This window comes from Myotis nattereri, assembly GCF_964212035.1.
Source record: "Myotis nattereri genome assembly, chromosome: Y".
In the NCBI taxonomy this organism is placed as follows: Eukaryota; Metazoa; Chordata; class Mammalia; order Chiroptera; family Vespertilionidae; genus Myotis; species Myotis nattereri.
In genome coordinates this window covers 8,604,261-8,676,349 of record NC_138094.1, presented here as the reverse complement: position 1 = coordinate 8,676,349, position 72,089 = coordinate 8,604,261, and the positions used below count along the sequence as shown (strand labels likewise).

The 72,089-nt window shown below is 44.8% G+C and overlaps 1 protein-coding gene across 1 annotated transcript; it reads left to right on the top strand.

Annotated features, from left to right (window-relative positions):
* Positions 1-39,948: 39,948 nt before the first annotated feature.
* LOC308512317 (cyclin-Q-like) lies at positions 39,949-42,497 on the top strand (the record flags this gene model as incomplete). The annotated part of the gene is made up of 2 exons (XM_081082098.1): positions 39,949-40,706; positions 42,494-42,497. The coding sequence occupies 2 exons, from the start codon at positions 39,949-39,951 to the stop codon at positions 42,495-42,497; spliced, it is 762 nt and encodes a 253-aa protein (XP_080938224.1).
* Between the last annotated feature and the right edge of the window lie 29,592 nt (positions 42,498-72,089).

Sequence of the window (72,089 nt, the reverse complement as noted above, 5' to 3'; positions counted from 1 at the left end):
CCGACTGCGGCTTAGGCCTACTCCACACTGGCAAGTGGACATCCCGGGCTGCCAGAAGGATGTCTGACTGCTAGCTTAGGCCCAGTCTCCTGGGGAGTGAGCCTAAGCCAGCAGGTGGACATTCCTCGAGGTGTCCCAGACCACAAGAGAGCACAGGCCAGGCTGAGCAACCCCCTCAGAGTGCAAAAATATTGTGCACCAGGCCTCTAGTCTACACTAAGAAAACAGAAAGATGCAAATCAACCATCATTCCATCACCCTGCTACACCCACAAGACACGCCCACCAGCCAATCGGGAGGAACTATACAAATGAATCCAAGTAAGATGGCGGTGGCCACAGAGCTGGAGCAAATAGGAGGCTTGGGTATCCCCTGGCGATGAGGAAAGCAAAGCTTCCCACCAGTCCTGACTGGCCCTGGGCTTCAATAAAGGCTACAAAGTTTCAATTATAAACTACCCCCAAAAAAACAATAAATCCCCCAAAAACTAAAAAAAGGAGAGTCTGGGAGCTTGGGTCACCAGGGGGTTAAAAACAGCCCTCAGCCCCTCACCCCGGCTGGCCAGGCATACCAGCAGGATCCTCACCCTGATCCGGGACACCCTTCAGGGCAAACTAGCCAGCCCCTACTGGTGCACCAGGCCTCTGTCCTATATAACAAAAGGGTAATAGGAAAATTAACTCTATCAGCAGAACAACTGGAAATGACTGATCACTATTACACACGCTGACCACCAGGGAGAAGATGTTCAATGCAGGAGCTGCCCCCCTGGTTGTCAGTGCACTCCTACAGGGGGAGCTCTACTCAGTCACAAGCCAGGCTGTTGGGGGCCAGCGCAGTGGTGGTGTTGGGAGCCTCTCCAGCCTTCTCAGCAGTGCTAAGGTCGTCCTACTGCAGCTTACGCCTTCTCCCTGCTGGCAAGTGGACATTCCTGAGGGCTCTCGGGTGGCCAGAAGGATGTCTGACTTCCAGCTGAGGTGGACATGCTAAGCCAGCAGGTGGACAACCCCCGAGGGAGTCCCAGACTGCAAGAGGGTACAAGCTGGGCTGACGGGCCTCCCCGAGTGAACAAATTTTTGTGCACCAGGCCTCTAGTCTACACTAGTAAAGGACAAACTTGCAAATTGACCATACCTTCACTACACCTAAGCCATGCCAACACGCCAATCAGAGTGACTATATGCAAATTAAACCAACCAATAAGGCAGCTGGCAGCCATGGAGCTGGAGCGAGCAGGAGGCTTGGTTGCCCCAGTGATGGAGGAAGCCAAGCTTCCTGCTTGCCATGACTGGATCTGAGCTCCACTCAAGGCAACAAATTTTCAATTATAGAAGATAAATTAATCCTAGATTCCTGCTTTAAGCTGGCCGTGTCCTCGGAGCTGGAGCGAGCAGGAGGCTTGGGCTGCCCCTGGTATGGAGGAAGCCAAGCCTCCCGCCCGCCCTGGCTGGCTCTGAGCTATACTCAAGGCTAAAAATTTTCAATTATACTAGGTAAATAAATCCCAGAATATAAAAAAACAAAGACAAAAACAAAAAAGAGGAGAGGCTGGGAGCTTCCATCGCCAGGGTCTTGGCCAACCTAAAAGCAGCCCTCAGCCCCTCACCCAGGCTGGCCAAACCTTCATGGGGTTAGGGTATCACTGGGGTGGGGCTTGACCAGCCTGAAAGAGCCATCAGCCCCTCATCCAGGATGGCCAGGCACTCCAGTGGGCACCCCCACCCTGACGGGTGTGTGACCTGCTGCAAACAGCAATCATCCCCTCATCCAGGCAGGCCAGGCAGCCCAGTGGGGACCCCAACCCTGATCCAGGACACCCTTCAGGGCAAACCAGCCGGCCCCCACCCGTGCACCAGACTTCTATCCTATATAGTAAAAGGGTACTATGCCTCTCAGCACCGGGATCAGCTGAGCCTCGAGGCCTCCCGGCACCGGGATCAGCGTGACAGGGGGAAGCGCCCAAACCCCCTGATCGCCCTGAGGCTCTGTGTGTGACAGGGGTCGGGGCCATAACCTCCCTATCCGCCCTCTCTCTTCGTGACAGGGGAAGGTGCCCCAACAGCCCAATCAGCCCTGCTCTGAGCCCGACCAGGGGCTGCACCTAGGGATTGGGCCTGCCCTCTGCCACCCGGGAGCAGGCCTTAGCCAGCAGGTCGTTATCTCCCGAGGGGTCCCAGACTGCGAGAGGGCACAGGCCGGGCTGAGGGGACCCACCTTCCCCCTCGAGTGCACAAATTTTTGTACACCGGGCCTCTCTCTACATATAAAAGACTGAGTGACTGACTGTATGTCTTTGTGACCATCAGACCCACAGCCAGTATACATGATGTGCACTGGCAATCTACATTTTTAAAAGGCAAATATGCTAAGTGTCCATCTGGGTAATGACATCATGTAGCAATGCCAGGCTTCCTCTCCCCAGCAACTCACCTCCTTGCAGTTTCTTCAGTCCTGGAACATGACTTGGTTTAGAGCCAGGTGGGAATATTTTACACTAACCAAATGTCTGTGAAGCATTTTCCCGTGTGTCTTTTGATCCTCACAGAAGTCGTGGAATAGGTAGATGGTAGACTCGGTGGTATCCTATTTTCTCTTCATTAGCCAGAAAACAGAGATTTAGAAAGCTGAGAAACTTGACCTGACTGAAAATAAGGAAGAAATGATGGAACTTGTAAATGACTTCAGGTTTTCTCACTGTGAAGAATATAGTCAAACACTGCTGCAGTTAAATGGTTTACTCTTTGTTCTCCCTGGGTGAGCTACAATAATAACCTGCTTGTGTTGAAATTTACTGCTGTGTTGCTCACAATTACCTGAAAGAGAAGTTGCGCTGCTTCACTGGGTTGGAAAAAATTTAGCTACCTTAGACAGCAGGTCTAATTAAGCAAGTTTACACCCTCTCGCTCTCTCTCTGTCACTCTAGGTTGACCTGCCCACGTGTGAAACATATGCAGCTCTTGCTGGCGCCAATGGTATGCATGTGTTTCAATTTGTCATTGTCAATCCTGAATTTGGTTGACACTTCTATTATAGAGAAAGGGCAAATAGCGGCATTACAATATTTCTTCTAATTAATTCCTTAGTATTAATTAGTATTTCCTTAGTATTAATTAATTAATTAGGGCCACAAGTATTCTAATAGTGGCAAGATGTCATCTGTGAATAGTAAGGTTTTATTGGGCCAAAAGCCTAAGGGACCATTATGAGTCGTTGCTATGATGCACACTGGCCAGCAGGTGGCAGATGCTCAACACAGGAGCTTCCCCCTGGTGGTCAGGGAGCTCCCAGAGTGGGACCCTTGCTCAGGCAGAAGCCAGGCTCACACCTGGAGAGTGCAGCTGTGGCAGGAGGTGCCTTCGCTGCCTATGCCACAGTGCTACCAATTGGTGGTGGCAGGTGGAGTGGGGCTTGGATGAGCAGGAACACAGCACCTGGCTCCAGCTTGGGCTCCTGCCCATCTGCCCGCCGTTTTGTGCACTGCTACATCCCTCAGGAAATGTCAGACCTAACCTGGCAGTCCCACATCTCCCAAGGGGTCCCAGATTGTGTGAGGCCGCAGGCCAAGCTGTGGGATGACACCGGTGCTTGAATTTCATTCACCGGGCCTCTAATCATTTCATAATTTATCACCCATTTAGCATGGTTCTCTTCTAATGCTGAATAATTTAAAGGTAGGAACTGAATTTTGGTAATGATGGCCATTGAGATTTAACTGCTCTTTAGCGGTATTATTTAATGGCTTATATGAAGGGCACTAATCTCCTTCAAATATGAGAAATATTACATTCCCATAAATATTACTATGTTCCAGTGCTAATTCTTTCCACTAATGCCACTAAGTGAGCCTTTCACTAATTTTCTTTGCTCACTAGCTCATCCAAAATTGAAATGGGAGGCTGCTTGTCTATATTCAAGTGCAGAGGCATATTCTTCTTAACTACACTGATGCTCTCAATACTTTCATTTTTCCAACATAATTTATAGTGAGGGTCTCTATGTTAGATTTTAAAACATCTCTTTACTAATATGAATAAGTCACTTTTACCTGATTTCTTCACAACTGTGTGCATGCAATGATTTGGAACTTGCAATGCCTGACTCTTTTAAGTGTGCCTTCCCACCCTTGTTTTCATTAAAACACCATCAGAACCCACATTAATCCCTTTTCAGTCTGTTAAGAAAATGCAGACCATCCTCGGGTTACATTGGACTCGAAGTACATCATTTTGTGGTTACAGTGCCATCCTCTGAGTATTTATTTTAAAAAAACTTCCATCATTTATATGTATTTACATATGTGCTTTATGTTTTTTATTATTTACTAGAGGCAAGGTGCACAAAAATTTGTGCACTGGAGTGGGGCCCCTGAGCCCAGCTTGGCCCCTATCACATACTGGGAGCCCTCAGGGGATGTCCTACTCCCTGCTCCATGCTCCCTTTGGGAAGTGGGCCTAAGCCACAGCCTGGCCTCCCTTTGTGGGCGCCGACCGGGCTTATCAGGCAAAGATATCAGCTCAATCACCCCGCTGTTGCAGCCACTGCCAGTCAACCTCAGCCACCAAGGTGTTTTCATCAACACGGACTCCAGTCCCTTTACTATGAAAAAAATGACAACTTTTTTTAGGCATTCTCAAGATGTGTCTTTCATAGGATATGACATTTCTTTCTTTTTTCCTTTTTTTCCTTCCTTCCTTCCTTCCTTCCTTCCTTCCTTCCTTCCTTCCTTCCTTCTCACCTGAGAATATGTTTCCATTGATTTTTCAAGAATGTGGAAGAGAAAGGGAAAGACAGAGAGAAACATCAAAGTGAGAGGAACACTTTGATTGGTTGCCGCCTGCATGAGCCCTGACCTGGGCCCAGGCCAGGGAGGAGCCTGCAACCTATGTACATGCCCTTAGCCAGAATTGAACCAAGACTCAGCAGTGGGCAGGCCAAGGCATTATCCACTCAGCAAAACCAGCAAGGATAGGATATGACATTTCCTACCCCTCCAGCAGTGGACTTTCCTTTTTTCTCCAGGAGTGGGGTAAAAATCCCTACATCACCTATTTTGATTCTTATTACCCAATTTACTAAGAATATTACCAGTGGCATAGAGGGAGCTTAACCAATGAGCAGTCAGAAAAGGTGTTTCCTCTGGAGTTCACACCAATTGCCGGCTTGGTCCCTGCCCAGGCCTAATGCCTGTGGTCCAGTCATTAGCTCTGGGCAGGGGACCACCAACTCCCTCAATCGCCTGCTCAGACCCTGCTCCCCATGATCACTGGCTCTGCCCCTGCTCCCGGCCATGGCCAGCTGCCTCCCTGCTCCCCGAAATTGCTGGCTCTGCACCTGCACAGGGCGAATGCCTCTGGCCGGGGCATTAGGCCTGGGCAGGGGACCCCCAACTCCCCAGGATTGTCAGCTCCACCCCTGCCAAGGCCTAATGCCATGGGCAGGAGACCCCATGCTCCCCTCAATCACAGGCTCCTCCCCTGCTCAAAACTAACGCCTCTAGCAAAGGCATTAGACTTGGGAAGGGACCAATAATACCCCTGCAATTACCGGCTCCAGCCCTGCCCAGGCCTAATGCCTCTGGCAAAGGCATTAGGCCTGGGCAGAGGACCCCCAGCTCCCACCATCGCCAACCCCTCTCCTGCTCCCCACCATCGCTGGCTTACCCCCTGCTACCCACAATCCCAGCTCCGCCCTTGCCCAGGCCTAACACTTCTGACCAAGGCATCAGGCCTTGGCAGGGGACCTCTCAGCTCTGATTGCAGGCTCCAATAGCCTATAGCCATTGGGCACCTACTTATGCCAATTAACCGCCATCTTTGTTGGTGGTTAATTTGCATATCATGCTGATTAGCCAATGGGAGGTTAAGGGAAGATACTGTCAGTTACCCTGTTTGTCTATTATTAGATAGGATTTAGCACAAGTAAAGGTCAGGAATCATTATTTTACTTTTAATTTTTTACTTTTATATATTTTTTTTTTGTTTCACCTCATTACTGCTGTGTATGTGTGCTCCATGTGAGTGATGTAGATGCTTATCTAGGTGGGTTCTGACTTACGGCAAAAACCATTATGACGTGCTGCAGGAATAGATCTTAATTGTAACATGAGGACCTATTGTACTTACATTCTCCTGATGAAGATGTCGTTATTTGGTCTTCATATTTCCTCATTAAGTACATGATTGTTGGAAGCACAAAGTATATCTTTATATATCTATGTGATTCTTAGACTATTAATTCAATAAGAAATAAAAACTGGGGTTGGGGGGGGAAGCTGGGAAGGTCAAGGGGAGAAAACAAAAAAAAATGGACACATCTCTTTACCCTTTGAAATACTTTAAGGAATAAAAAAAAAATTAAAAAATGAAAGCCTTATCCTTATAAAAAGATCTGGCCTTATAATTAAATGGCCTAATACATTTTAGAGTAGGGCACCTTTCCAAAGTATTCTCAGAAGAACATGGCTTGAAATCCGGGGTGTATCCTTTAACACCCTATTGGAAACAAGAGCCTTAGTTGGGCTCCATCATGATCCAAACAGAGACAGAAACAGCAAGAGACATGGCAGGTTTCTGTTACTATATTCCTACTGAGCATCCCTCAATGCACATTTCCTGATGGTGCTATTGATCAGAATGTGCACTCACAGGACATTAGGGCCTTCATGCACAACTCCGTCATGAAGCCACATGAAAGAGAAGCCTATTGGACAAGAATGTTAGCAGGGACTTTACAATGCAGAGGGATTCTGAAGAACATTGAAAAAGGTGGCAGAACCATAGCCAGTTTGGAACAGTGGACAGATCACTGGCCTTCAGACTGAAGGGCTCAGATTTGATTCAGGTCAAGGGCACTTGCCTGGGTGTGGGCTCAATCTCCAGTCTTGGGCTTGCAGGAGGAACTGATCAAAGAATCGCTCTCATCACTGAAGTTTCTAACTCTCACTTGCTCTCCTTTCCTCTCTGAGATAAGTACAAATATATTTAAAAGAATGGTGGCAGAATCATGGATGATGCAGGGACATGCTCCCAGGAAAAAACTGATATTCCAACTAAAATACAGAACAACTTCCTGAATAATCAATGGAAAACTCACAGGAGAGAACCCTGAAACCAGAAGACCGAAGGTGGAGGCCACTTAGACACTGGTAGGAGGAGAGGAGGCTTGAAGGGGCGGGCCTGACACCCACAGACAGCAACTGAAGTCTCGGAGAGATATCTCAGCTGTGGAGGACTGCCACTGAGAACTCTGGGTCTAATCCCCAAGCTGGGCCTCCTAGCAGAGAGCACCAGAACTGAGGAGGGTACCCATATAACCTGTGGATGTGAATAGCAGCAGGGCACTGTCTGCCAGGGAGAGACAGCTAGAAATTCAGGTATACTCTTAAAGGGCCAGCACACAAATTTCCCTGTGGAGCCACACACCTTGTGCCCTGGCAAAGGGAGGGTGAAGTGGACTGGAGCTGTGAAGGAAAAAGCCAGAACTGCGGAGTCAAGGGTTCCAGCACAGAAGACAGACACTTCAAGTTTCCTGGGAGGAGTCATTTCCTCAGGCAGCAGAGAAAATCTTTCCCACGCAGACATTTGCCTTTCCTGGAGGAGTGACAATTAACACACACTACTGGGAAACACCTTGCCCTGAGGACACTTAAGAGATTATAAATAACAATAAACCTACACACAGAAGCAACTGCCCCACCCTGTTGAAACAAACTCTTGCTATAACCTGAGGACCATTGCCTTGGAAGCAAGTTAAGTTGGAATCCTATCAGTCTATAGACAGAGGAGGTCTCTGGAGGCTTTGAGTCTTTGCCTGATCTAATTAGTCAGAAACATCCTTTAACAATGTTCTGCACTAGAGACTGAGAGGCACAGAGAATCTACCTAACTTGTCACCACAAACCCACACAGAAAGCCAGAAAGAGGAAATAAATAAACAACCCCCAAATGAGAGAACTAGAGAATTCTCCAGATATTGAGAGAGATGAAGCACAGAGAAGACATTTATCTGAATCTGACTTCAGGGTTATGAAGGTAAAAGAGCTCAACAGCATGAAAAAAGATATAGTGACTATGAAAAGAAGAACAGTCCTAGATATAAAATGACATAATTCAAACAGGAGGACCACTTACATAACAGTATTAGAATAGCGAGTGTGCCAAAAGAGGCAGGAGGGGAGAAAAGCGTAGAGACGGTCTTTGAAGAAACAATGGCAGAACACTTCCCTAACGTGGTAAAGAAAAATCCCACACAAGGTCAAGAGCCAAAGAGAACTCAAAAGAAAAAGTACCCAAACACGTGCCCAGACACATCATAATTAAAATGCCAAAAATTAAAGACAAGGAGAGAATCTTCAAGGCAGCAATTAAAAAGAAAACTGTTAGCTACGAAGTCGTCCCCATAAGGATGAGTCCTGATATCTCATCTGAAACTCTACAGGCCAGAGGGATTGGCAAGAAGTACTCTAGTTAATGGAAAGAGAGGATCTGAGACCAAGATTACTATATACGGCAATTCTTTCCTTCAAAATAGACAGTCAAATACAGAGCTTCATAGACAGAAAAAGGCTAAAAGTGTAAATTGTCACCAAGCCAGCATTACAAGAAATGCAAAGGGATTGCTGTAATGAGAATGAGAAACAGAGACAGAAATTTAGCCATACAGAAAGATAATGGAAAGAAATAAATACCTATCAATAATAACTCTAAATATAAATAGGTAAATGCTCCAATCAAAAGGCATAGGGTATCAAAATGGATACAAAAATATGATGCAAGTATATGCTGTATACAGGAGTGCCATCTGAAAACAAAAGACACACAAAGGATTGGAGTGAAGGAATGGGAAAATTTCCATGCAAATGGAAAGAAAAAAAGGCTGGAGTACCAATATTCATATCAGACAAAATAGACATTTTAATAAAGGCCATCACAAGAGACAGAAAGGTCACTGCATGATACCAAAGGGATCAACCAGCAGAAAATATTACCCTAGGAAACAAATATTCATCCAACATAGGAATATATGTATATCTCCTATCTAATAAAAGAGAAACATGGTAATTAGCATACGACCAGTACTCTTCCCTTTGGCTATCAGCGAGATATGCAAATTAGCTGCCTGCCAAGATGGCGGCCGGCAGCCAGGCAGCTTGAAACTAACATGAGGCTTGCTTACTTCAGTGACAGAGGACACCAACGTTCCTAGCCTGCCTTGCCGGCCTCTGAGCTTGCAGTTTAAGAAACATTGAAACAAATATAGAAGCTAAACAAAGCCCCAGAAACATGCTTTCAGTGAGCCCGGGATCTCAGAGCTGGAGTTCTATATTGTTTCGATTATAGAACCCAAACAAACCAGATACCTTCTTTCAGCAGCAGAGGCCTCAGAGCTGGAGCCAGAGCTAAAGCTGGCCCAGAATAAAAACAAAAGAAAAAAAAAAGCATTTGGGAGCTTCAGTAGGCCAGAAAACAGCCCTCAGCCCCTCACACAGGCTGGCCACGCACCCCAGTGGGGACCCCCACCCTGATCCAGGACACCCTTCAGGGCAAACCAGCCAGCCCCACCCATGCATCAGGCCTCTATCCTATACAGTAAAAGGGTAATATGCTTCCCAGCACCGGGATCAGCAGAGCTGAGAGGGCTCCCGGCACGCAGGGGGATCAGCGTGACAGGGGGCAGCACCCAAAACCCCTGATCGCCCTGAGGCTCCATGTGTAACAGAGGATGGGACCTCAACCTCCCTATCCGCTGTGCTCTGTTCATGACAGGGGAAGGCGCCGCAACCTCCTGGTCAGTCCTGCTCGGTGCCTGATGGGAGGAGCTCCCCAACCCCCTGATCACCCTGCGGCTCTGTGTGTGACAGGATGCGGCGCCTCAAACCCCTGATCAGCCCTGCTCTGTGTTTGACAGGGTGCTGGGCCCCAACCCTCTCCTCCCCCTCGGGCCCTGCTCTGTGTGTGACGGGGTAGAGCCATAACCTCCCCATCAGCCCTGCCCTGAGTGTGACTGGGGGCGGTGGCCCAACCCCCCAATCGGCCCTACCCTGAGCATGAGTGAGGGTGGCATCGCAACCTCCCAATCTGCCCTGCTTTGTGCATGACAGGAGAAGGCGCCCCAACTCCCCAATCAGCCCTGCTCTGAGCCCGACAAGGGGCTGAACCTAGGGATTGGGCCTGCCCTCTGCCACCCAGGAGTAGGCCTAAGCCAGCAGGTCGTTTTCTCCTGAGGGGTCCCAGACTGCGAGGGGGCACAGACCCAGCTGATGGACCCTCCTTTCCCCACCAAGTGCACAAATTTTTGTGCACCGGTCCTCTAGTATATACATGCCAATTCAAAGCTATATGCCAAAATGCTGGACAATGTGGATGAAATAGATGAAGTCAGTAAAAAATGCGAACTACCAAAATTGATTCAGAAAGAATTACTTATACATCTGAAACAAACAAACAAAAATCAAACAAAGAGACTTCCAGGGGACTTTAATGGAGAGCCTGAAAAAAGGACAGTCATAGTAGCAGACTTTTATCACTCCTATCACTTCACTGGATAGATCTTCCATGTGACAAGACAATGATTCAGAGACTCTAAAGGACACACTGCATCAGATGGATTTAATTGACATTTTAGAACGTTCACCCCAACAGAGCAGAATATACTTTCTTCTCAAGTGCACAGGGGTCATTCCCAAAGATAGACCACATGGTAGGACACATAACAAGTCCCTACAAGTTCAAGAAGATTTAAATCATATCAAGCATGTTCTTGGATCACAGTGGAATGAAATGAGAAATCAACTAGCGTAAAAACACCCAAAAACTTTTAAACACTTACAGGCTAAATAGCATGCTATTAAACAATGAATTTGTTACAATGAGATCAAGAAAATATCAAAGACTTTTTGGAAAAAAAGGAAAATGAACAAATAACAACACAATATCTCTGGGATACAGCAAAAGCACTCCTGAGAGGGAACTTCATAGCACTATAGACCTATCTCAGAAAATAACAAAAATCAGCAATAAACTATTTATCCCTACAACTGAAGAATTAGAAAGAAACCAACAAGAAGAGCCCAGAGTAAGTAGTGGAAGGAAAAAATAAAGATTACAGTAGAAAAAATAACAGAGAAAAAAAATTCAATGAAACCAAAAGCTGGTTCCATGAAAGGATAAACAAAATTGATAAACCATTAGCAAGACTCATGAAGAAACAAACACACATGATTCCAATAAGTAAAATCAGAAACAAGAGTGGAGGAGTAAGCACTGGCACCACAGAAATTCAAAGGATTGTAAGAAAATACTATGAACAACTATATGCCAAAATGCTGGACAATGTGGATGAAATAGATGAAGTCAGTAAAAAATGCAAACTACCAAAACTGATTCAGAAAGAATTAAGAAACCTCAATAGGCTCATAACAACTGATGAAATAGAAGCAGTAATCAAAACACTTCCAACCAACAAAAGCTCAGGTCTGGACAGCTTCACAGGGGAGTTCTACCAAACAGTCAGAAAACTACAATCTATACTCCTCAAACTGTTTCAGAAAATCAAAGAGGAAAGAATACTTCCAAACTCTTTGTATGAGGTCAGCATTATTCTAATTCCAAAAGAAGGTAAAGACACTACAAAGAAAGAGAATTACAGACCACTATAGCTGATGATGACAGATACTAAAATCCTCAACCAAGTATTAGCAAATCACATCCAGCATTATATTAAAGGACCAAATGACATGATCAAGTGGGATATATTCCAGGGATGCAAGGCTGGTATGATATTCACAAATCAATAAATGTGATACAACTCATAAACAAACTGAAGGTTAAAAATCACGTGATCATATTGATAGACACAGAAAAAGAATTGGAAAAAACCCAACCCCCAATTTTGATAAAAAGTCTCAGCAATGTGGTAATAGAGGGAGCATACTCAACATGATAAAGGCCATATATGAGAAACCCACAGCCAACATCATACTCAATAGGCAAAAACTAAAACCATTTCCCATGAAAGAACAGGAACATGACAGTGATGCCAATTTTCACCATTCCTGTTCAACATAGTACAGGAAGTGCTACCATAGTGCTCAGACATGAAGAAAAAAAAGTCATCCCAACCGGAAAAGCACATAATAAATGAATTTGGTCATGAATCAGGATACAAAATTAACACCCATAAATATATGTATTTTTATTTACCAAGAATGAACTCCCAAAAAGATAAACTAAGAAAAGAATCCCACTTACCATTGCAATAAAGGAATTAAGGAAAAAACTCAATTAAGGAAGTAAAAGAACTCAATTAAGGAAGTAAAAGAACTGCACTTGGAAAATGACAGAATATTGAAAAGGAGATAAAGATATCAACCAGTGGATTAATATACCGTGTTGATGGGTTGGTAGAATTAACATTATTAAGATGTCCATACTACCCAAAGCAATTTATAGATTCAATGTAATCTCCATTAATATACCAACAGAATATTTCACAGACAAAGAACAAACCCTCCAAAAATTCATATGGAGTAAAAATAGCCTCAGCAATCCCGGGAACTACAAAAAAATATGGAAGGCTCACAATACCAGATATTAAGCTATATTATAAAGCCACCATTCTCAAAACTGCCTGCTACTGGCACTAGAAAAGACATATACACCACTGAAACAGAACAGAGAACCCAGAAGTGGACCCAAGTCATTACACTGTATTATTAATTTACAAAGGAGGCGAGAGCATTCAATGGAGTCAAGACAGTCTCTTTGATTTTCTACAAGATGGCAGCGATATAGGCAGACGCGACCCAGGTCTTGTGCCAGAGCAGATGGAGTAAGCAGCTGAAACTAATAACACCCACCGCGAATTGGGGAAATTACTCAGCTGGTGAGACGGTTTGCAGTAGGGAAGGGCAGAGCTCCCCTGGAAAGGTAAAAGAAACAGGGATCTGGGCAGGAAAGTTTGCCAGACCTCTGAGCCCAGAGGGTCAGAGGGAGACCTCATGGCACTGGGACAGGCACAGCCCCTGACTGGGGAAAAGAGATCCGCGGGATTCCTGGCACAGGGGGATTTGAGATCTGGGTTCTGTGATTACGGAGGACTGAGCCTAGAGGGGGCTGCCTCAACAGCTGAACAGACCATGCAGTGCTGGTAAGAGAGGAGCTTACAGAAATTCAGACTTCCTCATTTCTGTGGCCAGCATTTGTTCGTTTATTTTCACTGAACCCTGTTCATAGGACATTTCAGATACAGACACTCACCTGTGCTGAAGAGAGGGAGAAGGTGCAGATGAGTGGAATCTGGGGAGAGGCTGGGGAGAAAGGGGGCGCCGGGAGAGGTGCCAGCGAATATAGTGCTGAGACACCCCTGGTACCAGGACTAGGGCAGCCATTCTTTCCGGAGTGTGGGACTCCTCCACCTAGCCCCCAGGCAAGGAGCACAGCCACACCCAGATTAGACCCTGAACGAGATGAAGGATTAAAATAATCTGATCAGTCCCTGGGCGTTAACAGGGTCTGGCCTATAGAGGGACTTTCAGTCCCAGCAATAACATAGACCAGGGCCACGATTAAAGAACCAGTTCTGGGGAGTTGACCTCCCCAAACCAGTTTTAAGTGCAATAGAGAAAATAAACCCTTGCTACTGGATAGAGAAGCTGTATAGCCTCAGAGGCCAACCCAAAAATACTGCCACCCAGAGGCTGAGCCACAACCTTAATCTCAGCTAAACACAAATTAAGGCAGTCTGGGACACAAATACGGCCTGCTTTAAAATCAGGACTATGGTTTACAACACGGAGGAACAGTGTATTGCAGGGAAATTCAACACTCCCCTGAATAACTGGCAAGACCAAGGCGAGCCAGACTGAAGAGTAGAAGAACTGAATTACCTTCACTACTGCAATTTTTTTTTCTTTTTTCACCTTTTAACTAAGAAAGCAATTTTTTTCTTCTTTTTCCATCAGCTGATTTTATCCTTTTAATTACCACATTTTTATGTTTAACCAGTATTATTGCTGCTACCACTTTACCATTTTTTTAAAGTGACATTTTATTGTCTCTCTATTTTATTTTGGGATTAGTTTTCTCCATTCTATTTTCATCGTTCCTATAGCATCAATTTTCCCTACCTCAATTTTACCTCTATGCTATAACCCTCTTCCCCACTTTTCCCTTTTTGTTGTCCTGTTTCCCTTACCCTATTCCTGCTTTAGATTTTCCTGATTCCTTCTTTTTCCCCCTGTCAAAATTTCACCCTAATTATATATCCTATTTCCACTCCACTGCTCTAAATCCTTATACACCTATCCCTTATCTTTCTTCACTATCCAAAATTTTTTCCCTTCTTTTATCTTTCTATGTTTTGTTGCTGTTTGCTTGATTGTTGAGTATTTTGTTTTTTTTGGTGTTTTTTTTTTTGTTTGTGTGTGTGTGTGTGTGTGTGTGTGTGTGTGTGTGTGTGTGTGGTTTAGGACTGGTTGTGAGGTTGTTTGCTTTTTCCTTTTTTTTCTTTTGCTGGCTTTTCCCCTCTCTCCACCCCCACTCCCCTCCAGTTATTTTTGTGCTTACGTTTTCCCTTGGCTCTCTTGATATTATTGATTATTTGTAGTTTGCATTCATCTCCAGTGATCTGTTCCTGGAATCTGTTGGGATTAGTGGCGGTTCTTTCAGAGTTTTCTCCTCATATAAATAGTCTCTTCCCCTCTTCTACTTCGTTCTCTCTTTTCAGTCTTTTTTTTTCTTTTTTCCTCGTCATTTTTCCCAATTTCATTTTTGAACTCTTTTTTTTTCTTACTTTTCTTTTCTTTTCTCTCTTTTATATTTTTCTCTTCTTTCTTCCTTATCCCCTAATCCTCTTAATTTGGGCAGTCACCTTTATTTGGGGTTATTAATATTGTGAATATATTTGTCTTTAGTTCCTGGTACGTTGTGGCTTGATTTGTTGCATTATGTGCCCTTAAATCAGCGCAGCAGATCCAAGCCGCAGCAGCCTCCTGATCACCATACCCTCTGAGGATCAGCAGCTGTATGTGAAGCCTCCCCCCACCAGCAAGAAGAGCCACCAAAGCTGTGAACAGCACACATAAGAGGAGCTGCCAACTGAGGAAAAGCTGCTATCGCAACCGCCCAAGGAGCAACCACAGCCCAAGGAGCCACTGCCACCCAGGGAGCAGCTCATGAATGACTCAACGTCTAGATATGTCAGTCAGATCAAACATGGGTAGACAAAGAAATCCCGAAAGGAAAGAGAAGGAGGATTCGCCAGAAAACCAGCTAAGTGATACAGAGGCATGCAACATGAGAGGAAAAGAATTCAGAATAAGGGTCCTAGAGTCCATAAACCGAATGGAGGAAAAAATCAAAAACATATAGAAGAACCAAGAAAAAACAGATGAAAAAATCAACTACTTAAGCAAGAATCAAGAAGTAAGAGATAAAAAATCAACAACTTAAGTAAGACCCAAGAAGAAATGAAGAGTGATATAGCTGCAATGAAAAACTCCATTGAAAGTATCAACAGTAGACTAGGAGAAGCGGAGGACCAAATTAGTGAATTAGAAGACAAGGAAGCAAACACACCCAAACTGTACTGCAATTGGATAAAAAAATTAAAAGACAGGAGGAGAGCGTAAGTGACATTGGGACAACATGAAACGAAACAACATATGGATAATAGGGGTGCCAGAACAACAGAAAGAGGAACAAGGATTAGAAAACCTATTGGAAGAAATAATATCAGAAAACTGCCCTGTGTTGGGGAAGAAAAAAGTCACACAAGCCCAGAGAGTCCCAAACAAGGTGAACCCGAAAAGACCCACACCAAGACACATCATAATTATCATGGCAACTGTTCAGGACAAAGAGAGAATCTTACAGGCTGCAAGAGAGAGACGGAAAGTTACATACAAGGGATCTCCCATTAGATTGTCAAATGATTTCTCAACAGAAACACATCAGGCCAGAAAAGAATGGACAGAAATTTACAAAGTGATGCAAAGCAAAGGACTGAATCCAAAAATACTCTATCAAAGGCTATCATGCAAAATTGAAGGGGAAATAGGAAGCTTCACAGACAAAAAAAGGCTACGAGAGTTTATCACTACCAAGCCGGCAATGCAAGAAATTCTAAAGGGACTGGTGTAAAAAAAGGAACAAAAAGCTCAGAAAGAAAACAGCCACATACACAAAAAAGAAATGGCTACAAACATGTACCTTTCAATAATAACTTTAAACTTAAATGGACTAAATGCTCCAACCAAAAGACATCGAGTGGCTGAATGGATAAAAAAAACATGACCCATACATTTGTTGTCTACAAGAGACCCTCCTCAGAAGAAGGGACTCACACAGACTGAAAGTGAAGGGATGGAAAAATATCTTTCAGGCAAATGGAAAGGAAAAGAAAGCTGGGGTAGCAATACTTATATCGGACAAAATAGACCTCAAAGTGAAGGCCATAACAAGAGATAAGGAAGGCCACTTCATAATACTAAACGGATCAATACATCAAGAAGATATAACCCTGGTAAACATATATGCACCCAATGCAGGAGCACACAAATACATAAAAATAACTCCTGGAAGATATCAAAGGAGAGATCGACAACAATGCAATCATAGAGGGGGACTTTAATACACCACTGACATCACTGGATAAATCCTCTACGCAAAAAATCAGCAGAGAAACAGCCATCCTAAATGACTCACTAAATCAGATGGACTTAATTGACATCTTCAGAACGCTTCACCCCACAGCCAAGGAATATACATTCTACTCAAGTGCTCTTAAGACACATTCAAAAATAGACCACATATAGGGTCACAAACAAAGTCTCCCCAAATTCAAGAAGATTGAAATCATACCAAGCATCTTCTCAGACCACGATGGCGTAATATTAGAAATAAACTACAATAAAAAATAACCCCAAATACTCAAACACTTGGAAGCTGAAGAGCATGTTATTAAATATTGATTGGGTTTCAATGAGATCAAAGAAGAAATTAAAAACATCCTGGAAACTAATGAAAATGAAAACACTACAATCCAAAACCTATGGGACACATAGAAAGCAATCCTGAGAGGGAAGTTTATAGCTCTACATGCCTATCTCAAAAAACAAGAAAAAATGGTAGTAAATCATCTAACTTACATCTCAAAGAATTAGAAAGAGAGCAACAACAACAACAACAAAAAAACCCAGAGTGAGCAGAAGGAAGGAGATAATAAAGATTCGCACAGAAATAAATGACATAGAGACCAAAAAAATAATACAGAAAATCAATGAAACCAAGAGCTGGTTCTTCGAAAGGATAAACAAGATTGACAAACCTCTAGCCAGACTCACCAAGAAGCAGAGAGATAGGACCCAAATAAACAAAATCAGAAACGATAGGGGTAAAATAACCACAGACCCCACAGAAATACAAATGATTGTTAAAAAATACTGTGGACAGCTCTACTCCAAAAAACTAGACAACCTGGAGGAAATAGATAAATTCCTAGAAAAATACAACATTCCAAAACTCAATCAGGAAGAATCTAAAAATCTCAACAGGCCAATAACTATGGAAGAAATTGAAGCAGTCATCAAAAAGCTTCCAGCAAACAAAAGCCCAGGACCAGATGGCCTCACAGGGGAATTTTACCAAACATTCAAGGAAGTACTAAAACCTATCCTCCTCAGACTACTACAAAAAAATCAGGAGGAAGGAACACTTCCAAGCTCATTCTATGAAGCCAGCATCACCCTAATACCAAAACCAGGTAAAGACAACACAATGAAAGAGAATTAAAGGCCAATACCCTCATGAACATAGACGCGAAAATCCTCAACACAATCTTAGCAATCGGATCCAGCAGTACATCAGAAAGATCATACACCATGACCAAGTAGGATTTATCCCAGGGATGCAAGGATGGTACAATATCCGCAAGTCAATAAACGTGATACATCACATAAACAAATTGAAAGAAGAAAAACACATGGTCCAATCAATTGATGCAGAAAAAGCATTTGACAAAACCCAACACCCATTTTTGATAAAAACTCTCAGCAAGGTGGGAGTAGAAGGATCATACCTCAACATAATAAAAGCCATATATGACAGGCCCACAGCCACCATCATACTCAATGGACAAAAACTAACACCATTTCCCCTAAGAACAGGAACAAGACAGGGATGCCCGCTCTCACCACTTCTGTTCAACAAAGTACTGGAAGTATTAGCCATTGCAATTAGACAAGAAGAAGAAATAAAAGGCAACCAAATTGGAAAAGAGGAAGTAAAACTGTCCTTATTTGCAGGCGACATGATATTATACATACAAAACCCTAGAGACTCCATCAAAAATTTCTAGACTTAATACATGAATTTGGCAATGTAGCAGGATACAAAATTAAACCCAAGAAATCTGAGGCATTTCGATATATCAATAGTCAACTTTCAGAATGAGAGATTACAAAACCAATCCCATTTACCATTGCACCAAAAAAATTAAGCTACCTAGGAATAAACTTAAGTAAAGAGGTAAAAGGCCTCTACTCACAAAACTACAGGACATTGAAAAAAGAGATAGAGGAAGACATAAACTGATGGAAGAACATACCTTGTTCATGGACTGGTAGAAGCAACATCATTAAAATGTCCACACATCCCAAAGCAATCTATAAATTCAATGCACTTCCCATTAAAATACCAACAGCATACTTCACAGATCTAGAACGAACTCTCCAAAAATTCATCCATAATAAAAAAAAAGACCCCAAATAACTGCAGCAATCCTGAGAAAGAACAAAGTAGGTGGGTATCAATACCACATATCAAGCTGTATTACCAAGCCGCTGTTCTCAAAACTGCCTGGTATGGGCACAAGAACAGACATATAGATCAATGGAATAGAATAGAGAGCCCAGAATTCGACCTGAACAAATATGCTCAATTAATATTTGACAAAGGAGGCAAGAACATACAATGGAGTCAAGATAGTCTCTTCAATAAATGGTGCTGGGAAAATTGGACTGACATATGCAGGAAAATGAAACTAGACCACCAACTTACACCATACACAAATATAAACTCAAAATGGATAAAGGACTTAAATGTACGACGGGAAACCATAAAAATTCCAGAAGAATTCAAAGGCAACAAAATCTCAGACATATGCCGAAGCAATTTCTTCACTCATACAGCACCTAGGGCACTTGAAACTAAAGGGAAAATGAACAAATGGGACTACATCAAAATAAAAAGCTTCGGCACAGCAAAAGAAACCATCAATGAAACAACAAGAAAACCCACTGCGTGGGAAAACATATTTGCCAATGTCATATCAGATAAGGGCCTAATCTCCAAACTTTATAGGGAACTCATACAACTTAACAAAAGGAAGATAAACAATCCAATCAAAAAATGGGCAAAGGTTCTAAATAGACACCTTTCAAAAGAGGACATTCAGAAAGCCAAGAGACATATGAAAACACGCTCAAAGTCACTAATCATCTGATAAATGCAAATCAAAACAACAATGAGGTACCATCTCACACCTGTCAGATTGGCTATCACCAACAAATCAACAAATGACAAGTGCTGGAGAGGAGGTGGAGAAAAATGAACAGTCGTGCACTGCTGGTGGGTTGCAGACTGTTGCAACCACTATGGAAGGCAGTATGGAGCTTCCTCAGAAAACTACAAATGGAACTGCCATTTGACCCTGTGATCCCACTTCTAGGAATATATCCCAAGAAACCAGAAACACCAATCAGAAAGGATATATGCACCCATATGTTCATAGAAGCACAATTCACCATAGCTAAGATCTGGATACAGCCTAAGTGCCCATCAGTAGATGAATAGATTAGAAAACTGTGATACATCTACACGATGGAATACTATGCTGCTGTAGAAAAGAAGGAACTCACCATTTGCAACAGAATGGATGGAAGTGGAAAGCATTATGCCAAGTGAAATAAGCCAGTCAATGAAAGAAAAATACCACATGATCTCACTGATTCATGGAAAATAAAGACCATTATAAACTTATGAACAATAATAGATACGAGGCAGAGCTGCCTCAAACTGATTGTCAAACTGCAGCGGGAAGGCAGGGAAGGGTTGGGGGGCAGAAGGGAAAGGGGTAAGAGATCAACTAAAGGACTGGTATGCATGCATACAAACATAACCAACAGACATAAGACACGGGGGGGGGGGTAGTGGAGGCCAGGGGATTGTCAAGGACGGAGAAACAAAAAGGACACATATGTAATACTCTTTGTAATACTTTACGCAATAAAATTAAAAAAAGACAGTCTCTTCAATAAATGATGAAAATCAGACAGAAACATGCAAGAAAATGAAACTAGACCACCACCTTTCACCATACACAAAAATAAACTCAAAGTGGATAAAGGACTTGAACGTTAGTTGGGAATCTATATGAAGAAATCTCAGAAGACTGCACAGGCAGCAAATTATCAGACATATGTCTTGGCATCTCTTTACTGACACAGCTCTGAGGGCAATGCACACAAAGGAGAAATTAAACAAATGGTCCACATCAAAATAAAAATCTTCTGCACGGCAAACTAAATCCTGAACAAAACAACAAGAAAGCCCACTGCATAGGAGAACATACTTGCCAATGGTATCTCTGATAAGTGTTGAATTCCAAAGTTGACAGGGAACTCACACAAATTAACAATAGGAAGATAAACAATCCAATCAAAACATGGGCAAAGGACTTAAATGGACATTTTTTGAAAGGGGGCCTACATAAGGCCAAGAGACATAGGGAAAAATGCTCAAAGGCAATAACAGTCCAAGAGATGTGAATCAAAATGAGAGAAGTACCAATCCACCAGTCAGAATAGCTGTCAGAAAAAAATAAAAAATAAAAAACCGCAAGTGCTGGAGAGGATGCAGAGAAAAAGCAGCCAGGCAGCTGCAGCGAACAGGAGGCTATCTTGCTCCAGTGAAGGAGGAAGCCATGGTTCCCTGCCTGCCACTGCTGGAAAGTGAGCTTGTACTCTAAGCAACTATGTTGCAATTATAGACACTAAACAAACCCCATGCTTTCAGCCAGCCAGCAGATCTGGAGTTGCAACAGAGTTTCGATAACAGAACCCAAACAAACACAGATACCTGCTTTCAGCAGCCGAGGCCTCAGAGCTGGGGCTGACCCTCAGAGCTAAAGCCAGCCCTCAGTTCCAGTGACAGCCATAGAAGATAAATAAATCCCAGAATAAAAAAAAAATTAAAAAAAGGAGAGGTTGGGAGCTTCAGTCACCCACCTGCTGAAAAGAGCCCTCAGCCCCTCACCCAGACTGGCCAGGCACCCCAGTGGGGACCCTGACCATAAAGGCTGTGTGACCAGCTGCAAACAGCTATCATCCCCTCATCCAGGCTGGCCAGGCACCCAAGCGGGACCCCCACCCTGATCCAGGACACCCTTCAGGGCAATCCAGCCGGCCCCCACCTGTGCACCAGGCCTATATCCTATATAGTAAGAGGGTAATATGCCTCCCAGCACCAGGATCAGCAGAGCCATGAGGCCTCCGGAACCTGGGATCAGCGGAGCCACGAGGCCTCCTGGCACCGGGATCAGCAGAGCCTGCTAGCACCAGGATCAGCAGAGCAGCAAATGCTCACTGCCCCTGTGTCAAGCACAGCTGCGAGGCCTCCCAGCACCAGGATCAGTGGAGCAGCGAGACCTCACTACCCCTGTGTCAAGCGGAGCTTCAAGGGCTCCCAGCACTAGGATCAGTGGAACCTCCAGGCCTCCTGGCCCCTGGAGCAGCATGACAGGGGGCAGCGCCCAAACCCACTGATCACCCTGCGGCTCTGTGTAGGACAGGGTGCTGCGCCCCAACCACCCCATGGGCCCTGCTCTGTTTGTGTCGGGGTGGAGCCACAACCTCCTCCTTGGCCCTGCCCTGAGTGTGACAGGGGACAGCGCCCCAACTCCCCGATTCGCCCTGCTCTGTGTGTGACAGGGACAGTGCCCCAACTCCCCTATCTGCCCTACTCTATGCATGACAGCGGGGAGCACCCCAACACCCTGATTGGCCGTGCTCTGTGTGTGACAGGGTACGGAGCCCCAAACCCCCTGATGGGCCCTGCTCTGTGCGTGACAGCAGGTGTTGCTGCAACCTCCCCATCAACCCTGCCTTGAGTGTGACAGGGGGTGGTGCCCCAACCTTCCAATCAGCCCTACCCTGAGCCTGACTGGGGATGGCATCCCAACCTCCCAATCCGCCCTGCTCTGTGCATGACAGGGGCAGCACCCAACACCCAATCAGCCCTGCTCTAATCACAACCACGGGCTGCACATAGGAATTGGGCCTGCCCTCTGCCAGGCAGGAGCAAGCCAAAGAGGGCATGTCATTATCTCCTGAGGGATCCCAGACTGTGAGAGGGGACAAGTGGGGCTGAGGGACAACCCCCCAACCAGTGCACAAATTTTTGTGCACTGGGCCTCATATATACACACAGACACACACACACACACACATAGGCAGACACACACACACACACACACACACACACACACACACACATATACTAGAGGCCCGGTGCACAAAAATTTGTGCACTCAGTGGGGAGAGGGGTTCTCTCATGCCAGCCTGTGCCCTCTCGCAGTCTGCGACCTCTCAGGACATAATGACCTGCTGGCTTAGGCCTGCTCCTGGGTGGCAGATGGCAGGCCTAATCCCTAGGTGCAGCCCTTGGTCGGGTTCAGAGCAGGGCCGATTAGGCAGTTGCGGCGCCGCCCGCTGTCATGCACAGAGCAGGGTGGATCAGGAAGTTGCAATGCCACCCTCAGGCACACTCAAGGCATGGTCGATGGGGAGGTAGCGGCGCCACCCCTTGTCATGCACAGAGCAGGGCCAACAGGGGATTGGGGTGCTGCCCCTTGTCAAGCACAGAGCAGGGTCCATCAGGTGGGTTGGGGCTCCCCCCTGTCACTCACAGAGTAGGGCCGATAGGAAGGTTGAGGCCCCGCCCCCTGTCCACACAGAGCCTCAGGGCGATCAGGGGGTTTGGGCGCTGCCCCCTGTCACACTGATCCCGGTGCCGGGAGGCCTCGAGGCTCTGCTGATCCCAGTGCTGGGAGGCATATTACCCTTTTACTATATAGAATAGAGGCCTGGTGCACTGGTGGGGGCTGGCTGGTTTGCCCTGAAGGGTGTCCTGGATCAGGGTGGCGGTCCCCACTGGGGTGCCAGGCCAGTCTGGATGAGGGGATGATGGCTGTTTGCAGCTGGACACACACCCTTCAGGGTGGGGGTCCCCACTGGGGTGCCTGGCCAGTCTGAGTGAGGGGCTGAGGGCTGTTTTCAGGCTGGGACTGAAGCTCCCAACTGCTCCTTCTTTTTTTTTTTTTTTTTTATTCTGAGCCACTTTTAGCTCTGAGGCTCCAGCTCTTAGGCCTCCACTCTAGAAAGCAGGTGTCTGGTTTGTTTGGGTTCTATAATCAAAACTCTGCATCAACTCCAGCTCTGAGATCCCAGCCGGCTGAAAGCTGGTTTCTGGGGTTTTGTTTAGCTTCTATATGTTACAATGTTTCTTAAACTGCAAGCTCAGAGGCTGCAAGGCAGGCGGGGAATGTTGTAGTCCTCTGGCATGGAAGCAAGCAAGCCTCATGTTCAGTTTAATCTGCCTGGCTGCCGGCAGCCATCTTGGCTGGAAGTTAATTTGCATATCACCCTGATTAGCTAATGGGAAGGGTAGCAGTCGTACGCCAATTACCATGTTTCTCTTTTATTAGGTAGGATATGCACACACACATATACATACATACGTATATATATGTATATGTACATGTGGGTGTGTGTATATATATATATAGATATGTATATATGTATGTATGTATGTATGTATATGTGTGTATATATATATATATATATATATATATATATATATATATATATATCATAGAGGGCTAATGAACTTTGATATTCAGCAAGGCTGAAAATCAGCATTATATTACCCTTCAGTTGGCAAAATGGCTGAAGGAAATCTCCTAACCTGATAACCCTTTTAATGTTTAGCATACTTGACTGCTGACATGCCTGTTTGCTTTGCTAAAGGGCATATATGAGAAACCTAAAGCCAAGTCAATGAAAGCTGGTGAGTGCAGGGTTTGAGAGAGCTTCTCGGCTAGAAAGAAAGGTCTCAGCCTGGCTCCCCCATGTCTTTTAAATTTCTATTTGTTGTCTAGTGTATTCATTTGTGTTCAGCTCCTTTTCCAGATCCTGAATCCTTGCTGCAAAAGGTTGCAGCATTCTGGCGCCCAATGTGGGGCATCTGGAGAGGAAATTTCACCAGAGTGAAAAATGAAGACATTTCACCAGAAAGCTGAGAAGTGCACTGAAAAGGTGGGGAAAATTCTCTGTGCACAAAGCCCATGCCAGCTTTGGAAATTGTGAAACATAAAGTGGGCGGAAAATCTTTCTTTTCTGCCAGGCTATAATGAGCGAAAGTTTGATTATAAAGCAAAATAAATAAATAAATAAATAAATAAATAAATAAATAAATAATTGTAAACGTTTACTTGTATGCTCAAGGATAAAGAAATTAAAATATCAAAAGGTACTCTCTGAGATCAGGCTAAAGGAAAAATGTAACATTGCCATCTTGAACTATGTGTGCTCTTGTTCGCACTGCATTATGCCTAATTCGTATTGGGGATCAAAAGTCTGTAATACCTAAGCCCTGGGTCCTCCACCTCTAGTGTGGAAAGGCACAGCAGCTAGAGAAAACGGGGTTAACAGTCATTTTACAAAAGGACCCTTTAATGCTTTGTCTGAAAATTACCATATGACACCTTGGGACAGGCAGATTTTAGGTAAAATAACTTGAGAGGACAGCCAATGCCATGAAGAGCAGAATAAGATCGATGAAAACTACTCTGATTCATTAAGCCTTGTCTCTATGTTATGAGCGCATGTCAGTTGATTATTATTAATCTGTTTTGGTTGTTTATTGTTAGTCTATTAAGCATGCCTTCAATTTAATTTAATAAGAAAAGAAACAGTAGATGGACAGGCCATTACTAAATATCTAAAACACCTCCCAACCCATTAATTACTAGTCTTTTGGTGATCCTGTAAAATGTATGCCCACTCTCGAGAGTGTTATTAAAAGTCTCATTTTATTTCCCAGACTGTCATTTGAAATTTGGATAGATGAGACATTCCTCACAATTTAAGGGATATCTCTGGGATTTCTGTACCCATGAAGAGAAAAACACTAGGTTAAGAGAAGTCGCACCCCACCCGATTTTGGGTGCCTCTTGGACTGACCCCCATCTCTTCATAGATGCTATAGTACAAACCCAAGACTGTTTTTCTTTATAAGATGGTGAAAATGACACAAGGAAAATATACAGGCTGTGTTTAAGCAATAAGATTAGTGTTTCCTTAAGAAGGGGCAGTTCTTAAATAATAATGGTCCATATTCCAAGGTTAATATTAAAGCCAATGAAAGCCAGTAAGTTTTCTCTGCTGCAAAATTTGCCAAAGTGAAATGCCCTTAGATGGTGATAACCGCTACCGTTTCATTGTCTAATCAGGGCGATATGCAAATTAACTGCCAACTAAGATGGCAGTGAACCGCCACCAAAGATGGCGGTTAATTTGCATATGTAGGCACAATGCAGGGAGGCGAAAGGGAAAGCATGAAGAAGCCCCCTGTCGCTGACAGGGATCGGAAACCCAGGGGGGAGCTAAGAGCCCTGCACCCCATCCATGGTCGGAGAATTGGGCACCTTTGCCACCCTGGCCAGTGATAGCGGGAAGTAGGGTTGGAGCCAGTGATGGGAGTTGGGCACGGGCAAAGCCGGTAGTCCCAGCAGCTAGGGGTCCCTTGCCTGGGCCTAAAGCAGAGCCCGCGATCACGGGGCCGCTGCCGCTGCCGCTGCGGGTACCCACTGCCCAGGCCGGATGCCTTGGCCAGAGGCGTTATCCTGGGCAGGGGCAGAGCCTGCAATCGTGGGGAGATGGGGATCACCTGCCCAGACCTAATGCCTCAGCCAGAGGCCTCAGGCCTGGGCAAGGGGCCGATCTGGTGATTGGTGATCAGAGGGTGATGAGGGTCAACTCCTCTGGCCGAGGCATCAGGCCTGGGCAGGGGATGGAGCCAGCAATTGGAGGGGGCTGGGGGCCCTCTGCCGAGGCCTGTTGCCTGGGCCAGAGGCATCAGGCCTGGATGGGGGGTGGATCCAGTGATTGGGGGGATATGAGGGTTCCCTTGCCTAGGCCTGAAGCCTGGGTCAGAGGCGTCAGGCTTGGGCGGGGGGTGGAGCAAGCGATCAGAGGGAGATGGGGGTCCCCTGCCCAGGCATAATTCCTGGCCAGAGGCCTCAGGCCTGGGCGGGGGCCAGAGCCAGTGATCGGGGGGAGATGTGGGTCCCTTGTCCAAGCCTGACACCTCTGGCGGAGGTGTCAGGCCTGGGCAAGGGGCCGATCCTGTGATTGGAGGGTGATGGGGGTCAACGTCTGAGGGCTCCCAGTAAGTGAGAGGGGGCAGGCTGGGCTGAGAGACACTATCCCCCCTCGCCCCAGTGCATGAATTTCGTGCACCGGGCCCATAGTTATAAATAAATATATTGATGGTGAGGGTGCAGTCCCTGAGGAGAGGGCGGACTGCACTCTCTGTTGGAGGAAAGGGCCAGTGGATCTTCTCCCTGTAAAAGCAGAGAACCTGGAAAAGCACTCTTAGATGTTATCTCTGAAGGAAAAATGTGGTGGTTTTAAAATTCCAATGGCTACAGGCCTTCTTCCTTTCTCCCCCTACTTCTTTGGCAACCTCATATGTCTAAACATACTTTTCCAAAGTCTTTGGTAACTTAAAAAATTGGAGTTGCTTACATTAAGTAAAAAAACTTATTAAAACTCTAAAGGTTTTGAAATAACAAAATTTTGCAATATTTATTTGAGTTTGACTCGAATGAAAAAACAAAGGACAGATTTGAATCTATTAATTAAATAAGTCTTTGTTAATTTTATTGGAAATATATCCCTAAAAATGTGAAGGTATTACTAAACTAAGAAATGCTAAGTATTTAACTTACCACCTAAAATTTAAGGCTTCCAAGAGTTAAAAGTTCAAATTAAATTGGGAGAAATTATGTGCTCGTAATGATACAATGCATAAAGTTTAGAAATTCATTATCAAGAAAAATATTTCATGTGATTTCTCTGGAAAAACTTAGTAGTACAAAGTATATTGTAGTCCTTATGTGTACTATGTGTGGTAAAATGTCAACCTAGGATATAATATTTTATTGGACTGATTAAAAAAGAGGATTAATTCTATGGTCTGAACCAAATTTTTAATAAAAAAACCAGTTTAAATTTTATTGATCTATTTTAGCATAATTACAACAAACGTATAATGTAATGTTTGGGTTACACATATTTGTGATAGTCTTTCCATGTTAAATTTCAAGACTTTAACCAAGAGATAGCTTTGAAACTTTTCAAGTGCCCTGGAATAATTCAAGGGTTTACTCTCTTCTTAAAAGAAATATTTTAGGAAAAGAAATATTTTCAAACCAAATTACCCCGATCTAATATACTTGAAATCACTTGAAGCTTCATCAAATAAAAATTAATAGCTGTGTTCTCTTTACATGCATGTATTTTAAATGTTAAAAAAGTTTCACCCTCTAAGGGAGGGCATGACAAAGTTGCTGAATACTTCTTAAGCAAAATCAGATTATTCAGCAGCAGAATTTTAAGATGGGAGACCTGACAGCCAGATCTTTAGCTAGGCCCGGGGGTAGTGCAACATCTGGACTTCATAGGTCAAATGTATAAGTTTACTTACTTTGCTTTCTCAATAAAGATGCGTACTTTAGTCACTAAATAAATTAGCTTTTTACAATATAATCATGGTCTCATATAAACTCAGTTATACGAGAAGCAGATATTTTATTAGGAATTGGTTCTAACACAGTCCAGAGTAAAATTTCTGTACCTATGCAATAACCAAAAGAATGCCGTTCAAAAGTAAATTTTAAGCTCAAAAAAAGGAGAAATTTTTAAATCTCTTCTGCTACTATTTACAAGGAAAACAAAAAGTTATTATTGGAACATTAAATCTCACCATTAATAAGACACCATAGAAAAAAAGGAGTTACTTTGACTTAATCTGTATGCATTGCACAATTGGCCAACATACCTCTTATTGGTATTTCTTAAAAGGAACCAAGTTTGTAGCTCTATTTAAAAGAAAAAAAAATGTTTTTAAAAGAAACTCCCTAAATGTGGCCTAGAAATTACTCTGGGAGAAAAAACAGGAGCAGATTCCCTTCAAAGATCTAGAAAACTGTAATTAAAAATAAATGTATTAGGCCTCATAAAGAAAAGTAAACCATTTGCATTTTGCCTCCGTAAACAACGCTTATGTCAATATACTCAAAGACTGATAGCAAAAACCCTATTAGTGTCATTTACTGTCCCCAGCCAATGACAAAGTTAGGAAATAAGCCTTATTTTTGACTGATTTAAATTAGCAAATGAAAATAAAAGAATATTCAGGGGAACTTAGTTGGAATAGGCAGAAACCTATTCCTGGAGCAGTCACTGTTTTTACTGATAGTTCATCTCATGGTAAAGCTGCTTATAATGCAAAGAATTCAGACCAAGTCATTCAGACCAGTCATACTTCTGTGCAAAGAATCGAATTAGAAACGATCAAGGCTGACTTGCAGGATTTCCAAAAGCCTATTCATATTATCTCTGATCTGCCTATGCTGCTGGCTTGGTAAACAGAACTGCAACTACTCAATTTAAATGTCTGTGACCGATGCCTATCTATACTATTTCAACAAGTCCTGGTCCTTTAACAAAAGGAAATGCCTAGGCCTATCAATTAGTTATTTTATTAAACAGGCCACAGAATCTCATCAACTTTTACATCAGCCTGCCAAAATATTGTACAGCAGGCAAAACAGATTATCAAGAAATGTCCCCCTTGCATGTTATATCTGCTACAAGGGCCTCTAAATCCCAACTTGAAAAACAAAAGTGGGGGAACAGTGAAGAAATCTCCTGTAAGTAGACTACACCAAGCCTTAATTACTTTAAAATTTTTCCTTGTAATGCTGATGGCAAGACACCCATAGAATTACACTGGTGTCAGAATAAGCCAAACCAAAATGGTCTGGTTAAATGGAAAGATACCGAGTCTGGTTTATAGAAGGGTCCCTTTATTAACCTCTGGTCGAGGATATACTTGTGTGTTTCCATAAAACTCCTCTAAGCCTGGATGGTTCCTGCAACATGAATCAGAGGGAGGAACTGACCAGACTACTGCAACCACAGATAGCAGAGGCCCCAAGCATAACGCTGAGGAGTCAGAGGAGAACCATCCAGAGATGGGGGATGGTGAAGACGCCTTGCCATGCTAGCACTCATCATCGGTGCATTGGTGCAGGTTGCCCATGACAAAGCCAAAAAAATTCAGACCTACATTGTCATTTCTCACCATTTGTCCACCATCCAGAACTCGAACATCATTGCTGTCATGTCACAAGCTAACTGTGACTGGGAAAGGGATCCATAAAAAACTAATGGCCCCAAAAGAAGCCTGCTATGAATGAATTCCTTAAATACCTGACAATAATATTTAGAAGGACATGAAAGAACTCAATCCTTGTCGTCGAATCTCCCTACGTTTCCTTTTTAGAGTAACCGCTATTGTCTTTCTTTCTTGTTCTTCTATGTTTGCTTCCAGTCTGAAGATGCAGAATGAAAAGTCTTAAAAGGATCTGAGCCCAGCTAATGGCAGACACCTTTCTAAACTAATTAAGAAAGCAAAAAGGGGGAAATGTCGGCCCAGCAAAGACCAACAGTAGTGAACATATCAAAGCGAGAATCCTACAGCAGGCGAATGGACTTTCATATTCAGCATGGCAGAAAATCAGCATTTTGCTACCCTGCTGTTGGCAAAATGGCTGTAAGCAACCTCCTACCATGATAATACTTTTATTGTTTACCAAACTTTACCATCGATATGCCTGTATGCTTTGCTAAAGGGCAAATGTGTATTAAAGTAAATAAAAACTGATGGGTCCTGGGTTTCAGAGAGCCTCGTTACTAGAGAGAAATGCCTTCACCTGGCTCCCCCACGCCTTCTAAATATGTAATTGTTGTCTAGTGTATTCATTTCAGTTCATACACTTTTGCAGTTCCTGAATCTTTGCTGCAAAAGGTTGCTGCAGGGAAGGTAGTGGAAGGTGGAGTTAGAGAGATCAACTAAAGGACTTGAGGCATGCATATGAGCCTGACTAATGGACACTGACACCAGTGGGGGTGATGACATGAGGAGGAGGTAGGAGGGACAAATGGGGGATAAGGACACATATGTAATAACTTAATCAATACAGAAAAAATAGCCCTAGCTGGTTAGGCACTGTGGATAGACTATTGGCCTCCAGACTGAAGGGTCCCAGGTTTGATTCTGGCCAAAGACACATGCCTGGGTTGTGGGCTTTGTCCCCAGTGTGAGGCATGCAGGTGGCAGAGAATCAATGATTCTCACGCATCATTGATGTTGCAATCTCTCTCCCTCTCCCTTTCTCACTGAAATCAATAAAAAATATTTCAAACAATCAAAGAATAAACAGATGAATAAAATAGAGCCAGAGTAAAAAATATATGTTTTATAATATAATAAAAGGAATCCTATTATTTTCATATATTTAATAATTCCTACAACCTTTGTGATAAAATAGGTTTGCACTGTTTTGGTAATATTATATTTAATATTTTTTCCTTAACATATTAATGTTTATTGCATGTAACACTATATTATAACAGACTAATATGCAAATTGTCCCTTCAAACAGGAGTTTGACCAGGAGATCCACCATGGGGTGGGACAGTCTGGCTAGCATCCCAGGCTGCACCCTGCAGGCAGCCCCACACTGTTCTGTCCACGGCCCCCCTCCACCCCCTCAATGATTGAGGACCCGCCAGCCAGTAATCTGCCCACAGCCCCTTCCCCTGGCCTTCATCTTCCCCCATCTGATCCCCCACTCGATCTGGGTGGAGCCAGCCGGCCAAACACCTGTATCCCCTCCCCTTGGCCAACCTGGCGATTGGGGTGTGCAGGCCGGAAACCACCCATGCATGAATTGTACACTGGGTCTCCAGTATTATTATATTTAAAATTGTTTTTCTTGGAATATTAATGCTTATTGCATGTAAAATTATTACATTTAAAATAGTTTTTCTAGAAATATTAACATTTATTGAATGTAACATTATGACACTAAAACCATTTTTCTTAAAATATTAAAAAAGTAAATATAAAAAAGAGGGACACTGTATCAACATGGATTAAAAGGATTGCGTTCTTCACTCTGGTGTTATCTACTTATTACCTCACTAATCAGAAGATGAAGAATTATTCCTAACAATGAAACAATAAGATAGTGTTGAGTACAGATGCCCATCCACTACTCACTTTCCACAAGGCTTCCAGAAATTAAAGTGTAGCATTCCTTTTAAAACAGCTCATTACTCTAATCCATGAGAGACTGTACCATTTACCTTGACTTCCCATCCCAGTAATGCTTTGCCTTGGATCAGAATGGGCAGGTCTTGTAGGTGGAGGATCCCAACTTCTTGAAGATGGAGTTCTTTTCAGCGGAAGGGAATCCACCCTGCAGCCACTTCTGTGAAGATTAATTGTATGTCTGCCATCCTCTGTGTCATAAATAACATCATTCTACTTGAGTAGGGTCAACATTTGTTAAATGGTCAAGTCTGGTTATTGTGTATAAATATTTACTAAACAGGATCATGGTCATAAGCATGCTGGTTAGCACAAAATGATAAAATTCTATCTTCACATGTCTTCAGTACAGTGCTCAGAGTTATTGAAAATCAGTTTGGATAACTGAGAAAGAACTGAAGCAGAATTATATATACGTGCCAATAAAACAAAACTAACACACACACACACACACACACACACACACACACACACACACACCAGAATTTGAATGCAGAGAATCCAGATATACTAAGTGAAAGAAGTTATTTAAAAGATACAAGAAAACAGTCTCAACTAGTCATCAAACTAATTTCATCTCAATAAAAGCTTTTAAAACATGCAATGTCATAATTAAAAATTAAAATATAAAAAGTCAAAACATGATGCATTACAAAAAAGTGTTATTTCACAAATGTTATCATATAATTCCTACAGTTCATTTATAAAATAACTCTTTGATCAGAATACTACACTCTATTTTAATAGTATTTAAAGAAAACATGTTGAATAATACATAATTAACAATCACTGTTTTCATTTTCAAATAGGAAAGAGGCTTATCTTCCAATTCTGTAATTCGTCATGGGAAAGAAGAACTATGAGCATCCTCATATGTGGCCAAATATGAACTGGCAAACTCTTCTCAGTATCACCCAGATGGTAAAAACAGGAACATTCACCTTCATCTTGCACAAACCCTGCAATAACATTTTAGGAAATTTTCCCTGAAATGTCACACACCTAATTATCACAAATGGACACTAAATCTTTGAAATTAGGAAAACTGGTTAATATGAAACCAACTTTTCCTCCTACAGATATATTGAAATGAATACACTTTCCTTTCATAGTCAGTCAAATAAGTAAATAGATAAATTAATTAAAAGACAACTCCCTGAAAATAGCTCGTCAACATGTTTATTCATGTTTCATATTCCTCATATACAAGAAAGAAAGAAGGAAAGAAAGACCAATAAACTTGGTGAATCATTGGTTTTTAGCCTTTTCCTGAGTCAGAGACCCCTTTGTGAATCTATTTAATACCATAGACATTTCTCTTATGTAGTTTCCAAATGGAAAGTTTTCTACATCAAACCTAAGTACAAGATCATCTTATCAAATTAATAATAAAGATTATTATTTTACACAGTACAGGGTTGCACATTCCTATACTCAAAACTAGTATTTCAAATCCAATTCTAAATAATGAAGTGTGTGTCCTTGACGTTTATATAGTTAGACCAACTTTTATTTCAGTGGGAATTTTCCAAGGTGAACTGATGTCCTTTTTTGAGATGAAAGAAGGGTACTTTCAGAACAAATTCTTAGTAGTTCAATAAGTATGAATCTTCACTTTAAACCTACATGACTTCCTGTTCCCAAAGTGTAACATTCTAACATAAGATCAATAGAATTGAGTTCTTCAGAGAACAGTTGAAGTGACTAGAGACAAACAGTAATGCTAAAATAGACTGAATTTAGCTTGAGGTTTAAATCGTATCCCTGTAAGGTCATTAAGAGTGTTTTACACATTACATATTGCATTCATTATTAGAAGTGCTATACCTCTTTAGCAATTACAAATCATCTTGATCATCAGTATACATTCTCAATCTAATGAACGGTATCATTTCTTTTGCTTTGAATGATATGAATGAAATTGAGGTGTATCTCTTCATTCAATGTTACTGTTTTCACATAAATAATGGTTTCATGCTCATATCTTTTTTTAATTTTTTAAAAACATTTGAGTTACTGACAGTAACTTTATGAATTTAAAGTTATTGAATTTATGGAAGTTAATATGATCACATAGGCACTCTTTATTGAATTTATGGAAGTTAATATGATCACATAGGCTTCAGGTACACAAGTCTATGACACCTCATTTGCATATTGTATTATGTGTTTACCTAAGTCAGATCTCCTACCATCCCTAGATTTTGAAACATTACCTAAGTGTTTTACACCTGAGGGATGTCCTTTTGCTTCTCTTACTTCCTCTCTTTCACTTCTCAGACTTCTCACATCACCTCTATTTCTTGATGGAAGTGGTGCCCTCTGCCCACCCCCACTTTGAAAAGATGGTTTCTTGGTGTAGTCTACTTTAGTTGTTTTTCCACCCACAGACTAAAATGAGTACACATAATATCAACACTACATAACATTTAACCTGAACAAATGAGCAACTGTTTGAAACCTACTTATTATTGCAACTAAAATCAAGATCTACCTCAAATTCTTCTCCCAAACCAAGTGTTTCCTTCAAAAATGACAGAGTCCTTTTTCATGGTAAGTTTATGAAACACTTCATTATTAACAATATTCTATTGAAGTATTCAACACAGAAACATATATTTTGGTTAATAAAATTCCTCCAAAGACCCCTAGTAATAAGGACTAAAATGTATGTTGGTTAATAAAAGTCCTCCAAAGACCCCTAGTAATAAGGACGAAAATGTCTCACATTCCAGGGGAAAGCACATAAATTCCATTCTTGTTTTTTAGTAGGCTTATTCTTGGTTATCTGGAGAGAGGGATAGAGAGATGGAAACATAGATGAAAGAGAAATATTTTGATCAGCGGCTTCCTTAAATGGCTCCTACTGGCAAACCAGCCAGCACCCTGGGCATGTGTCCTCACCCGATATAGGTGATGAGACATCTTGGTTCACAATTCTATCCTCAACCATTGAGCAATACTGACTGGGCAATGTGGATTACTTTTTAGAATGTGTCTGTTACTTCATTTATGTTTTGACACATCTATTTCATGTTTTCCAGTGCACCCGGCTTACATAAACTATTTATTTTTTAAAACAAACAATCATTCATTCAAAATGATTAGGTACTTTATTCCTCCTCTACCGCTTCTCAGGTTTCTTACTTTTACTATTTCTTCAGTAAAAATGACAGAAAACAATGTCCAGTATGAATGCAACTCTGTATACATAGTTCTGATTTGTTTCTCCATTCTATTTTTAATCGGCTCTTTGCACAATCTTTAGTATTTTTATGTTACTGCACAGTTTGATGTTAAATATGGTTCTAAGAAAACAAACCATCTTGAAGGGGAGAGCTTCTATGACTAAGAACCCAGCCTCACCTCTACCCAGATGGGCCTCACACATCACCTGAGAGCCACTCTGGCCAAAGACCTTTTTACGGCAGCTGCAGACCCACAGACACCGGGACTCCAGCCCCCCACCAGTGCCATTGCCTCCTGTGAGTCTTGGAGTGTACAATTGAATTGCGGATCCACTCTGTGGCCATTGGCCCATCACACCCTGGCACCTGGGTTCTGACATGATAGCTAAAATGGGGAGACAAACAAACAACACCCAAAGGACAGAAAAGGAGGAATTGCCAGAAGAGGAACTCAATTAAATGGAGACATACAATATGTTCGAAATGAATTCAGAATAAGGGTCATAAAGTTCATACACCAGATGCATGGGAAATCCACAACTTACATAAGAATCAAGGACAAATGAAAAAAATTGATAATAGCTACAATAAAAAATACGATGGAAGGTTTCAATAGTAGACTAGAAGTAGCAAAGGATTGAATCAGCGATTTAGGAGACAGGGCAGAGTAACACACCTGGAACAACACAATCTGAACAGCAACTTGAGAGAAAAAATAGAAAGCATGTGGATATCCTAAGGGAGATTGGGGATAACATGAAACAAATAACATGTGTATAATAAGGGTGTCAGAAGGACAAGATGAGGAACAAGGATTAGGAAACCTATTAGAAGAAATAATCACAAAACCTTCCTGATCTTGGGAAGAAAAAGTCACACAAGCACAGACAGTCCCAAAAAAGATGAAACCAATAAGACCTATACCAAGACACATTGTAATTATAATGGCAAACAATAATGACACAAACAGAACCTTAAAGGCTGCAAGAGAGAGACAGAGAGTCACCTACAAAGGCTCTCCTGTTAGATTATCAAATGATTTTTAACAGAAACACATCAGGCCAGAAGGGAATGAAAGGAAATATACAAAGTGATGCAAAACAAGGAACCAAATCCAGGAATACTTATCCAGCAAGGCAATCATTCAAGACTATAGGGGAATTCAGTGTCTTTACAGAAAAAAAAAAATCTAAGGGAGTGTTTCACTACTAAACCATCAATGCAAGAAATGCTGAAGGGACTGTTGTAAAAAGAAGGAATAGAAGAGACAGAAGAAACAGAGGCATAAAGAAAAAAGTGGCAACATATCAGTACCTATCAAAATAACCTTAAACCTAAATGGACTAAACACTCCATTCAAAAGATATATAATGGCCAAAATTATAATAAAACAAGACCCATATATATGCTGTCTATGAGAGACCCACCTCAGAATAAGGACTCACATGGACTGAAAGTGGAAGGAGAGAAATACTTTTCAGGCAAAGAAGGGGAAAAAACTAGGGGATCAATAATTATATTTGAAGAAATAAATCTCAAGAAGCCAAGATGGCGATGGAATAGGCATACACGTCCCAGGGCACATCCTGGAGCAAATGGAGTGAGCAGCTGAAACTAATAACACCCACCCGGAATTGGCAAAGTACACTCAGGTGGTCAGACAGTTTACAGCCAGGAAGGGCAGAGTTCCTCTGGTAAGGTAAAAACCAGGGATCTGGGCAGGAAAGTTTGCCACACCTCTGAGCCCAGAAAGGGTATAAGCACCCCTATGTTCATAGCAGCACAGTTCACCATAGCTAAGACCTGGAAACAGTCTAAGTGCCCATCAGCAGATGAATGGATTAGAAAACGGTGGTATATCTACATGATGGAATACTATGCTGTTGTAAAAAAGAAGGAATTCTTGCCATTTGCAGCAGCATGGATGGAACTGGAGAGCATTATGCTAAGTGAAATAAGCCAGTCAATGAAGGAAAAATACCACATGATCTCACTCATTTATGGATAATAAAGACCATTATAAACTTATGAACAAAAATAGATACAGAGGCAGAGCAGCTTCGAACAGACTGTCAAACTACAGCGGGAAGGCCGGGGAGGGTTGGGGGGCAGGCGGGGAGAGTAAGAGATCACCCGAAAGACTTCTATGCATGCATATAAGCATAACCAATGGACATAAGACACTGGGAGTTAGGGGAGGCCAGGGGATAGTCAGGGAGGGGAAGAAAGAGGAGACATATGTAATACCCTTTGTAATACTTTAAGCAATAAAACAATTTAGAAAAGAGAGAAAAAAGAAATCTCAAAGTAAAGGTCATAAAAAAGAGATAAGACCGATTGCTATGATGTGCTCTGACACCCAGGGAGTAGACTCTCAATGCAAGAGCTGCCCTTGGGGATCAGTGAGCTCCCACAGGGCAGCGCCATTCAGCTGGATCCTGTGCTGACGACTGGCCAGTGGAGCAGCAGTGGCAGGAATCTCTCCCACCTCCACAGAGGCGCTAAGCATGTTTGGCAACTGGGACTAAGCCTAAGACATCATTCGGACATCCCCTGAGGTCTCCCAGGCTGCCAGAGGGTGAGGGACTCCGACAAGTGTACAAAGTTCGTTCACTGGGCCTCTTATATTGCTAATAAACTACAATAAGATATAACAAAATTCAAATACTTGGAGGCTAAATAGTCTTTTATTAAATAAATGGAGGCCCAGGGTATGAATTCCTGTATGGAAGCAGTCTGGTTGGCCTCCCCAGATGGGGGCACATGGGGCCAGGCCTGCAGCGGTTAGTGGCCATTGGCGGTTAACCAGAAGGCCATGCCTCCAATCTGGGCGTTAGCGCATATAGGGGGTGGGGCTGACCAGGGGAAAGGCTGTGAGTGGTTTTCTTATCAGTCCTGCCCCGAATGGGGGATTGGGGGCCGATGGGAAGCAAGGTTGGTCAGGGATATGGCCGATTGGGGCCCAGATAAGACTGCTTGGCTGCCGCAATGCAAGTCATAGCCACCAGCTATTCTGGTCATTCTGCCATTCCGGTCACAGGGCTTTTATGTACAAAGATAGATAACTGGGTTACCAAAGAGATTAAAGAAGAAATTAAAATCATCCTGGAAGTAAATGAAAATTAAAAATAAAAGTCCAAAATCTATGGGACACACTGAAAGTAGTCCTTAGAGGGAGCTTCATAGCATTACAGGCCTAACTCAAAGAACAAGAAAAACAGTTCACAAATTATCAAACCCGCACAACTTAAAAAGGTAGACAGAGCAACAAGCAAAGCCCAAACTGAGCAGCAGGAAGGAATAATGAAGATCACAGCAGAAATAAATGACATAGAGACAAAAACCGCACAAAAGATTAATAAAGACATGAGCTATTTCTTTGAAAGGATAAACCAGATTGACTAAGCTCTAGCTAGGCTCACCAACAGGACCCCAGTAAACAAAATCAGAAATGAAAGAGGCAAAATAGCAAAAGACCCCACAGATATAAAAAGGATTGTAAATAAATACTATGGACAACTCTACTCCAACAAACTGATCAACCCTGAAGAAATGGACATATTCCTAGAAAAATACAATCTTCCTAAACTCAGTTAGGAAGAATAAAACATAGGACCACGCCAATAACTACTCAGGAAATTCAAGCAGTCACAAAAATAACTTGCAGCAAACAAAAGCCTGGGCGAGACGGCTTCACAGGGACTTTTACCAAGTGTTCAAAGAAAAACTAAAACCTTCTTCCTCAGACTATTCCATAAAATTCAAAGGAAGTACCATTTCCCAACACTTCCTATGAAGCCAGCATTACTCTAATCCCAAAGCCAGATAGAGAAAACACAAAGAAAGAAAAATGCAGGCCAATATATCTCTGATGACCATAGATGTTACAATCCTCAACAGAACTCTAACAAATGCGATGCAACATTACATTGAAATGAGCATACACCATGCCAAAGCGGATATATTCTGGGGAAGTAGGATGAGTCAACATCCAGAAATCAATAAGTGTGATGCATCACATAAACAAATGGAGAGAGATTCATATCCATTGGTGCAGGAAAAGCATTTGACAAAATCCAACACCCAATTTTGATAAAAACTCGAAGCAAACTGGGCATAGAGGGATCATACCTCAACATTAAAAAAGCCTTATGTGACAAAACTACAGACAACATCATACTCAATGGGCAAAAACAATTACTCTAAGAAGAGGAACAAGACAGGGATGCCCACTCTCACCACTTCTGTTCGACAGAGTACTGGTAGTGCTAGGCAATGCAGTCAGACAAGAAGAAGTCAAACAAGGCATGCTAAGTGGAAAAGAGGAAGTAAAACTGTCATAATTCACAGATGGCATGGTATTGTCCATAGAAATACCTAAAGACTCCACCAAAAAAACTAGGAGATTTAATAAATGAATTTGGCAATGTAGCAGGGTACAAAATTAACACCCAGAATTCTATGGCTTTTTGATACACGGATAATGAACTCAGAAATAGAAACAGACAAACAAAAATGCCATTTAGCAGTGCAACAAAAATTTAAGAAACCTAGGAATAAAATTAACTAAGGAGGTAAAAACCTGTTCTTGGAAAACTACAGGAAATTGAAAAAAAGTGATAGAGGAAGACTAAAGCAAATAGAAGAACATACCATATTCATGGTTTGGTACAATCAACATCATTAAAATGTTCATAGTACCCAAAGCAATGTACAGTTTTAATGTATTAACCATTAAAATGTCAATGGCGTATCTCACAGACCTAGAAGAAAGTTTCCAAAAATTCCTATGAATTTAAGAAAAGACCCCAAATAGTTACAGCAATCTGGACAAAGAAGAACAAATTTGGAGGGATCACAATACCAGATATCAAGCTATACTACAAGCCACCATTCTCAGAACTGCCTCTTACTGGAACTAAAACAGACATAAAGACCAATGGGACAGAACAGAGAACATAGAAGTCGACCCTAACCATTATGCTCAATTAATATTTGACAAAGGGAGGCAAAAGCATAGAATGCAGTCATACAGTCTCTTCAATAATTGGTGGTGGAACCTGGATGGCAGTCAGGCCTAGGCAGGGCTGGGTAGGTGGGGCGGCGCGGGGCGGGGCAGGGCGCGGTGGGGCGGGGCGCGGTGGGGCGGCTGCGCACTGGGCTAGGACTCTGCTGGCACAGGCACTGCACTGGAGACTCTTGCCCTTCCCGCGGGGTCTGGGGCCTCCCAGCAGGGCCCCATGGAGGACCTTAGCCTGGAAAGCTGCAGAGAGGAGGACGCGGCGCCAGGCGCCAAGGGGTGGCCCGAACCCCAGGCGAGGGTGCACTTCCGCGTGACAAGGTTCATCATGGAGGCAGGTGTCAAGCTAGGGATGCAGTCCATTCCCCTCGCCACCGCCTGTGCCATTTACCATAAGTTCTTCTGCGAGATCAACCTGGACGCCTATGACCCCTACTTGGTCGCCATGTCTGCCCTTTACTTGGCTGGCAAAGTGGAAGAACAGCCCCTGCGAACCCGTGACATCATCAACGTGTCCAACAGGTACTTCCATCCAGGCAGCGAGCCCTTGGAGATGGACTCCGTAGTCTGGGTGATCCAGGACAGCATTGTGCAGTGCGAGCTCCTTGTGCTGCGGGTACTGCGCTTCCAAGTCTCCTTTCAGCACCCACACAGGTACCTGCTCCACTACCTGATTTCTCTCAAGAACTGGCTGAATCCTTACAGCTGGCAACGGACCCCCATCTCCGTCACTGCCTGGGCCCTGCTGCGGGACAGCTACCGCGGGGGGCTGTGCTTCCGGTTCCAGGCTCAGCACATAGCGGTGGCGGTGCTCCACCTGGCCCTGCAGGTCTATGGGGTCCAGGTGCCCGCTGAGGCCATGGCCGAGAAGCCATGGTGGCAGGTGTTTAGTGGAGACCTTACCAAACCAATCATTGATAACATTGTGTCTGATCTCACTCGCATTTATACCATGGACACAGAGATCCCCAAAGACAAGCCTGGGACACTTGGCTGCCAGGGGACAGCGCCACCACATCGCCCTGAGGGCCGGTCCCCAGAGCACTGGCAGGGAGGACTGGTTTTGTGCTGCTGGAGACAGGCCGGTGAAGGCGATGACATGCTGCCACTTTGATTCTCAGGCTTTGACTCTCCCTGGCAGCCAAGGTCCAGATGGGGATGGGCGCTGCACCTCCCGCGGGCAGGAGGGTGCCACGGGCAGGAGGGTGCTGCGGGCAGCTCTGAGGCCTCCGGGTCTGCTTTTGTCCTTTGAAAGGACGCAGACTACAGCCGAGGTTTGCGATCAGTGGAAGGAAAATCAAAGAACGGATGGGACTGTGCCCCAGGGGATTTTTTTAAAGGCCAGATTTAGAGAAAGTATGACTCAATTATCATAGAGGAAATTTTATTTTGTTTCATTGAAGATATTACAAAGCCAAAATAAAAACATAATAATAATTGGTGTTGGACTTATAGCACAGATACATGCAAAAAAAATTAGTCTAGACCACCAACTTACACCATATACAAGTATAAATTGGGAATGAATAAAGGACTTAAAAGTAAGTGGGTAACCATGAAAATCTTAGAAGAAGCAAAATATCAGGCATCTGTCTCAGCAATACCTTTACTGATACAGCTCCTAGGGCAATGGAAACTGAGGAGAAAAGAAACAAATGGGACGACGTCAAATTAAAACACTTCTGCAGAGAAGAAGCGGCCAACAAATACAACAACAACAACAACAACAACAACAACAACAACAACAAAACAAGGAAGTCCACTGCCTGGGAGAAGATATTTGCCAATGTTATATCAGATAAGGACCTATTCTCCAAAATTCATACTGAACTCATCCACTAAACAAAAGGAAGATCAACATTCCAATAAAAAACTGGGCACCACCACCACGAAGGCCCCTTCTGACTTATGGTGGCCCAGTTCCTGTGATGATTATTACAGCCACACAGGAGATGGGTATGATGGGGACACGGCAATTACTGCAACAGCCGATGGGACACCCCTGTAAGAGGTCCTGAGTGTGGTGCTGGCGGCGATCACAGGATACACCATGTATGCAAGAGAGAGTGAATCATGCAGTACAGTAGCTCACCTGATTGGGCACTTGGGGAGTCAGAGGGGAAGCCCCTGTGACAGAAGAATTAGACACTGAAAATAAAAATGATAAGGTACAGACAATATTTTATTGTAAGCAATTTGGCTTCTGTTATTTAAGAATGACAAAAAGCAAATGGTAGGTTTGGGGGAAGCATCAAGAATTGTAGGTACCATTATGAAGTTTCAGGATTGGAGGCAAGGTTTGAATTGTACAAGGTTGCTTCCTAAGTGCTGATTTAAATTACAATATACTTAAATGTTTAAATTTTACATATTGTATTGTTAACATATTCAGAATATAAGCACAACCAACAGACCAACAGAGGCAAGACACTGGGAGTGGGTGACAAGAACAAGAGACTAGAGATAGAGGAAGCCGGAGGGAAGGTCAGTAGAAAAAAAGAAAGAGACATATATATTACTTTTGGTAAAACCTTAAACACTAACATTACAAAAAATTTTCAGAAGAACGTGTTCTCCAACATGGGATTTCTTGACTGATTTTACTACAAACACAGAAAAGCAGTCTGTTTGGATGGTGAGTTATATTCATGGCCCTAAATTTCCCAGGGTGTCTATGACCATATGTGCATGAAGTCTTTGAAGTGAACTGCATACAAAATGAAGCAGTGTGTTATTTCGTCATGGAATGTGGCCCTGTTTTCCAGGTAGGAAGGGTAAACAAATGAGGTATTCTCCTTGGAAAACCTAAATGGATAAAAGGATTGAAGAACCTCTGACAAGGCTGCAAAACAAGGATTCCTCCAGCTCTGTGGCCCACACTTTGCCCCCTAAGATACTGATAAGGAGCAGGCCGATCCCACTGGCCCCAGGAGGAAGAGGAGACCTTGGGGAAATGGGAGATGGTAGTGAGCAGCAACAGGGCAATGTGGCGTGGCAGCACAGCAGCCTAGGCCTCGGCATGAGGAAGATCCGCAGACACCTGTGGAAAGGAGTATAGGAAGAACATGTCATGCCAGCCCCTGTTGAGGGGCAGGTGGAAAGGCCTGAAGGTGCTGTGGGTGGCCTAGAGGGAGAGTTCAGAGGAGGGGCTGAGGTAATCTGCTTTGACTCTGAGTGACAGTGGACATGCACACTCCCTCCTCCTGCCTAAGCCCCCCTGCCTGAGCTGAAATTGCACTGCCCTTGTTGTACTGGTAGTTCCTGTCTCAGGCACACACCCTGCGGCCCTGGTGTCACAGGCTGTATCCCTCCCAGCATCCAGGTGTCCCTGTGAGAGAAAAATACTGGCCCAGGAACCTGGCAGCACACCAGGGGAGAGCCCCGGCAGCCCCTCCTCACCCATCCTGTCCACTCACTCAGGGCCATCATCCTCTCATAGTACTTCAGGGGATTGAGCCACAGGTCCTTGCTGATGATCTGTTAGGGCAAACAGAGCTTGGTCAGGAGAACACAGGGACCCGAATAGAAACCCAAGCAGCAGGCGGACACAGGAAGCTGCATGCTGGCATGGCCAGTGACATCCCACCTCAGCAATCCTGCCAGATGCTGTCACACTATGGTCAGAGAACCAGTAGAAGAAGCTGGCGCTGCTGTCCTGGAGCCTGTGGCTGTAGACTTCTCGTTCACAATGCTGGTACCACTGAATGGGAGTGGCACGGGACAACCTGTATCCTGCAGGAGAGGGGTATGTGAAGCTGGGTACATCACCTTCCATCCCTGCCCACCACCAGCTGCAGCCCATGCAGGGAGCCTCCTCTTACCTGTGAGGGTGATGAGATACTCCTTCACAATCACATGGTTGCGGAAGTAGGGGTTGCTGCGGAAGTACAGGCTAATGGTGCAGCAACCCCAGGGATGCCTGACTTCCCTCACCTGCAGAAGGAAAGTGGATCCAGGGAGTGAAATCGCAGCCCAGTGCTGCCGCCTGTAGCTGTTTTCAGGGACAGGCCATTTCCCCACCTGCTCTCCACTACTCCTTGGAGCAGGTGCACTTACCTTCAAATCAATCACATGGCCGAGCATATTTTTATCTTGGACGCTGATCATGGCCGACAACTCTGGGTGGTTGACAAACTGCTTTGGGTCAAGGAGCCTGCAACCTGGGAGCTGGGAATGGACCAGCTAGAAAGAGCAGCCTGGCCTGGCCTCTCCTTCCCTTAAGGCCACTCTTTCCACATAAACGGCAGAAAGGGGCACAGCACCACTCTGTTTCCTGACAGACCCTGATGCCCACCGGACTGCTTTGTGCTGAGGGCTTGACAGGTTACACATCACACATTCTTGCTTCTGACTGAGGAACTGGACATAGAGACGGCCTGTAAGGCAGCATTAGTTAGTCCCAGAAGAGCCCGTGCAACACAGCCCTGTCTGTTGGCATCAGCCCCTGGTGTATGCGTGCCTCTGCCTTGGAGCTCTGCCCCTGGACCCCCTGGTAATGCTTCCATGTTGCCTGTACAAGACAGAGGGTGTCTCCAGGATCCTGGGCCAGACCGGGGCGCACTGCCCCTAGCTTGTCCTCAATGTTCTTTTCTATGGGAACCATCCCCGCTTACACGGTTCTCCTGCACTGTCCCATGCTCCTTGTGATCCTGCTCCTCTACCCTCAAGGATACAGCTGTGAGCCAGAACCCAGGGATGCGCCGGATATTGAGGCTTCTCCGTTTGAAATAGGGCTTGAGCCTCTGCCGAGTCCTGCACCTGAGCCGAGAGAAGGCCCTGATGGCTTGTATGTTCATGGGCTCCATCTCCAATTGAAGGGCCTGGAGCACCTCCAGAGGGGACCAGGTTAACTTGGCCCCTGGGCCCTGACTGGGCCTGCTCCTGCTGCACTGGCTCCTCTTCTTCTGGCTTTGCTTTGGCCTTGGACTGAGGCTCCACCTCTCCCACCTGTTCCACTGCCTCCATGGTGCACTTCCCCTCCCCCTGCAGGACAAACTGCTCCCCTGCAATTATTTGCTCCTCCATCCACCCCTCCTCCTGGTGGTCACTCCCTTGCGGGTCACCTGGATCCTGTGCCTCCAGCCTCAGCTCTTCACTCACCACCTCCTCCTGCCTCCCCACCTGCAGATCTGGGAAAACCTCCTCACCTGCCCACTTGGCCTGCCATGGCACCACCTGCAGAAGGCCCTCTGTCCACAGGATAAACTGAGCCTGTGCCTGGAACACCTCCCCCAGGCCTTCCTTGTCTTCCCCTTGCTCCTCACTCTGGGTTCCCTGCTGCACCTCACTCTCCTCTCCCTGCACACACTGCTCTGCAGCCACCCAGTCCTCCCCTCTCCCGCACTCAAGATCAAGCCCAACATCCTGGCCTGTGTCCAACCTCAGCTCCAGGGTCTCAGCCTCCCCCACCTGCATGAAGTCCTCCCACTCCAGCCCCAAAGCTGCCCTCTGAACCTCCCGTGCCCTTGTGTCCTGGGTATCACCACTTCCCTGCACCGAGGTGAAGCTGAAAGCCTCCTGGATCATCCTGCTTGCCCTGTCCTTCCTAGTGCAATGGCCCTGGGGAGCCCTGTGAATCCTCAGGCGCCCTGCAGCTGAAGGCCCCCTAGTGGAACTGAGAGGAAGCGCGCTGCCCCCAGGAGCCCCTCAGGCTCCCAACACAGCCTGACTCTGGATGCCCCCTGGCTCTGAGACTGGTGCTGTGAAGGAGCAGGTGGTGCAGAGCCTGCTGAGTCCAGGCAAGGTGCTTGCTCACTGGTGCATGCAACCAGGCCCTGGTGTGCTGACTGGGTGCACACTGGGCTCATGCACAGGCGCTGGTCATGTGAACATGTGGTACAGAAGGCACCTAGCCAGGCCCAGCCTGCTGTTTCTGGTTGGGCTCCTCAAAAGCCTCCTCCAATCACGGATGGGGCAGTGGGTGTCACCCTGCGCAACCCCGCCCCTCACTCAAAGCTCTGGTGTAGGTAGATGGTAACTCGGAGGTATCCTCTTATCTCTTCATTAGCCAGAAAACGGAGATTTTGAAAGCTTAGAATCTTGACCTGACTGAAAAGAAGGAAGAAATGGTGGAACTTGAAAATGACTTCAGGTTTTCTCACTGTGCTGAATGAAGTCAAAAACTGCTGCAGTGAAATATTTTACCCGTTGTTCTCCCCGCATGAACTACAATAATAATGTGCTTTGTGTTGACATTTACTGCTGTGTTGCTGACAATTACCTGGAAGAGAAGTTAAGGGGATTCAATGGGTTGGAAAAAGTTGAGCTAAATCAGAAAGCAGGTCTAATTAAGCAAGTTTATTCTCTATCTATCTAAAGACACACACACACACACACACACACACACACACACACTTATATTGCTAAGGTGACTCCTGCATGTGCCATACGTTTGAAGCTCTTGCTGGCGCCAATTGCATGCATGTGTTTCAAATCTTCATTGTCAATCAGAATTTGGTTGACACTGCTATTATAGAGAAAGGGCAAATAGCAGTACTAAAATATTTCTTCTAATTAATCTCCTTTCAATGGGCACAAATCCATGCACCTGGCCACTGGTATTCTAATAGTGGCAAGATATCATCTGTGACTACTAATATTCTATTGGGCCAGGACATGCCAAATTGGTCACACATATCTATATATATAAAAGTGTAAGCGACATTATGAGTGGTTGGTACTATGCACACCGACCACCTGGACGCAGACGCTCAACACAGGAGCTTCCCCCAGGTGGTCAAGGCTCTCCCACAGCGAGAGCATCACTCAGCCAGAAGGCGGGCTAATGGCTGGAAAGTGCAGCTGTGACAGCAAGAGCCTCTGCTGCCTATGTGCCTATGTGACAAGGCTAAGAAGCAGTGGTGGCAGGTGGAGTGGGGCTTGGATGAGCGGGAACAGAGCACCTGGCTCCAGCTTGGGCTCCTGCCCAGCTGTCTGCCGTTTCGTGCACTGCTACATCCCTCAGGAGGTGTCAGACCTAACCTGGCAGTCCCACATCTCCCAAGGGGTCCCAGATTGCGTGAGGGTGCAGACCAGGCTGTGGGACGCCACCGGTGCTTGAATTTCGTTCACCGGGCTTCTAGTCATTTTATTATTTATCACCAATTTAGCATGGTTCTCTTCTAATGCTGAATAATTTAAAGGTATAACCTGAATTTTGGTAATGATGGCCATTGAGATTTTACTGCTCTTTAGCGGTATTATTTAATGGCTTATATGAAGGGCACTAATCTCCCTCAAAATATGAGAAATATTTCATGTCCCACAAACAGTACTATGTTTCAGTGCTAATTCTTTCCACTAATGCCCCTAAGGGAGCCTTTCACTAATTTTCTTTGCTCACTAGCTCATCCAAAATTGAAATGGGAAGGCTGCTTGTCTATATTCAAGTGCAGAGGCATATTCTTCTTAACTACACTGATGCTATCAATACTTTCAATTTTCCAACATAATTTATAGTGAGGGTCTCTATGTTAGACTTTAAAACATCTCTTTACTAATATGAATAAGTCACTTTTAACTTATTTCTTCACAACTATGTGCACGCTCTGATTTAGCAACTTTCAATGCCTGACTCTTTCAAGTGTCCCTTTACACCCTACTTTTCATTAAAAACAGGCCATCTGAAACCACACTGATCACTTTTCAGCCTGTTGTGATAATTCAGACATTCCTTGGGTTACGTTGGTCTCGAAGTACATAAGTTTTGTGGTTACGTTGCCATTCCCCATTTATTTATTAAAAAAAAAAGTTTGATATTTCTACGTATGTACATATGTGCTTTATATTTTCTTATTATTCATTTACCACAAGAAAGGTCAGCAATTGTTATCTTTCTTCTAATTTTTTTTTTACTGTTGCACACCATTACTGCTGTGTATGTGTGCTCCATGTGAGTGACATATGTGCTTATGTAGGTGGGTTCTGACTTCCGCGAATATTGCATTACATCCCACTGCAGGAACGCGTCAACAATGTAACGCGAGGAACTACTGTACTTGTATCCTATTGATTAAGATGTAGTTATTTGGTCTCCATATTTCTTCAATACGTATATGATTGTTGGAAGTACAAATTATATCTTTATATATTAATGTGTTAATTAGAATTTTCACTCAATAAAAATAAATGCCTTGTCCTTACAAAAAGATCTGGCCTTATAATTGAATGGCCTAATACATATTAGAGTAGGGCATGACTACCAAATTTTCTCAGAAGAACATGGGTTGAAATGAAGAGTATATCCTGCCTACCCCTACTTGAAACAAGAGCCTTAGTTGAGCTCCATCATGATCCAAACAGAAACAGAAACAGTAAGATACATGGCAGGTTTCTGTTACTATACGCCTACTGAGCATGCCTCAGTGCACATTTCCTGACGGTGCTATTGATCAGAATGTGCACTCACAGGACATTAGGGCCTTCATGCACAACTCCATCCTGAAACCACATGAAAAGGAGCGTATTGGACAAGAATGTTAGCAGGGACTTTACAATGCAGAGGGATTCTGAAGAAGATTGAAAAAGGTGGCAGAACCCTAGCCAGTTGGGAACAGTGGACAGATCACCGACCTTCATACTGAAGGGCCCCAGTTTCGATTCAGGTCAAGGGCACTTGCCTGAGTGTGGGCTCAATCTCCAGTCTGGGGCTTGCAGGAGGGAGCTGCTCAATGAATCGCTCTCATGACTGATGTTTCTAACTCTCACTTGCTCTCTGTTTCTCTCTGAGATAAATAAAAATATATTTAAAAGAATGGTGGCAGAATAAGTGGATGCTACAGGGACATGCTCCCAGGAACAAACTGATATTCCAACTAAAATACAGAACAACTTCCTGAATAATCAATGGAAAACTCACAGGAGAGAACCCTGAAACCAGAGGACTGAAGGTGGAGGCCACTTAGACACTGGTAGGAGGAGAGGAGGCTTGAAGGGGCGGGCCTGACACCCACAGACAGCAACTGAAGTCTCGGAGAGATATCTCAGCTGTGGAGGACTGCCACTGAGAACTCTGGGTCTAATCCCCAAGCTGGGCCTCCTAGCAGAGAGCACCAGAACTGAGGAGGGTACCCATATAACCTGTGGATGTGAATAGCAGCAGGGCACTGTCTGCCAGGGAGAGACAGCTAGAAATTCAGGTATCCTCTTAAAGAGCCAGCGCACAAATTTCCCTGTGGAGCCACACAGCTTGTGCCCTGGCAAAGGGAGGGTGAAGTGGACTGGAGCTGTGAAGGAAAAAGCCAGAACTGCGGAGTCAAGGGTTCCAGCACAGAAGACAGACACTTCAAGTTTCCTGGGAGGAGTCATTTCCTCAGGCAGCAGAGAAAATCTTTCCCATGCAGACATTTGCCTTTCCTGGAAAAGAGGCAATTAACACACACTACTGGGAAACACCTTGCCCTGAGGACACTTAAGAGATTATAAATAACAATAAACCTACACACAGAAGCAACTGCCCCACCCTGTTGAAACAAACACTTGCTATAACCTGAGGACCATTGCCTTGGAGGCAAGTTAAGTTGGAATCCTATCAGTCTATAGACAGAGGAGGTCTCTGGAGGCTTTGAGTCTTTGCCTGACCTACTTAGTCAGAAACATCCTTTAACAATATTCTGCACTAGAGACTGATAGGCAGACAGGTCTACCTAACTTGTCACCACAAACCCACACAGAAAGCCAGAAAGAGGAAATAAATAAACAATCCTCTAATGAGAGAACTGGAGAATTCTCCAGATATTGAGAGAGATGAAGCACAGAGAAGACATTTATCTGAATCTGACTTCAGAGTTATGAAGGTAAAAGAGCTCAACAGCATATAAAAAGATATAGTGACTACGAAAAGAAGATATAAAATGACATAATACAAATAAAGAACACATTAGAAGGAATAGGCAGATATTAGGGAACGCTGAGGATCCAATCACTGATTTAGAACAGAGTTAAAAATATCACCCAATAAAAAAAAGACAGAAAAATTAAAATTTAAAACAAACAAACAAACAAACAGGAGGGCCACTTACATAACAGTATTAGAATAGCCAGTGTGCCAAAAGAGGCAGGAGGGGAGAAAGGCATAGAGAAGGTCTTTGAAGAAACAATGGCAGAACACTTACCTAACCTGGTAAAGGAAAATCCCACACAAGATCAAGAGCCAAAGAGAATCCCAAAGAAGAAGTACCCTAACAAACCCGTGATCAGACACATCATAATTAAAATGCCAAAAATTAAAGACAAAGAGAGAATCTTCAAGGCAGTAAGATAAAAGAAAACTGTTAGCTATGAAGGAGTTCCCATTAGGCTGACTCCTGATCTCTCATCAGAAACTCTACAGGCCAGAAGAAGATGGCATGAAGTACTCAAGTTAATGGAAAGCAAGGATCTGAGACCAAGATTACTATATCTGGCAATTCTTTCATTCAAAATAGACGGTCAAATACAGAGCTTCCTAGACAGAAAAAGGCTGAAGGAGTACATCATCTCCAAGCCAGCTTTACAAGAAATGCTACAGAGATTGCTGTAATGAGAAGGAGAAACAGAGACAGAAACTTAGCCACACAGAAACGAAATGGAAAGAAATAAATAAATACCTATGAATAATAACCCTAAATGTAAATAGGTCAATGCTCCAATCTAAAGGTGTAGTGGAGCCAAATGGATACAGAAACATGATGCAAGTATATGCTGTCTACAGGAGCACCATCTCAAAACAAAAGACACACACAGGATGAGAGTGAAGGAATGGGAAAAATTTCCATGCAAATGGAAAAGAAAAAAAAGGCCGAAGTAACAATACGCATAACAGAAAAAATAGACTTTAAAATAAAGGCCATCACAAGAAACATAAAGGTCACTACATGATACTAAAGGGACCAACCAACAAGACGATATAACCCTAGTAATCATATATTCAGCCAACATAGGAGCACCTCAATATATATATCTCAAACAAACAAATAAACAAAAAATCAAAACAAACAAAAATTCTAGAAGACTTTAACAGAGAGTGTGACAAAAGGATAGTCACAGTAAGGGACTTTTATCACCCCTCTGACATCACTGGATAGATCTTCCATATGAAAAAATAACAAGGATGCAGAGCCTCTAAAGGACACACTGGATCCATTAGATTTAATTGACATTTTAGAATAGCGGTTCTCAACCTGTGGGTTGTGACCCCTTTGTGGGTCAAATGGCCCTTTCACCGGAGTCGCCTAAGTAAAGGGTGTCCCACAATTCACGCAAGAAGTAATTTTGATAGAAAACAAGGTTTATAATTAAAAACTGTACATTTTTATTGATTCATAAAGAAAGTAAAAGAACTGCACTTGGAAAACTACAGGACATTGAAATGGAGATAAAGATATCAACCAATGGATTCATATACCATGTTGATGGGTTGGTAGCCTTAACTTCATTAACATGTCCATACTACCCAAAGCAATCTATAGATTTATTGTAATCTCCATTAATATACCAACAGAATATTTCACAGACACAAAAAAATCCTCGAAAAAATTCAAATGGAGTAAAAATAGTCTGAGCAATCCTCAGGAAGAAGAAAAAAGTTGGCGGGCTCACAATACCAGATATTAAGCTATATTATAAAGCCACCATTCTCAAAACTGCCTGCTACTGGCACTAGAAAAGACATATACTCCACTGAAACAGAACAGAGAACCCAGAAGTGGACCCAAGTCATTAGGCTCTATTATTAATTTACAAAGGAGGAAAGAGCATACAATGGAGTCAAGACAGTCTCTTCAATAAATGTTAGGAAAATTAGAAAGATACATGCAAAATAATGAAACTAGACCTCCAACTTACACCATTCACAAAAATGAACTCAGAATGGATCTACTTAAACATCAGATGAGAATCTATAAAAAAAAACTTATAAGATTGCCTATGTAGCAATATATCAGATATGTCTTCGCAGTATCTTTATTGATACAGCTCCAAAGGCAATGCACACAGAGGGGAAAATAAACAAGTGGACTACGTCAAAATAAAAACCTGCACAGCAAACAAAATCCTGAAGAAAACAACCAGAAAGCCCACTGCATAGGGAGAACATATTTGCCAATGGTATCTCGGATAAGTGTTGAATCTCCAAAGTTTTCAGGGAACTCAAAAAATTAACAATAGGAAGATAAACAATCCAATCAAAACATGGGCAAAGGACCTAAATTAACACTTTTTAAAAGGAGACCTATAAAAGGCCAAGAGACATACGAAAAATGCTCAAAGGCACGAACAGTCCAAGAGATGCAAATCAAAATGTCAATGAGGTACCATCCACACCTGTCAGAATAGCTGTCAGAAAAAAATCAACAAACCACAAGTGCTGGTGAGGATGCAGAGAAAAAGCAACCCTTGTGCACTGCTGGTGGAAATGCAGACTGCTGCAACCACTTTGGAAAACCATATAGAGATTTCTTAAAAAATTAAAAATGGAGCTCCCCTTTGACCCAGTGTTCTCTCTTCTAGGTATATATCCCAAGAAATGAGAAAGGCCAATCAGGAAAGATATATGCAACTGTATGTTCATACCAGCCCAATTTACAATAGCTAAGATTTGGAAACAGTCTAAATGCCCATTAGCAGATGCACGGATGAATAAACTGTGGAACATCTATACAATGGAATACTCTACTGCTGTAACAAAGAATGAACTCTTATAATTTGAAACAGCATGGATGGACTTGGAGAGCATTACACTAAGCAAATTAAGCCAGTCAGAGGACGATAAATATCACATTATCTCACTCATTTGTGGAATATAATGAACAACATTAGCTGATGAACAACAAGACATCCAGACACAAAGAAGCATTGATCACACTGTCAAACCTCAGAGTAAAGTGCTTGAGGCAAAGACCAACAGTAGTATGTGTGTGTGTGTATGTATATGTGTGTGTGTGTGTGTGTGTGTGTGTGTGTGTTTATTTATGTATGGAGGGCTAATGAACTTTGACATGAACTTTGATATTCAGCAGGGCTGAAAATCAGCATTATATTACACGGCTGTTGGCAAAATGGCTGAAGGCAATCTTGCTAACCTGATGATTAAACTTTACTACTGATATGCCTGTCTTCTTTGCTAAAGGGCATATATGAGAAACCTACAGCCAAGTAAATGAAAGCTGATGGGTGCTGCATTTCAGAGAGCCTCTCCCCAAGAGAAAAAGGTCTCCGCCTGGCTCCCCAATGCCTTCTAAATTTATAGTTGTTGTCTAGTGTATTCATTTTGTGCAGCTCCTTTCCCAGATCCTGAATCATTGCAGCAAAAGGTTGCAACATTCTGGCGACCAATGTGGGACATCTGGAGAAGAAGTCTCACCAGAGCAAAAAAAGAAGACTGTCAAGGGCATGTACCTTGGTTGCGGGGACATACCCAGTGGGGACTGTGCAGGAGGCAGCTGATTGATGTTTCTCTCTCATTGATGTTTCTAACTCTCTATCGCTCTCCCTTCCTCTCTGTTAAAAATCAATAAAAATATCTTAAAAAAAAAACCCACAAAAAAACTCATTCAAGCATTAAATCTCACCATTAATAAGACACGATAAGTAAAAAGATAGTTTTACTTAATCTGTATGCATTACAGCATTGGCCAGCATATCTCTCTCCAATTGGTATTTCCGAAAAGAAACCAAGTTTGTAGCACTATTTAAAAGAAAGAAAAAGGCTTTTAAAAGAAACTCCATAACTGTGCCCTAGAAATTTCTCTGGAAGAAGAAACGGAAGGAGATTCCCTTCAAATGTCTAGAAAACTGCATATAAAAATAAATGTATCAGGCCTCAAAAAGAAAACAATTTGCATTATGCTTTCCTAAAAAAAATATTATGTCAATATACTCAAAGACTGATAGCAGAAATCCAATTAGTGTCATTCACTGTCCCCACCCAATGAGAAAGGAAGATAGGAAATAAGCCTTGTTTTAGACTGATTTAAATTAGCAAATGGAAATAAAAGAATATTCAGGGGAACATAGTTGGAATAGGCAGAAACCTATTCCTGGAGAAGTCACTGTTTTTACTGATAGTTCATCCCATGGTAAAGCTGCTTATACTGCAATGAATTCAGACCAAGTCATGCAGACCAGTCATACTTCTGTGCAAAGAATCGAATTAGAAACGACCAAGGCTGACTTGCAGGATTTCCAAAAGCCTCTTCATATTCTCTCTTTATCTGCTTATGCTGCTGGCTTGGTAAACAGAACTGCAACTACTCAATTTCAATGGCTCAGTGACCGAAGCCTTTCTATACTATTTGAACAAGTCCTGGTCCTTTAACAAAAGGAAATGAATATGCCTGTCAGTTAGTTATTTTAGTAAACAAGTCACAGAATTTCACAAGCTTTTACATCAGCCTGCCAAAATATTGTACAGCCGGCAAAACAGATTATGAAGAAATGCCCTCCTTGCATGTTACATCTACTACAAGGGCTCTAAAATCCCAACTTGGAAAACAAAAGTGGTGGAATAGTGAAGACATCTCTTGTAAGTAGACCACACCAAGCCTTAATTACTTTAAATTTTACCCTTGTAATGCTGATGGCAAGACACCCATAGAATTACACTGGTGTCAGAATAAGCCAAAGCAAAATGGTCTGGTTAAATGGAAAGGTACCGAGTCTGGTTTAAGGAAGGGTCCCTTTATTAATCTTTGGTCAAGGATATGCTTGTGTATTTCCAGAAAACTCCTCCAAGCCTGTGTGGATTCCTGCAACATGAATCTGAGAGAGGAACTGACCAGAGTACTCCAACTACAGATAGCAGTGCCCCAAACAACATGCTGAGGAGACAGAGGAGAAACATCTAGAGATGGGGGATGGTGACCACGCCTTGCCACGCTAGCAGTCATCAGCTGTGCCTATGTGCCGGTGGCTCTTGACAAAGCCAAAAGAGGTCAGACCTGCATTGTCATTTCTCACCGTTTGCCCACCATCCAGAACTCGAACATCATTGCTGTCATGTCACAAGGGAACAGTGACTGGAAAGGGACCCATAAAGAACTGATAGCCCAAAAAGAAGCCTACTATGGACAAATTCCTTAAATACCTGAAAACGATATTTAAAAGGACATGAAAGAGCTCAATCCTTTTCATTGAATCTCCTTACATTTGCTTTTTAGAATAACCAATGTTGTCTCTCTTTCTTGTTCTTCTATGTTTTCTTCCAGTCTGAAGAAGCAGAATCACAAGTCTTAAAAGAATCTGAGCCCAGAAGATGGCATACACCTTTCTAAATTACTTAAGAAAACAAAAAGGGGGAAATGATGGGGTAAAGACCAAAAGTAGTTAACATATCAATGGGAGAAGTCCCACAGAAGGCGAATGGACTTTGATGTTCAGCATGGCAGAAAATCAGCATTTTGTTACCCTGTTGTGGGAAAAATGGCTGAAGGCAACCTCCTAACATGAAAATTCTTCTATTGTTTACCAAACTTTACCATTGATATGCCTGTTTGCTTTGCTAAAGGACAAATGTGTATTCAAGTAAATAAAAGCTGTTTTGTCCTGGGCTTCAGAGTGCCTCTCCATTAGAGAAAAAAGCCCACAGCACACAAAAAGAAAGAGATAATAAAGGTAAGGTCAGAACAGAAATAAATGACGTAGGGATGAAAAAAAAAAATAATACAAAAGATCAATGAAACCAAGAGCTGGTTCTTGGAAAGAATAAACAACATTGATGAACTTCTAGTCAGGCTCAGCAAGAAATTAAGAGAGAGCACCCAAATAAACAAAAACAGAAATGAGAGATGTGATGTAACAAACGACCCCACAGATATACAAAGAATTGTAAAAAATTACAATGAACAACTCTACTACAACAAACTGGACAAGCTCAATAAAATGGACACATTCCTACAAAAAGACAAGCTTTCTAAACTCAATCAGGAAGAAGCAAAAATCCTGAACAGACCGATAAATACTGATAAAATTGACACAGTAATCAAAAAGCTTCCAAAAAACAAAAGCTCTGGACCAGATGGCTTCACAGGGGAGTTTTACCAAACATTCAAAGAAGAAGGAAAACCAAACTTTCTCACACTATTTCAAATATTTCAAGAGGATGGCATACTTCCAAGCTCTTTTTAAGAAGCCAGCATTACCATAATCGCATAGCCAGAAAAAGACACTACAAAGAAAGTGACTTACAGGCCAATATTCCAGATGAACATTAATGCTGCAATCCTCAACTAAATTCAGCAAACTGGATTCAGCATTGCATTAGAAAGATCATACACCATGACCAAGTGGGATTTATTCCAGGGATGCAAGGATGGTACAAAATCAGCAAATCAATGAACGTGAAACATCACATAAACTATTTGAGGGAGAAAAACCACACAATCATATCAATTGGTGCAGAAAAGGCATGTGACCAAGTGCAACAGCCTTTTCTGATAAAAACACTCAGCAAAGTAGGAATAGCAGAATCATCCTTCCACATAATAAAAGCCTTATATGACAAACATACAGCCAACAACATACTCAAAGTGCAAAACAAAAACCATTTCCCTCTAGGACAGGAACAAGACAGGGACGCCCATTTTCATCATGCCTGTTCAACACAGTACTGGAAGTCCTAGTCAGTGAGAGCACACAAGAAAAAGAAATAAATGGTTCCCAAATTGGAAAAGAAGAAGTAAATTGTCATTATTTTCAGATGACATGATACTGTACATAGAAAACCACAAACACTCCTTCAAAAATTTAATAAACTTAGTAAATGAATTTGGCAATGTAGCAGACTACAAAATTAACGCCAAGAAATATAAAGCATTTTTACACACCAATAGTGAACTTACAGAAAAGGAGATTGAAAAAAGGATCCTATGTATCATCCCACCAAAAAAATTAAGACACCTAGGAATAAATTTTGCTAAGGAGGTAAAAGACCTACACTCAGAAAACTAGAAGATGTTGAAAAAAGAGATAGAGGAAGACATAAACAGATGGAAGTACATACCTTGTTCATGGATTGGTAGAAACTACCTAATTAAAATGGCTATACTACCCAAAGCAATCTATACGTTCAATGCACTCCGCATTAAAACACCAACAGCATATTTCACAGACCTAGAATGAACTCTCCAAAAATCCATCTGTAATGAAAAAAAGACCCTGAGCCCAAACAGGTTTGGCTCAGTGGATAGAGCGTCGGCCTCTGGACTGAAAGGTGCCTGGTTCGATTCCGATCAAGGGCATGTACCTTGGTTGGGGGCACATATCAAGTAGGGGGTGTGCAGGAGGAGGCTGATCTATGTTTCTCTCTCATTGATGTTTCTAACTCTCTATCCCTCTCCTTTACTCTCTGTAAAAAATCAATAAAATATATTTAAAAAACAAACAAACCCCAAAGAGCTGCAGCGATCCTGAGAAAGAAGAACAAAGTAGGAGGGATCTCAGTACCAGATATCAAGCTGTTTTACAAAGCCACTGTTCTCAAAACTGCCTGACACTGGCACAAGAATAGACATATAGGCCAATGCAATAAAACAGAGAACCCAGAAACCAATCCAAACCAATAAGCTCAATTAATATTTGACAAAGGAGGCCAAAACATACAATGGAGTTAAGACAGTCTCTTCAATAAATGGTGCTGGGAAATTTGGTCAGACACATGCAGAAAATGAAACTAGGCCACCAACTTTCACCATGCACAATAATAAGGTCAAAATGGATAATGACTTAAACAGAAAGCTGGAAACCAGAAAAATATATAGAGGAATCCATAGGCAGCAGAGTCTCAGATATATGCTGAAGCAATCTCTTCACCAACGCAGCTCCTGGGGCAATGGAAAATAAAGTTAAAGCAAACAAATGGGACGACATCAAAATAAAAGGCTTCTTCATAGCAAAAGAAACCATCAACAAGACAACAACAAAGCCCACTGCATGGGAGAACATATTTGCCAATGTTCTCTCTGATAAGGGTTTCATCTCCAACATTTAGAGGGAACTCATACAACTTAACAAAAGGAAGATAAACAACCCAATCACAAAAATGGGCAACGGACCTAAATAGATACTTTTCCAGAGAGGACAAAAGGAAGGCCAAGAGACACATTAAAACATGCTCAGAGTCACTGATCACCCAAGAGATGCAAATCAAAAGGACAAGGAGGTACTACCTCACAGCTGTCAGAATGGCTATCACCAACAAATCAACAAAGGGCGAGTGCTGGTGAGGATGGGGAGAAAAAGGAACCCTCCTTCACTGCTGGTGTGAATGCAGACTGGTGCAGCCACTATGGAGAAGAGTATGGAGTTTCCTCAAAAAACTAAAAACGGAACTCCCATTTGACCCAGTGATCCCACTTCTGGGAATATATCCCAGGAACCTAGAATTACCAATCTGAAAGGATACATGTACCTCTATGTTCACTGCAGCACAATTTACAATAGCTAAGGTTTGGAAACAGCCTAAGTGCTGGTCAGCAGATGAGTGGGTTAAAAAGCCGTGGTACATCTACACACTGGCATAGTATGCTGCCACAAAAAAGGAAGGGGCACTGACCATCTGCAACAGCATGGATGGAGCTGGACAGCATTATGCTAAGCAAAGCTAGTCAGTCAGTGAGTCCGAGAAAGAGAAATATCACATGACCTCACTCATCTGTGGATTATAATGAACAACATAAACCAATGAACAAAAACAGATCCAGAGACAGAGAAGCATGGATCAGACCATCACCCTCAGAGGGAAGGTAGGGGAGGGTGGGGCTAAGGGGGAGAGATCAACCAAAGGACTTGTATGCATGCCTATAAGCCTAGCCAATGGACGCAGACACCAGGGGGTGAGCGTGAGGGCATGCTTGCGGGGTGGGGTGGGGGTGTGGGGGCAGTGGGGGATAAGAACACATATGTAATACCTTAATCAGTAATAGGAATGAAAAGGAACCCAGGAACATATCATCAGGTGAGAATTCACACACTCACACTCACGCACACTCAGGCACCCGCACACTCACACCAGGAGAGGGCTCTGCCGCTCTCAGTGGAAGTCACCTCTTATCTCCCAGCCTGACCACCGCTTTCTCACCAGCTGAACCAGAGGACAATGATGAGTGACGGCCCTGGTGCTCTGCGGAAAGCGACCTCTCCCTCCCGGACACTTCCGACCGTCCAGCAGCCTCTTTTCGGCCCCCTCTCTGTCCCCCACGCCCTGAGCAGGGCTGGGCTGGCCTGAGAGCCCACAGACTTGAGGACCCAGATCCCCGGGAAGTTGGCGCCGGGGCCTGTGGGGGCCCCCTTGGTCAACTGCAAACTCGGCCAGCTGAGGTCACACAATAAAGGCCGACGCCAGAGTTCCATGAATTGTTGTGTGTAAGTCCCCTCAGCGAGCTCCCACTCCTGCGCAGCAAGCTGAAGGCCTCACGCCAGCGAGCCAGGTTTGGACCTCAGGCATTCACTCCAACCAGGTGGGAACTCATTTCCAGATGGAAAAAGCCGACTGGGGAGGGGCTGCGCGTTGCCAGTGACTAGAGCAAGTTCACCCCTGGAGACAGCATGTTCATCCCTGGAGACAGCAAGAACCCAGAGTGTGCGCTTACCTTTTCCACAGGCCGTGCTCCTCACCACATGGACTCCTGTACGGCAGGGAGGCTGGCGGGAAGGAAGAGGTGGGGGGCTGCGCCTGGCAAGCTTCCTGGGACTGCGCCCTGGTTCCTGCCAGGGCGAAATCTCGCGGGATCACGAGATCAGGAACAAACCAAGATCAGGGGGCAGGAGGGGTGGCGTGTTTGAACAGGCCCAGAGAAGGTGGGGACAGGGGCGCCTGTGCCACACCCACCAGGCTGCAAGGGGTGGCAGAGGGTTTGGGACTGTCAGGGGGACCCTGTGCTTCCAGGCATGAGGGTGGGGGCGGTCGCGGAAGTGGAGGGAGAAACAGGTGGCCGCGACCCCCAGCTTACCTCCCACTCGCCACCCCTGGTCTGTGTTTCTGGGGACCCCTTTCCCACTGTGGTTGTGGCTGCCACTTACCTACCTTGTTCCCTGGGCCAGGCTTGGCGCCCCACTCCCACCCCACCGCAGCCCTCTGTCTAGAAAAGAGCGCCCTGCCCTGGGCTAGCCCACTGTCCCTACTGTCTGGATGGGGACATTTTAGTAACCCCCGGGGCAGAGGAGAGCTGGCCAGATGCAATTACATTGTCTCTCTCCACACGTGCCCTCCTCAGTCTACCCCTGGGGTTTGGGTCATCAGAGCTCTTTGACAAGCCTGGAATCCAGCCTTTGCTCTGCTCACCTCCCCTAAGCCTTCAGGTGATGGCAGCCTCCCTGCCTTCCTCCCCCCTCAGGAAGGGGTTCTCCTCTCACCAACAAATCCCTTTGGCAAAGTCACACCTGGGCCTGAAAGCAGAAGGAGTGGGCAGGAGGCTCCTGAGGAGGAGAAGGCCAACAAAGGTGAGGAGAGGTGGGGAGGCACCAGCCACAGCCTGGTGCTCAGGCTCTGGCAGAGCTGCCCCTTAGCTGAACCTTAACCCAGGTTTCTCCTCTCAGGTGGTGCCTCCAGGGGACACAGGGGGCCTGGCATGCTCAGTCTGGCAGGGTTTGCTGCCTGCTTTTCCATAGTCTCTTTAGGAGACAAAAGCCAGGCTTGTGAGGAGAGAGGGAGAGGGGAAGAGCAAAGCTGAGGCCCAGCCCTGTCACCCAAGCTGGCCTGAGGCATCTCCTGGGCGTCCTTGGAAATCAGCTTCTCTTAGTGAGGAAGGGCTTGTAATAAGAATAGAGCCGCAGTTGTTTAATCATTACTTACAAACTATAAATACGAGGCCCTGGGACACTGGAGGATGAAACAGGCTCTACTGAAAACAGGCTGCCTCCATGGCCCATTACTCAGAAAAGAACTGCATTTTGCGAAGAGACCAGACACAGGACAGGCTTTGATTTGGCAGCTTTGCCGCACCCTGCCCCCCTCCTGGGGTCTTCCTCAGGAAGCCTGACCATTCCAATCTCATCCCATGAAGGGGCTGAGCTGTTCTTAAAGTCTTGGAAGATTAGCCACCTTGTGGTCAGCCTTTGAGCTCCTGAAGGGCAGATAGTAGGCCCTCCCCTCCCCTTTGCATGTGACACTTGCAGCTGGCAGCTACAGGTAGCTATCTTCTCCCCAAGAGGCTGAGAGCCGAATTTCCAGGGTGAGCGACTGCTCTCCCCATACTGACCGCATCCTTGGATAAACGCTCATTGTGTGGTTCAACCCTCTCTCTGCTTAACTTGGCTCAAGTGGTGACAGGCAGCCTCAGACACATTGTGCTGCCTTTCTCTTCCTCACTCAGACTTGGGGAATATTCAGACTCTGCAAACTGTGAGACCTTATCTGAGAGGGAGAGTGGGCAGAGGACACTGTGTCCCTGTCATGCAGGTGAGCCTGCATCTCTTCACCATAGGCTGTGGGGAGGTCGTGGGGGCGGAGCGTTACAGCAGGGTGGTGAGGCTGGCTTCTTTTGTGTCCCTACCCTGCCATTCCTCCAGATGTTCCCCATGCCTATGAACTAGCAGAGTTTAAGGTTTCCAGCTACATAGATGGAAGAATGTGGACAAATGAGGCGACTGCTCTCAGCCCCAGTGGATCTGGGATTGTCACCTAGAGCAGAGCAGATAAAAAGCAGAAACAAACAAACAAACAAACAAGAACCAACTCTATTATTTTATACTAGAGGCCCGGTGCACAAAAATTTGTGCACTTAGGGTTGAGGGGGATCCCTCAGTCCGGCCTGTGCCCTCCTGCAGTCTGGGACCCCTCGGGAGATAATGACCTGCTGGCTTAGGCCTGCTCCCGGGTGGCAGAGGGCAGGCCCAATCCCTAGGTGCAGCCCCTGGTCAGGCTCAGAGCAGGGCCGACTGGGGAGTTGGGGTGCCGCCTCCTGTCATGCACAGAGCAGGGCCTATTGGGGAGTTGGGGCGCCGCCCCCTGTCATGCACAGAGCTGCAGGGTGATCAGGGGTTTGGTCGCTCCCCCTGTCACGCTGATCCCCGTGCCGGGAGGTCTCCTTGCTCCGCTGACCCCGGGGCCAGGACCCCTCTCGCTCCGCTGATCCTGGGGTCCTGAGGCCTCGTGGCTCCGCTGATCCCAGGGGCCGGGAGACCTCTCAGCTCCGCTGATAACCTGGACAGGGAGGCCTCTCAGCTCAGCTAATCCCAGGGGCCGGTAGGTCTATCAGCTCAGCTGATAACCTGGACAGGGAGGCCTATTGGCTCTGCTAATCCCAGGCGCAGGGAGGCCTCTCACCTCCACTGATAACCTGTACAGGGAGGCCTCTCGGCTCCACTGATCCCCGGGTCCTGAAGCCTCTTGCTCCGCTGATCCCGGGGTCCTGAGACCTCTCGGCTCCGCTGATCCCTGGGCCGGGAGGCCTCTCGGTTCCGCTGATGCTGGTGTCGGGAGGCCTCTCGGCTCCGCTGATCCCCGGGTCCTGAGGCCTCTCAGCTCCACTTATCCCCGGGTCCTGAGGCCTCTCAGCTCCACTGATCCCCGGGTCCTGAGGCCTTTCGGCTCTGCTGATCCCCGGGTCCTGAGGCCTCTCAGCTCCGCTGATCCCCGGGTCCTGGGGCCTCGGGGCTCCGCTGATCCCGGGGTCCTGAGGCCTCTCAGCTCCGCTGATCCCGGGGTCCTGACGCCTCTTGGCTCCACTTATCCCCGGCCAGGAGGCCTGTCTGCTCCACTGTTCCCGGGGCCCTGAGGCCTCTCTGCCCTGCTGCTTCAGGGCTGTATGGCTTCGCGCAGCTTGCAGCCTGAGTATGCAAATTAACCGCCATCCTTTAGCCTCTATAATTAAAACATTGTATCTTTTGGAGTTGTTGCTTCAGGAGCTCAGAGCCCCCCAGCTGCAGATGGGGAACCTTTGCATCCTCATGCTGGGGCAAGCAAGCCTCCCTGTTCCCATCAACTGCCTGGCTGCCGGCGGCCATGTTGGCTGCCAGTTAATTTGCATATCTCGCTGATTAGCAAATGGGAAGGGTAGCGGTCATACGCCAATTACCATGTTTCTCTTTTATTAGTGTAGATTGGAACTAGATATTCAGCCTAGCTCTCCCACCTCTTTCCTAGATGCATTTGGCAATTATTTGTCCTGGCGGGGTCTCCCCCATGGCCTGGGCTCTACTTCCTTCTTTCTCCTCAGGACACACGTGACCGTTCCCAAGGCAAGTTCATGTGGGTGCCTGCACTGACGCCTCTCCCTCCCCTCCAGGTTCACCTGAGTCATCCCCCTCTTCTCCTCTGCATTTCCCCCTCTTATCCAGGCCCTGGGCCCAGCCATCCTGGACCCAGCCTCTGCCCTGTCCAGCTGTGGGCCTACGAGGTGTGCTGGGTGAGCTGAAATGCCACCAATTCCAGCACTGGACACAGCAGACACTGGAATTTATAACCCTGCCTCCTGGGACCAACAATGTCTGGGAACCGCTCCCACACTCCTGATTGATGGTGACAGGGGAGGAGGGGTATCTAGCTAATAGACATCTGCTGAAGCCCTCTTGTTTACCATGTTTCACTCCAATCAGGCAAAGGCAACAACCGTCTGAAGAAGGTCTCTCCCTCTCTCTCTTTTGGCCAGGAGGGTGCTGGGGTGCCCAAAGGTGCTCTCTGACACTTTGGCTACTTAATAAACAGCTGAAAATCAATATCCCCAAAAGAAGCTTCAGGGTGGCAGAAACTTGGTTTCCTTTATTTCTTAACCGTTGGCTAAGAGGGTTCAGACTGGTGTCAGTTGGCTAGATAACCCGTGTCTCATGGTTTCTTAAATTTCCTGACACGTGCGTTCTGTTCTTCCTCAACTACCTGCAAATTGCCCATTCTCACTTCTGAAAAATAACTTCCCCCCTTTCTCCTTTGTTCAAAATATATACTACATAGTCCAATCGGCCTGGCTCAGTGGTTGAGCATGGACCTATGAGCCAGGCATCAGCATTCATTTTCCTATCAGGGCACATGACAGTTTTCAGGCTGGATCCCCAGGGTGGTGCCCAAGGAAGGCTGAGGATCAATGATTCTCTCTCATCGTTAATGTTCCTACCTCTCTTTCCCACTCCTTCCTCTCTGATATCAATAAAAAACTTGCTTTAAAAACTTTAAAAATGTCATATACCCAATGTTGCTTCAATGTGTTTGTAATTTTATGGCTACGTCAATTCTATGTGAAACCTTCTTGCACATGTACTAACCCCTGATGTTCTCCTGTTAATCTCTGTGTGTTAATTTGTCTATTCGCCTGGCCTAGAAGAACCAACCAGCCACAAATAAAGGACTTGTATGCATGCATACAAGCAAAACCAATGGAAATAAGAAACTGGGGGGTAGAGGTGGCCAGGGGATTGTCAAGGGTGGGGGGAAAAAATTAGACATATGTAATACTCTTTGTAATACTTTAAGCAACAAAAAAAAAGGAAAAAAATGTTAATGAGGTATTTTACCTTCAAGTTTTGCACAAAGTCTTCTTAGTTTGATGTCTCTCACAGGCCATCTCACTAAGAATTGAGTGCTAAATTGTATCTTTTTAAATCAGGAATGCTGAGTCTGTATTTGCATTCCCTAGCATTTGATAAAATAGATTCATTGACACACTCAAGGTGTTCTAAACAATAACCAAAATATATGTTACCTTGATAGATTAAAATAAAAACTCAGCTCCTCAAGTGCACTGCATATATTTCAAGGGCTTAATCATCACATGGGGTTGGTGGCTACCGTACTGGACAGGGAGGCCCTGACCATCTGCTATGTGCAGCACAGGACGTACTACAAGGCTGAGTACCTTGTTTCCAGGGGTGGGGAGGGACTGCTGTTGGTGAAACTGGTCCCAGGGGAGATGTTGCAAGCACTGGTCAAGGGGAGACACTGCAAGGGTAGATGCTGCAGCTCTGTTTGGCTGTGTGGCAGCTGCAGCCACAATTAGGGACACAGCAGGGAACCTTTGTTTGGGCCCCAGTGTCCCCAATCTCAGTCCAGGGCTCACTAATTTTTGTGCTGAGCAGAGGTCTCTGGGCTCTGCAAACCTCCAAGTGGGGTGTGTGTCGGGGGTGTGGGGTGAGGCTCCAGGCTCCCTAAACTGCTCCTAATATTTGATTTGCACCCATAGATGAGAAAGTGAATCATGCGCAGGTATCATGAATGTTTGTTTACCAGCTGTTGTCAACCTTTGGGTCAGGAACAATGGAACTACATCCTGTATATCAGATATGTACATTACGATTCATAACAGTAGCAAACTTACAGTTATGAAGTAGCAACGAAAATAATCTTATGGTGGGGGGTCACCACAACATGAGGAAATTTATTAAAGGGTCGCAGCATTAGGAATGTTGAGAACACTGGTTTAGACAGTTGTGGAACTTTGGAACAAACCTTGGCTCACACTTATTGTGTCCTGTGGTCTCAGCTCTTCGCCCTGAATAACTCTGCTCAGGTGCCTTGTCTCCATGGGGAGCCCCCCCAGATTTATTTTTAAACATATATACCAGACACACCCTCTTGGCCAGGTCCCAAGGAGGCAGGACACTCTTTGAGGTCCCACCTTTAGGGGTCTGAAGTGAGGGGGGACAGTGAAGACAGTCCAGGCTCAGAGAAGGCCTCTGAATGAATAGGCATGAACACCTTCCCACCTCCACCGCCAACACAGGACAGCCTGCTGAGACCAATAACCCCAGGGGTAGGCTGCCCTGTCCAGCTCTGGGCTCAGGAGGCACTCTGAGAGCCTCTAGCATGGCTGGGTTCCTGTGCTCCTCACCACCCTTGATCACTGCACAGGCATAGTTTGTTTCTTGGGTGACCAGTTATTTCATTGAGGCTCAACTGGAGCCATGGTCCTGGACTTGCAATCTGCCTGTGCCTTTGTCTTCATTTTCAAGTTCATGAACTCTCTCTTCATGACTCAACCTCCCTCAGCATTCAGGTCTCTGAAGCAGAAGCTCCAGAAGAGCCAGTGACACTGGGTGGGGAGGAGTGCGGGTTATAATGAGGTGGCCTAGCCCCAATAAGGCAGGGCCACTGCCTCTCAACTTCTGATGGATCCTGTCAGTTTGTAGCCTTCAGGGATCTCAGACCATTCCTCTGGCTACCAGTTTGGCACTCCAGCCTCTGTGATCATCTCTAGGCTCCAGCCTGGAAGGGGGCTGATGTCATTGTTTCATATCCCATCTGTGGCACTTACCACAGTGCCTCAAGCAACTGGGGGAAATAGAGCAAACCTGCCTGAGCTCCCAGGATTCCTGATCACTGAATTCCTGTTTCCCTGTGTCCAGGGACATTTCTGTCTCCATGGCTGGAGTTCTCTCTGAACTCCTCTCACCTCTCATCATGGAGACGAGGAACCTACTTCAGTTTGGTGGCCCCTTGAAAAAGAAGCTTACCACAAGATATACCACAGATGAGAACTTCCTTTAGGCTCTCTGTCTCCTTTGACACAACAATCAGTCAATATTTCATGAGGACTGAGCTGGGGGAGATTTGGAGGGACAAATCCTGTGCACTGTGCAGAACTGACTTCCCCAAGGCCCTACACGCTGCCCTCGTACCAAGCTTGGCACAGTGTCCTTTCCATCTTGATGAAATATTTCCCAATTGGCTCCTTTGCCCCATCTATCAAAAGATAGCATGGGGCTTTGTCTGTTGAGCAACTTCCTCCTAACTGCATTCACCTAATTTGCCTAGATGAAAGCATGAAGAAATTCATCCACCCACAGGTGTAATGAATGTGGAGTCTATGAAGAACTTCTGAACAAACTTGGGCTTGTGCTTCTGGAGCCTTGTGTACCTGGTTCTTCTCTCTTCCGTATTTTCCCAAACTCAGAGTATAGCCATCAGTCCCAGCTTGAGGAATCTCCTTGCCCCTCCTGGAGCAGAGCCTCACAGGGACCAGGGGGAGCCTCTCCTCTCTCAGGTGGAGTCACACCCTGATCACCTGTCCTTCAATTCTGTAATGCCAGGTAGGGGCTGGGCCCAGTGCCTCCTTAGACATCAAGGAAGGAAAGGGCAGAAAGTTGAGAGGTGCCAATGGATGTCACCCAGGCTTCACACGGAAAGCATCTTCCTGCCCGTGATGGGAGGGAAGGAATTCCTTAAACAAAGAACCACATGGGAACCAGTGTGGGAATTCATAAGCGACGTCCTAAAATGTCTTTGATTGTAGGAGGAAAATGTCCTCTTTGGTTTATGGTAAGGCATAATTCAATGGGAAGCACTAGTGAAGGCTACAGAAGCTAGACTGTGAGCAAGGTTATACTGATGGATATTTCTAGGTCCTTCCCTTACTTTGTGTGCAGTCCTAAGCAGTGGGAACAGACTCTCAGGTTTCCATTAATATTAAAAGTATTTCAAGAAAAGGACAGCCAGGTCAATTTAAACGCTGTTTAAAAGTTGGTTTGGGGTAGCTTCTGTGTCTGGAACACCTCCATGTGCCACTGTGCAAAACATCCTGAGAACAGCCTCTCAGAGCCGTGTATGTGTGTGTGTGTGTTTATGTGTGAGTGTGTGTGTGTGTGTTTGTGTGTGTGTGTGTGTGTGTGTGTGTGTGTGTGTGTGTGTCACTGTGCAGGACTGGAATGCTGGTTCCAGAGCCTAGGTAATGAGGCCACAAAGATATCCTGGTGTTAATCCCTGGAATCTGGGAATGTTACCTAATAAGGCAAAAGGGAGTTTGCAGATGGGAAGAAGGCTTTGAGATGGGGACTGGGATTGTTAATTGTATGCCTTGGTTTCACAGCCCACAGGACAGGACTGCAGCTCAACCTAAACATGATTTCTGGGTGTGTCTCTGAGCTAGTTTCAAGAGAAGATTAGCATTTGAAGTGGTGGACCCTAAAAGGATATCACCCTCCCTATGTGCACAGCATCAATGCACTGAGAACCTGACTAGAACAAAAGGAGGAACTCACCCCTATATTCATGAATCACTGTAGGGTTGGGACATCACACCCCATCTCACAGGCCTCTGTCCTCACACTGGATCTTAAACCATCAGCTCCTCCGGTTCTCAGGTCCTTAGTCTCAGGCCAAATTAGACCAACAGCTTTCCTGGGCCCCCCAGCTTGCAGATCTTGGGGTTTCTCAGTCTTTGTAATCACACCAGCCAAGTCCTCATATCCTCCTGCTGCTCTGAAGAACCCTGACTAATACAGTGGATTACGAATGTGTGCATGCAGAGTTGGGGACAGAAGATGAGCAGGAGATGGGACCACAGAGCAGAGATTGGAGTCATGTTGCTACAGCCATGGAATGCTGGCGACCTAGCAACTGGAGGAGCCAGGAAACAGACTCTCCCTGGAATCTCCACAAGGAACCAGCGTATCTCTCACCTTGACTTCTGCTATTCTAAGCCCCTGGGTCTTCTCAATCCCACAGAGCCTTTGCTTCTTTGTACAATATTTTTCTCCTCACAATTTGAGAGGTCAGTGTGTCTTCACCTGGCACCATGTTTCTCATCCAACCTTGCTATTCGGTGTTTTTAGGTAATGTGTCCTCAGCCTTGAGCCAAGAGCTGCCTCACAAGCAGCACCATGGTGCCTAGTCTATGGTGGGGCATACTAATAAGCCCTGATAATAGCATCTGGGCCACCTGGTGTGGCAGGCAACACCTTCCAGTCTAGAGGAAGTTGATGGACAAAGGGCAATGGGCTCACCGGGAAATAGAAGGGGTCAAGGAACCTGGTGCTGAGCTGGAAGGGACAGAAGATGGGAAGGAAGTAATCTGGGAATTGCCCCTTCCCCCTCAGCTGCCTTCCCTGAGGAATGCAGTCTTGGGACCCCAGGGGGATGTATAGTCTTAGGACCCTAGGGGCACAAGAGCCTGGATGTGGGGAAGGTACTTGCTGGGCTTTATGCTGTCCTGGGATGAAGTTTGAAGTGCTGCTTCCCTGCGAGCCCATGAGGTCCCCAAACAGTTGTGCCCGATACATCATCTCTTAAAAGAGCTAATACATTCATGGGCTCTGCTTCAGAATAAAACCACTGCAAATACAGAGGATGGAGCCATGCAGAGGAGCCATCCTCACTAAGGGGAATAAGAAGGAGTGGAGGGCAATATGGAGACCCCAGCTCTGCCATTGACACCCAGGAAATGGAGTGCCCGAACCTGCCTCAGTCAAGCTGTCTTTACCTTTGCCCACACCACACAAAGGGAAGTCCTGGGATAGCTCATCCAGGAGACACCAGGACTCCCAGAAGAGAAAAGGTAGGTATCCCTTGACTGGCTCCATTACTGCATGCTGTCCTGGGCTCTGTCTGACCTTACTTAGAGTATATGAAAGAGTTTGACTGTTTTGAAAGCATTTACTGATTGAATTTAGGGAGAGAGGGGAGGAGAGAGAACGACGTGGAGGTTTTGTTCTGATTTCCTAAGCACTCATTATGAATTCCTGTATGTGCACTGGCCAGGCATCAAACACCCAACCTTGCCATACCAGGATGATGCTGTGACCCACTAAGCCACCCAGCCAGGGCAAGAGCTTCATTCTTGGGAAAGCTCTTCTTTCCAGGGTTGCAGGTGTATGTAGACTCCAGGTCAGTATGGAGTGGAATGTGTTGAGGCAGGAGAAGGAAGCAGATTTGCATGGAGGCCCCTCCCTCCTCTGAGGCAGGGGAGTGGATAAGAGAAGTGTGTGGAGCCAGGCTCAGGCTTGGGGTGTCAGAAGGCAGCATTGTTGGTGTAGCTCCACCATGACCTGGCCTCTGCTCCTGCTCACCGGCCTCACTCAGGGCCCAGGTGAGGCCTCTGTGGAAGGGACCGTGGGTTCACCTTGGCCTGATTCTTTGCCTCCTCTTCAGGCTCACCACGTTCCCAGCACTGCACCCACCAGTGAGTGCTTTTGCTGTATTCACGGTCCTGGGCCCAGTCTGCCCTGACTCAGCCTCACTCAGTGTCCAGGGCCCTGGAACAGGCAGTCTCCTCCACCTGTGCCAGACACAGCGATGATTTTAGTTGTTATGATCATGTCTCCTAGTAAAAAGAATGACCAGGCATGGCCCTAAACTGCTGGTTTATAAAATCCAAAAATGGCCATCACTGATCCCTTATTTATTCTCTTGATAAAAATGTGGAAAAGGAGCTACACTGCCCAGGCCTGGGCTGCCATTGCAGGATGGGGCTGATTAGTACTGTTGTTCTTCACATGAGCCATGGCACTACCCACTGCCGGAGTCCATTCATTGTCTTCACTAGCTGAGTTTAGACAGAGACCCCCCAAAAGCTAGTAGCCCTTGAAAGTCCTACTAAGGGTCAGGGCTTGAAAGTCCTAGCAAAGGTCAGGGCTGTGCACCACCCAGTTAATCTAGGAACCACTCAGTTAATTTAGGTAATAATAGTTGAAGCATCCCCACCTTAGTTCCCTTAATTCCTTAGATACTTATGTAGATCCTTCTTGATTATTGTTAATCAGATACTCCCAGAAATCTATTGATGGGCTAATCAGATACTTTGTCTATTCCTGGAAATTTTCTGCTGATCTGTGTGTCACTGAAACCTCCTTACCCTAAGGGCTACTCCAGATCAATAAAAGATTGGAGCGGCCTGACCAAGGAGGAAGTCCTTCGGGACTTGCCGCCTGGTCCCCCAATATTGCAAAATTATCTCGCGTCTTTTTCTCTCATTTGCTGTGTGGCTCCTCTTTCAGATACCGAACCCTACTCCACGCAGAACGTGGAGGGAGTCTCACTCGACAATCCACAGTGGTGCTTGTTTGTGGGAACGTGAGACCAACACCTGCCCTGGGCTCACAGGCTCCCTCCTTGCTCTGAAGATGCTTCACCACCCCGAGCAGGTGCTCATGCAACATGGCTCTGAGGAAAATTCATCCTCTCTCTGTCCTTCCTCCTCTCACATAGCATTGAGAGCACAGTTGTTTTCTTCACATAGTGTTCTCTCTCACACACAATCCCTAAGCAAACTCTCCGTTACTGGCTTGTTGTCTTTACTTGTGTTTTGTGCATCCAGATGACCACTCATTCAACCTTTCATTGTAACAACCTCAAGGAGGCCCCTCGTGTGCTTATTGGGTAGGTTTCCCACAATCCTCTAGGAAATCCCCAATTTAAATCCCTTGGCCTCTTGAAGGGACAGAACGGAACTTGAAAGAACTAAGCAGAACTAAGCAGCAATGCACCCTACTCCCTCTTCAAGGACAAAGCAGGGACATACTCTTCTCCCTCTCCTCTATCTTGTCTTGCAAGGCTGGACCCTCAGCCCAAGCCGCTCCCCCCCCGAGAGTGACCACAAGAATGCTGGTATTGTCCTAACTCTCCCAACCACCCACCTGAGTGGACCAATGAAGCTCCAGAAATGTAGCGACGGTCCTAATAAGGCTACAGTGGAGGACGGCTCCAACCTTCAGAATATGATGGTCACTTCCTGACCCTTATGCTGTAAAACCCTGACCAATCTCTGTAACTCATGCCACCCCTAAAGCCCACCCCAAATAGCTAGCCCTATATAACCTTTGTTCTCCTGGGACACTCTCTCTCGCCTCACCGCTGTGCCGGATAGAGGCTGGGAGCCAATTCTAGAATTGATCAATAAAGACTCGTTGCTTTTGCATCGGAGGAGGCTCCCTGGTGGTGGATTATTGGGGACCCCGACCTCTGGGCATAACATTTTGAGGGCGCGTCCGGGATCCCCAAGAAAAACCCACGAGGGACCCAAATCCCAGAGTCTGCTGTCCGCGGTAAGTGTCTATGTGTTATCTGTTCTGTCTTATGTGAGCTCGCTTCTGCAATCTGGCCTGATAAAGATCTAAGTGGACGCACTGGCGGGTCTCGGGCAGGAGGAAGCAACAGACGCCTTGCACCTCCATCTGTCGGGGTGTAAAAGCCCCCATCTGTTTGGTTTTTTTTTTCTTTTCAGTTTTTCTTCTGCGGGGTCGGAAGGCTGTTCTTAGGTGTCTTTGTTTGTTTGGTGTCTGTGTTCTTTTGTTTGATTTTGTGGACTCACTGGACGGACGCTATGGGACAGACTCAAACTACTCCTTTAAGCATTATGGTTGATCATTTTAAAGAGGTTAAGGGAAGGGATAACAACCTCAGTGCAGAAGTGAAGAAGGGTCAATGGCAAACTTTCTGTTCCATCGAGTGGCCGGCTCTCAATGCCGGGTGGCCGCCGGAGGGGACGTTCGACCTCCCCACCATTCGCCGGGTCAGGGAAGTCGTAGCTCGGCCGAAGGGGGGTCATCCCAATCAACTCCCTTACATTATTACTTGGCAGGACCTCGTGGAGGACCCTCCCTCCTGGCTCAAGCCCTTCCTGGCTCCACGCCCTCCGGAGCCGGCACCCATACTTGCCTTGCAGGATGCAGAAAAGAAGAAGGTGGTTCCCGGCGTAGATGGGAATCCAACTACCAACCAGGCCCAGATAGATGTCTCTTTCCCTTTAA